Source organism: Colias croceus, chromosome 2 (assembly GCF_905220415.1).
Source record: "Colias croceus chromosome 2, ilColCroc2.1".
Taxonomy (NCBI): domain Eukaryota; kingdom Metazoa; phylum Arthropoda; class Insecta; order Lepidoptera; family Pieridae; genus Colias; species Colias croceus.
In genome coordinates this window covers 4,998,702-5,070,790 of record NC_059538.1, presented here as the reverse complement: position 1 = coordinate 5,070,790, position 72,089 = coordinate 4,998,702, and the positions used below count along the sequence as shown (strand labels likewise).

Sequence of the window (72,089 nt, the reverse complement as noted above, 5' to 3'; positions counted from 1 at the left end):
AAAGGATAACTTCGACTATTTAAGCTCTAGTAATACTCTCTCTCTTCGTTCTTCCAACTTGTTATTGCTTAGCACCCCTTTCCATCATTCTAAATTTTTTAACAATTCTTTCACAGTCCGGGCTATTCAACTATGGAATACTTTACCAGAAAGTATTAGACGTGCTCAAACGCTCAGCTCTTTTAAAGTGTTGCTAAAAGACCACTACTTTTCCTTGCTATAGATTTTATTATTATCATTCTTTTTTTTTTTCCTTACTTTTTGTTTTGCTTGCTGACGTCATCAAACATTGTTTTTTTTGTATAAATTTATTGTCTTTGTGCTATAATATATTTATGTTTATGTATTCTATTTATATAATAATATGTATGTATAGTTTATAACATTATCATATGTATGTATATATTATGTATTTTATTTATTTGTATTATAATTTATGCATTTATATAGTAGGTATCTTTGATACTTAAATAATTTTATTTATTTATTAGGTATAATTATTATCATTATTTTTTTTTCTCTTCTCTTTGCACTATCCCATTAACTTCATACATTTCCTTTCCCATCAGGTTGCCTGGTAGAGATTGCTGCTCAGCAATAAGGCCGCCTCTTGTACAAACTATGCCTTTTTTTTGTATTTTAATGTTATTTTGTCCTAATTTTTGTTTGTGCAATAAAGTGTTATAAATAAATAAATAAATAAATAATATTAACTATTATATTTTTTTGTACTATATAGGTTTTACCATCGTCACGTTAATAAATAAAATTAATTATGACAGAAAAATTCATTTTACTCCCCCAGGAAATAAAATGTTAGAAAAAGGTTCATGCTCAGAGCAATATAGGATTATTGCTCTGAGGGTTCATGAGCATTTTTTTCAATATTATCTATCAAAATATAGTAATTATTTTAAATACAGGTTTAATATTTGCAATTTGGTTCGTATAACTAGTACAATATTACTGTATATCACACTGTAGAACTTCAAGAAGGATTATTGATATTGCATGTGTACGTTGCTTAGTGCTCACAAAGCTTGCGACAGTTCTCCAATCCCATGCAGACTACAACCTTAAGACGTATTACGCCTTAGTTACACAAACCAGAACTAATGACCGACTGAATCTTCTACATATTGCATCGCTTATTAGATAACAGGAGATGGATATAAATGAACATGTATTGTACCTACAATCGTTAGCCATGCCACGCTATGCGGTTTTGTATACCTCTGGCAACTTTCCAAAATTCAAAAATTTATATTGAACGCAATATATTTTCTACATATTCTATGAACTTTTTATATAAGATTGTTAACCCTACAGTAGTCGCGTGGTCTACACGTGTAATCCAGTAATACAAAATTGCAAATTTCTAAAAATCTAATAGCTTCATATATGTATATGAAACGCAATGATCTCTACATTGCTATAAAAATCTATCAGTAAAAGAAACGCTATCTATAGCTTTCCGTTGTTGTTTAAATGAATGTCTAATTAATTAGCCTCGTGTTTCGGGGCTCGGCGCTAATCCCAAGTGTAATACCGGCAGAACCATTGTTAGCGCAGTTTTCCTTAGGATTATTTAAGTCCTTTGTTGTGACATTTTAATAAAGAACTACGGCTTTGTTTTGCTTGGGAAATAATTTTCATGTCGGCTAATGGGTTAAACACGCAGCTAATCTGATTCATTAGCTGTATTTTCAGGAGCCTTAAAATTATAACTAGGTTAGATACAAATGTTTCCACCAAATAAATAAACCTTGTCATTATGTTTTTCTTACGTTGGATGCTTCACCTTATAGTCGATAACGAAATATAGTGGTGAAATCAGAAATGGTTTCGAAGCATATTAATAAATAAAATTAGATTGTCTGTTTGTTATCAGTTTAGAGTTGCATGTGTGAATTAATAATGTAGCTCTATTGACGTGTAACGTATTTATTTCTAGTGAACAGATACACAGTTTAAACAGTTGAATATGCTTAACTTAGATGCTTAAAAAGATAATGCACATAATTGTTTAAATGACATATAAATTAAATAGAAGAATAGCAGAATATTGAAATAACACAAATAAAATAACAATGGAATAGTTGGCTGTCAACAACATTAAAAAGATTGCATAGAGATAAGTAAATACATTCTGTAGCAGTATTTGTCGTCTGCAGAACACAGATTTGCATGCGACGAAATTGGTAGCAGGGGATTGCCGGACGCTATTCCAGTAATTTATTTGTTGTCCTAACTTTACCTCGATATAACTTTTGCTAATAAATTGTTTGAAATATGGGTCAACTTAGTTTCTGCTTTTGCGTGAAACTTTTCATCGAAATTCATAATACTTCAGCGTAATCGCGGGACCGGGGTGGAGCCGCGCGGCAAACGGAGTTCGTATTATGTGCTTTTAATTAGATTTAAGCATAAGTAAATCTTATTAGGTTCTTTATAAGCTGAGTGAAAATGATGTAATTAAAATTTTGTACTTACATTTATTATTTACAAATTTTCATTTAAGTTAATTTTAAATAGGTCTTGTATTAAAATAAGCGTTCTTTCAACTTTTATTGTCGTTTTATATTTGATCGAATGACTTCTTTCAGATAAAACTTTTCTAATAATTTAGTACAAATTTCAACCTGTTAATTTAAAAAAGAAGGTATATAAATAATAGTGATTATTATATAGAATTATAGAATGTAGAGAGTACTTTATCTGAAATAGGAATTTTTTTCTCCATAAAGTTCGTAAGCACCAGAAACTACAGGGATTAAATGGCCGCAGTCTTTTAAATAGAGCATTTGGCAATTTATTACAGAATAAATCAATTTTATAACATAAAGTGAGGTTCAATTTATTCTACATTAGTGCACACTGTAAGTTGCAAGTTTTAATGACTCGCAAAGTTGCACCGTTACCTACTGTATGCATATTGCATATTACATAAGGATAGTGCCTGAATAATGAATATATTATTATTGTAGATAACAATCGCCAAACAATATACCTACTACACCCACATAATATAACTAGTTTGTCTTTATAATATTTCAATCCTATCTGAACTTTTTACACAATCCTGCAAATATACTCGAAATATTGAACATAGGAAAACAAAAGATCCCCAAAATAGGAAACGTCAAACAATAGAAACCAATAGTCACCGTCGTGTATCCAAAGCGAAGTAATCTTGGGGCGAATTCTCGTCCACATACGTAACACGAACTAAATTCTATTACGAGTGTAATATGTGGGGTGTTGGTGTAGCCCGACTAACTGGCAGTTTGCGCAATCCGACACACGGCGCGCAATAAAATAAACACTGCCGACTCTAATGCGGGAAGATCTGGCTGTTAAACTTACTACGCTTTCGACGTTTTCCTTTTAGTATTATGCCTTTGATCCCTTGAGGTTGATAGACGTATCTTTTATTGAACTTATTGTTACAATCCTACTTGTAAGAAAACAAGTATTTTTAAATTTAGACTCCAAACGAAAGCCTCTTGGCAAATGGCAACATTTGTCATTATCTAGGCCGATGCAAATGACATTGTGTTTGTAGTTTGTACTACGTAGAACTTAAATGCCAAAAAAAAATCCGCACTGCAACCGTGATGCTCATCACTCTTTGAGTTTCATTTTACACATTTCCGTACAATGAGTGAGTCGGGCGAGTGTATTTAAATGACGTCGCTGTTTAGGAATACAGTTGCATTTTTCTCCATGTTTCCTTTCACCAAAAATATTTTTTCATTTAAATTATCACATCTATAAGGGTGCTTAAATTTCTTTATTGAATTAGGAAATATAAAATATCATTCCAGATTTAAGACATAAATTTCCCCATTAAAGCAAGAAACTACGGACATAATATACACAAGTTATTCAGATATCATTAGCATAAAGATCCTCAATTATTACTATTGACTTATGATCAAAGAGCATTGCATACAGACTGATACTGAATTATGTAAATGGAGTACAGAGTTAGATGTGCCACTTAGTTCCTAACCTAATTGGACATGCAGCTTATAATAACTAATGAAGTACCTTCACGTAGCTGGGGAGTAGTGTAGGATGTTCAAGATTTCGTTAATTGAAACACAACCAGTAGCGAATACAAATTATCTCATTAATATGTAGTTACTAATTTAGTACCTCCTTTATTAATATGTTGAAGCAGTAATGTGGTAATTAAAAACAGAAACGAATAATTATTTATTGGTTCTATTTATTACTCATTAAGATTGCTTCTTATATTAATGTAGTATAATGTTTCATTAAAATTACATGTAATGAGAATTTCCAGTGTACTTACTGCGTGCTCGTACTTAGTGAAGTGTCGAAGGTTCAAATTACACAAACCTGCCTGTACTAAGTGTGAAATTCAGTCCTTTTCCTTAATTCCCTTGGTGGTTAGGGGTTCAATGGGGTGATAATAGATCCACCGTATTAAGATCGTGCACCCTTGAGGATATTATATGTTATCGGTTAGGTATGCCCCAACTTATCTACTACTCTCTCTACTATTTTCCGAATAAAGAAACTGTTTAAGTAGTAAGCTACGTACGTATAAAATTTAACTAGTTTTCGTCCGCTATGTCTAGCGTTTTAGTAATAAAAATTGCTGATAAAACTTTATTGGCGATGCGTAAAATGTGACAGTGGCTATAAAATGTATCGAGGAATCATCTCGTAAAATTTTTGATAAGTAATAGCTTCCTGCCTACAAAAAATCTAATATTTACAAATAAAAAAAAAAAGCCGTTTGATGTATATACCTTTAAATGTAGAGTTTCATATCTTATAATATAAAAATGAATCACAAAATGTGTTGGTAAGCGCATAACTCGAGAACGGCTGAACCGATTTCGATAATTCTTTTTTTATTGTATTCCTTGAAGAACGAGGATGGTTCTTATGTAGAGAAAACGTAAATATGTACCACGGGCGAAGCCGGGGTGGACCGCTAGCTTGTTAAATAATAGATATTTATATGAAAACATAAGTAAGTATATTTTTATATTCATATTTAATAGAAAACATTACACGCTAAAGCAGTTAATCATGTATGGGGTCAGGAATGCGTGAATTTAACAAAAGGATGTCATGATTGATATGATCCTGGCACCTAATGATATTTTAATGCTTCAGACGTTTCTTCATATATGTGACTTTTTAAGGTGACTAATATCTACATTATACATGATAAACATAATAACGTTATTTAATTTCCTACTTGTTCTTCTCGAAAGTTTTAGAATTTAATCTGAGTTACAGAAAATCTTTTGTTTGTCACGCTGGCAAAATAGATTCTATATAATATTCGTATATATTATATAAGATAGTTCTCTTACAGGTATATTTTAATTCGCAATATGGAACATGTTTACATAGTTATAAACTATGGCCAATTTATCTGTACAAACATGAAATGTCAACAGATTAGAGTATTATGTAGCGGTAGATTAGATTATTCTGTTAATTAATACTATTTTGTTTGTTTAACGAATATCAGTTTCCATTTTCTTCAATAAATATTTGATAAAGGCTCATTCCTCAAATAGAAGTTTTCAAATTTTGCACACGTTAAGAAAATAGAGCATAAAGTCTTTTTAAAAAAGCAGAATTATTTTAAATAATATTACATATATACAGGTTAATATGGCGCAGTATTTAACATGCCTGCATGCTGCAATGTAACTGCAGAATGCAGCGTGGCCACGTTGGATGTACTTTATGCATACGAAGCCCATAACAATAAACATTAGAGGAATAATGTATTACAAATAGCGTTAGATCCATTATAGAGCCTTATAATTATTATCCTGTCAGATACGTTGATTTACTCAGCATGATTTATAAGAAAAAATTGAAGACAATATCTTTCAGAGGTGTTTTGTTGTGAATTAATTATTATTAAAGGTGAAACTAACGTGGAACTATTGAGTAAAAATATTTGAAATTTGATCTTTTATTACAGATACGAAACAGAAAGCTCTACAATTTCAAAATCCGCTAGATATGTACAGACGTCCATCAAATCTTTTAAAAAAGATTTCCTATGTAGATTTCACTGTAACATTTTTCAAGAATCCATTTAAAAGTTCAACATTTCAGTTCAGTGTATCTAGCAAATTTAGAAACGAAACAACAAATATTTTGCGAATTGTTAAATGTAGATTAAAATGGTCGGCGTGTAAAATAAATATTAGCTTGTCCAATCGAGCTAGGTGTCTGCTTGCAGCATCCGTTCTGTTACCAATTTCAGTGCGCAGTCAATCGTTAACATCGTTCCTGCATGTGCCACAGGCCACACTGCATTTTGCGTCAAATCGTCACTTTATTATTTTTCTCTATATTCCCGTTGCTCGCAGTTGCGTCCCATGACGATTTCATGTATGGCACTCAATATAATTGGAACAGTTTCCGATAAAAAGCTTTCCATTGAAAATTTATGTTCTCGTCACATTTATTGCTATTGTAGTTTATTTTAAAATGGAAGGTATGGCGTTACGAAGGAAATAATTATTGCGTTTCTCAGTATTCATGACTTACACACGGTTATAACATGCTGGTACTTTTTATTATCTCTTGACTTTTTCATTAAACTTATAGGTACTTAAAGTTTCCGTAAGCCAGTATTTTAATACTTTATTTATACTTTGTATTTTAATACTTTGTTCTTTAGAACAGTTATTTAATATCACTTTAAAATGATATACCTACTATAAAAACTTTACAAATAATGGTAGAGCTTTGGTTTAGCAACCCATTATGAACTGTTTCCAGCGGCGTCATGTTGATATATTAAGTGATATCCCAAAGGATATTACCGTAAGGAGGTTACCTAGAGGACCTTTGTCGTAAAACAGCCGTCGGCTGTTGTTGTTTCATATACTCTAAAAACAAAGGGAAATAATTAATTTTTATAGAGGAAATATTTGTGATTCCGCATTTTTGAATGTTTACGTCGAATAATCTTAAAACTTACTAAACCGAAACTAAACCAAACTTATTTTTATCCGGGTTAACCCGGCCAAAAATAGTACGGACACTATCCTGCTTACAAAAAATTATAATTTTTGCGTTTGTTACCTCTCTCACTGACTTATAGGGATAATTAGACATACGAATTGTCGAATAGGTTGGTAATCATCTCTATCCATACTAATATTATAAATGCGAAAGTAACTCTGTCTGTCTGTCTGTTACTCAATCACGACTAAACTACTGAACCAATTTGCATGAAATTTGGTATGGAGATATTTTGATACCCGAGAAAAGACATAGGCTACCTTTTATTGCGAAATATGTACCACGGGCGAAGCCGGGGCGGACCTCTAGTTCTCTATATTTTCAAAATTATTATTTCGTTAAAGTTGCTGATTAAACATTCTGTTTAAGTTTTCGTTACGTCAGTGATTGAATTATAGATCTTAATTCAATTTGGCTGAGCATTCGGCTACAAGTCAATATTGGCTGAAAATTGTTTAGCGATCGCCAACGAACAATTTAATTATAACAAATTTCACAGTGCGATTTAACCGCACTCTTGTATTTAAAACTAGTATTTGAAGGGAATGTTACCTATATATTTTAACGTTACAATTTTGCATCTAAAGTAATAAGTTCCTACCAAATCGAATGCGTGTAAAACATTTGAATGTTTTAGAATTTGCGTCACTGAGTAACAAATACATTTGTTTTTATTATATCTGCAGAATGGCAAGTTGATGGAGGACGATTACTGTTAAAGCTTCCAATTAATGAAAGACGTAACATGTTTATTTCTAATTCTCCTCTTACTATTCGTACAATACGTATAAGATAAATCTATTGCTCTTAGGCACAACGGTCTAATGCGGAGACTTTAATATTTAATTACTCGAAAGAGATTATGTTTAACGTTTGATGAGCAATTTTGATATTTCATTTGGCTAAATGAAACAAAGTAACCTGAACTTAATTTGAACTTAGAAGTCGGTAAAGGATTTCAAAAAAGGCGTTTTTATTTTTATGTTTTAGAATAAAGTATAAGCATCTTCTAGAATTAAATAATATGTGAAATACATATATATGTACATATCTCAATTATTAATTGCCTCGTTACATTTTTAAATTCCACTCACTATAATAGAAGTCTACCCTAATTTATAAATTTGAAACTGTTCCTCATTGATAATGTAAATATTAACTTCAATCTTGGCATTTATAAAAGTGAACTCGGCGGAAATTCATAGAAATAGCTAAGAAATTTCCATTTCGTCTTAATTGTTTGCATTCATCCAAGTTCAAACGAGAGCGACGAGCGGCGAGGGCGGTAATTTTGTCAACAGTGGTCCATATTAATTCAACATAATATCGCTTTAACTTTGCGTGTTGAAATTTTTTGGCAAACTTCCACACTTTATTCTTCCTTTTCTAAATTTGACTACGTTACCGAAGTGTTCGTTTATAGTAAATCTGAAGGCCTATTATTAGGCAGGGAAATTCAGAAGGGTAGCGTTCTCTCATCCCCGTAGACTTGGCTTATCGATGGGATTATCGGTGGTGAACCCTTCAACTCCCCTACCGTCCAACGGAATGAAGAACTGTTAAGCGTTTCCAAAAGGGTAAGAGCTAGGGACCATCTTAAATAATTCTTCCACAGCCCATAACGGGATATTGTTTAACGGACGCTTCCTTGAATTTATCCGTGAATTATGAAAACGTAATATAAAGTAACAGAAACGACAACATCATAGTGATGAAATAAAGCGTATCCTTTGTGAATATTTAACCTAAATCCATAAAATACACTTCTGCTTCTCATATTATGTAATTGGTTTATTTCACATACATTTCGAGCATGTACAATTATCCACAAGGCCGTAGACGATTCGTGTAAGCATAGGTATTATATATTCTACTTGATTTGATTTGAATCTTAATCGAGCTTGACGTAAACTGTAGTTTACACAGTTAATTGGAAATCTTTGTGTTAGACTTAGCTATTGTCGAATAGGTTACATTGCCTTTGAAACATTGGCAAAGAGGCAAGAGCCATAATTCATTGTTTTATTGAAATTACTCATAATAAGAGATTTGTACAGGTTAATAATATATACAGTCAGTAATAGATAACCTTTTTAATTTTTATTAAAGAGAGCGAGTAATTATCTATTACTTAAATCGATATACGCTTGCAAATGACAGTCGTTTTGCGTTTAAAAAACTATGAATATGTGAAAATGCAAATGCATTGAATTGAATATTTCATTTCAATAGTTTTGAATGCATATTTAGTTTTCAATATCTGGTCTACTCTATAAGCATTTAAATGCTTTTTTAATCTAATATTCTAGTTTCTTATATCTGTATGTGTAAAGTCTATTGTATTGGTCCCGTATAATATATTTATAAAAGTTACTAGCTTTCCGCCCGCGGCTTCGCCCGCTTTGTGCTTTAAACTATCCTATCTCTCAAGTTGAATCGAACTGCACATGGTGTGCGAATTTTATTATAATCGGTTATGTGGTTTAGGAGTCCATTGAGGACAAATATTGTGACACGAGATTTATATATATATTATATATAAGATATAAGATGAATACATACATTACAATTTACAAAGTATACAAGTACACACAAAGAGCCAAAAAAGTGACATTTTTAGTGGCTGCAAAATAAATTAGGTCACATTATATTTTACTTTACGACAAGAAGTATTCTACGAACAGTAAATAACAATTTGATGTCGGATTTTATATTCCTTTACATATCTTGATGAATGAAACGTAATATTACAGTATATTCAGTTATATTAAGGTTCATCTGAGTATACGTCCAAGGAATAGCATCTTATATTGAATGGAATATAATTATAATATGGCCATAGGCGGTTTAAGCTTATTATGTTTCTGAGATAGATGTACGTTGGTCTTAACTTAAGTTATATTGTCCTTGTACATATAATAATATGTATAATGTTTGTGTATTTATTGTATAAATTAGATAATATAAGGATTCCTTTTCTGCTTCTTTGTAATTCGTAAAATGTTTAGAGGTTGAAGCTTGCAGGTGATTAATAAAATAGTATATAATAATGCATTATATAAGTTCACAAAGCTATAATTAGAAATTGGTTTGACTCTACTCAATGATCAATATGAAAAGTTATTATTAAAATTATATTACAGAAGATGTTCGGGAATTTCCTTCTAGTCTTGAGATGTTATGAGACTCGACACAATAATGCCTAGGGATTTCAGTTTACCGGGGATGCTTAGTTTGCTTCGAAATACGATATAGACATACTTAGCGAAAGGATACGTCTTACGTCGCTAATCCAAGTTATTCCATAAGAACAATGTGTTTAAGATTGTAGATCAGTTTACCTGGCGGACAGGAAGACAAATTTCAATATATACATAAATCAGTTATATTTTATTCTAAACAGTTCAGTTGCATCTTATATCTTCTATGCGTGAATTTGTCACTGAACTTCTACTAAACTGCTGGACCGATTTAGTAATTTTTTTGTGTTTACAAATGCATTCCAAAATGGTGATAATCGAGCAGAAGCGTAGCGTGCCTTGGCGGGGCCCCGTATAAAAATTTGTTTGGGGGCCCTTAGGAAGGATGTAGATTTCTCACAAAAGCGCACGTTGGGGGCCCCCTTGGCGCGGGGGCCCCGTATAATTGATACGGCAGATACGGCGGTAGCTACGCCCCTGTAATCGAGATTGAAGCCGCGGACAAAATGTAAAAATATACATTTATATAACTTTGCATAAACAACATTTCTATCACCTACACATAAGCTTTTAAGCTGAAATTACTAGTAATTCAGTCTTACTAGAATTCGCAGGGGTAAGCTTCGACTGTAAATTAGTGGATGCTGTATAATAAAGGATGAATGTGGAAAGTTTTTACTTTGGCCATGTTGCCTTTAGTCACATTGTCATTACCTACTCTATGTATATCTCCAACGTAATCCTGCTATAAAATGAAACAATTTTAAACTATACCAGTTAACTTCTGGATTTTATTACGCGGAAACGTACAGAGTAATAAATGTTGTGATTGTTCTATCTTTCGGAAGAAATGAATTTTTTCCTTAGAAAATTGTAAGTATAATTTAGAGAGGCTGGGAGTTGGCATGCTTTTATAAATAGCTGAGCAGCGTGATTATGCAGAAGTATAAGTTTTGTTGATTATGATTTGATAGAGCCTTGATCGATCAATGATGATAGATCGTCGTGTCTTAATATTTTATTATTATTGTAGTGTTATTTTAAAAATCCTGAAGTGAAAACAGATTCTGAAATAAACAGGAAAATATATGTAACGATACTGCGGTCTGCGCCACAAAAAAAAGTTCGGCAAAGTTGTGAAGTAAACTTCACGTCTTGCGTTACGCAAAGAGAAAAGCGTTGCAAAATAATAGGCTCAATATTACAGTGGAACGAGGGTTGATTTGTCGCTCCTTTCATGTCGCTGTCCGTTGCCTCAGTCCGGTTGGAAATATAAAATTTTCCGTTGCGTCCGCGTAGGACAATAAAATACATCTGTCGCCATCTGGAAACGGTGAATGGAAGTATTTGTCACGTCTGTTAATCGATTGACCTCGAGCCCTTTCTTTGCTTGGACAAATGGTATCAGATAGTATTCACTGATTTTATTATTACAGGGAAATAATGTTCCATTGTGTTGATATCTGAATACAATGACGTGCTTTTAATACATCGGTATAAGTCCAATTGTATCTTTCACTGAAAATGGTTGTTTATCTAAATTAAACATTGCCTTGGATATTTCCTTGATTCTATGTTACGTTATAACTCAAAAATTTACGTACCTACTGAGAAATTCCATCAAATATTTTTTTATCAATGCTAGGTATTTAATTATATTACTGTTAAATTTTTCCTTTAAGGAAAGTTTTTTTAAATTCTTATAGTGGAATATCCAATTTCTGAAAGCGCGAGGTGACTTCGAAACAAACTTTTGGCTCATTTTCCGCGTCATATATCTTAAGTTTCTTCACCTTCTAAAAAGTGAGGGGACCCTCGCTGACCCTTTCACGACACCCCAACCCTACTTCATTTACAGGCCATTAAAGTTCTGTGACTTGCGATACCATTACTCCTTCATAAACATTCGTTTTCGCATATAAATTCTCCGAATCTTTTATACCACAACGAAGAGGGTAAGATTTATCAAAGAAAATACAACATACAATTTTCCTGTCGACCTCTTACGCGGTGTCTGCTCCTATTATATAAGCACGTCTGATTTTATTAAAACTAAAAGCATAGAGGCAATATATTACAAAGCTCGCACCGCGCACGTGGCTGGTATTAAGATATGCAAATAGGACGATTACTTTGAACCACCTCATTGCCCCCTATCGGCTATATTGTACTATCAATAATTTTCTTTGATAACGTTGTTACAATTTTGAATATATTCTATCTACGTGTATTTTATACCTTATACCTACTTAATCAAGCAATTGAAATATATAGATATTTATTGATAGATATTTATTGATAAGAGATGATATTCAAAGCTTCTGTCATATTTTTTTAAGTTAGTAGCGTAAACTTTATCATTCACACAAAAAGTGGCTCTTGACATTCTGATACACTGAAAATAACACAACATGCTGAACAATATTCGTTTAATTACTTTAGATGATATAATACCTATCGACTACCCCGATATGGTAATATGTTGCATCAAATCCAAGATAATTATTTATTATTCCTGGGCTATATTGAGTAATAATGTAAACATATATGAATCTTATGCAGTATAAACATGGTTAAAATTATACATATTCAGTATTCATGTACAACAATTTAGACATTACCATAAGATAGAGTCTTGCGTCTCAGTAAATTGTTTATGGAAGAATCATCAAAACACTTTAATGATACTTACCTATTAAATGTAATTGAATTAGTGTTGCCCAAATTCAGTCTTGGTCTTGTTCTTGCGTTTTTGCAAGACCAAGACCAAGAACAAGACCGCGTATTTTTAGCAAGACTAAGACCAAGACTGACCGTGCAAGACTTGAGCAAGAACAAGACATAGCCTGCAAGACTCTTGCGTCTTGCAGCTAGGACTTAGCGGCTAGCGCTATTTCACTGAGTAGTTAGGTGTAACAGTTCGGTGTATAGGTAGGTACGCTTAGGAATTCTATGAGACGCAAAAAACTGTATCAAAGAATATGAAAAACTGGACCTATGCGCATTACGACTAATACCATAAATATAGCGATTAAAAAAATATCTATTAAAATCAAACTGAGTGCATGCAAAGTTATGTTTTAACCATCGGCACTTTGATAATGCGGCATCAAAGGTTTTGTACTTACTTCTCAAAGAAAAACAATCGTGGCCGCCAAGCCGAAATCATAACATTTGACACTATTTGATTGCCGCCATAGGGTGTACCTAGGTATACTCATGCAAAATAATTTCGAATTTTTTTAAGAGTACCTACAGGTGTTCCAAAGAATAAATAAGTTTCAGAGTGCTTAGAATGAAAATGAATACATTATACTGATCACGCAAGTATCTTTACTATGGCTATGTTAATTCAAGCTCACAATGTTCCAATTCTATTACGTTTTTCTAAGATTTAAAGTAAACTTTAATAAATAGTTAGAGACTAATAGGTAATTGCAAGACTTGCAAGACTCTTGCTGCAAGACCAAGACCAAGACCAAGACTGGGAGCGCAAGACCAAGACCAAGACCAAGACCAGGTGTATTGGCGCAAGACCAAGACCAAGACCAAGACCAGGTGTATTGGCGCAAGACCAAGACCAAGACCAGGTGTATTGGCGCAAGACCAAGACCAAGACTGGCTAAGTCTCGTCTTGTTCTTGCATTTGGGCAACACTAAATTGAATGCATAATTTTAATCCTAATTATTTCCTATCCTCCTCCAGAAAACCATCATCACCATAAAAATTAACATTATTTCAAGTCATGATTTATTATAACACGTAGTTGCCTCTGACGACGATAAGGCCAGACATCTCACTCATCTTTAGTAATAACTAAAAAAACGTTAAGTTGGTTTAGAGAATGATTTAAAAAATGTATAGCGTATATGAATTTCACACTCTGAAAGAAAAAACAATAAACAATCTAAAACAACGTGACACCTCACTGTTTCTTGGTTTCACTAAGAGTACTACAGTTCTAGTTTTTCAGTTTTGTTTTGTGAACAAAACGGGCACGTCGGAACTCAAGTTCCAATAAAAGGGGTTGAAATAGTTCCGCCAGTGTTCTCAGAGAATTCTTTTATACATAAACACGGTAAAAATTTTCATAGTTCTTGAAATCTATTTAAGATTTTCAAATATGTATAAAGTTGTGTCTAGTTTTAAATATTCTTACTATTTTTCCAGTTATTATTTTAGTTGAATAAATGGATTTGAAATGTGAACGCTCGTTAATTGTTGAATTGAATTGATAACATAAGATGCCAACGTATAAAGTTTATGTTTACAGTATACGGTTATAATTGAGTAATAACACATATCTATCAGTAAAATGCTCTCATGACTCAATTCGTAATCGTAATCTTTGAAGAAGATACCAGTTATATAGACTATAGCACTTGAAAAGCTTGGCGGTTAAAATTTTCAATAAAAATTTGTGTAAAATTTCAAATGTTGAAATGAAAAATTGAACAAACTGAATCACAAGACTGCTAACATGTGGCTCGTCTTGCAAAATAAATTGAATTGTAGTTTCGACAGCGGACTTTTCGGCTGAAACAAAGCATAAAACCTAACTTCGATCCAACGTAAACACAAAGGGATATAAAAAATGTAGGACTTGTTTCATTGTTCTTAGATTCTAATATCGTTGTGTAACTTTGAGTTCTCGATTTCTCTAAAAGCTTCTAGAACCATATTTGTCTTTTCCTTTCTTACCTAAGCCAAATATCCACAAATCACATTCAACTTCGAATAAGTTTCTGTTGATTGATTGCTTCAAATGCCTGTTTTAAATTCCTTCGCTAAGTAAAATTGACGAGTATAACAAAAACTTGAGAATTGAGACAAAAGTTTCCCCTTTATATCCCGCTTTCGCTCACGAAATCTATTTTTAAATAAATTTCCCTTAATCCTACTTTGCGGCACTCTTGCCAGACGTAAAGTATTTAGTAGAACATAATTTATTATTAATATATGACTAACTGTTGAATGTTGCCTGTATTCACATAAAACATAAAATTCCTGTTATAATAGTATCTATTAAGTTCTAAATGGGGAGGCTTCACACCACACAGAATTTTATGCATTTCACCTAGCTAATTTAACTGAATATTGGTAAGTATTTCATTCAGCTGATATTGTTTTTTTTACTAGAAGTGTTTTAATTTTCAATTATTAATGAAAACGATATTGTAAGTGATTCAGTGTTCGTGTAATCCGATTAATATAAGGTAATCATTAAGGGTTCTTATTAATTAATATAAAGCCATGTAACGTTGCGTGAATTTTCCGCCCGGTAAGCAAAATCGCTACGTAATAAACACAAACGCGTTGGCACTAAATTGAATTATATGTGGGTAATGAGAAATTAACAATATGTGAGGTTTGTGTGCGTTTATATCTGTATTATACCCTATTATACCTAATGCTGAGGATTTGTCTGTTAGGTTTAACGCGCTCAGAAACTACGAGGCCGTTTCGAAAAATTCTTTTATCAATATACGCCTTCGGTTTTTAAAAGACGAAGCGATCTTACAAGAGAATTATCTTTTAAGTTCAATAAAAGTGCACACAGATCACCAATTTTTATTAAAATTGGTTCAGTTGTTAGACAAACACGTGACACGTAAATCCTATCCTAATTAGGGTACGCGCAGACAGAGAGCGTTCTGCGTTCCGCATTCTGCGTTCTGCGTTTCGCGTTCTTTGTAATGTGAAGGATCTATAGCGCCGGCGCACACAGAACGCAGTTTGACCGCGGCGGTCATTCGGAACGCTTGCGTTCTCGCGTTCTCTGTACAGAATTACAAAGAACTCGCGTTCTCGCTATGGCTGGTCCGTCTTCTCCAATTGGTATCTTGTTTTTCTATTTCAGATTTTACATAGTCATGTAACTCATTGAAGCTATTTATTGACATTCGAAAATAAATATAAAATCTCTCTTTATCTTGAAGCAGCTCAGGGATAAGAATACTAAATTCTCCCATATCATCTCGTTTTGTGTTGATAGGGTGTACCCAACATTTTCTAATTTTTTTTACTCCTCTAGGCTCCACAAAAGCAAGGCTTCATCTTCGGAAGATGAACTTTCGAGAGACATGTTTCACGTGCGGAGAGTCACGAAATAGAACGCAAAATGTCTTGAACGGCTCCTGTGTGCGCTAGAACGCAGAACGCAGAACTGACGAACGCAGAACGCTCTCTGTCTGCGCGTAGCCTTAATATTATAAATGCGAAAGTTTGTGAGGATGTGTGTATGTTTGATACTCTTTCACACAAATACTACTGAACCGATTACAATGAAATTTAGCACACATATAGAGAGTAATTTGGATTAACACATAGGTTTTATCCCGGGAATCCCACGGCAACGGGAACTATGCGGATTTTCCTTTGAAAACGCGGGCGAAGCCGCGGGCGGATATCTAGTTATTCATATTATGATTTCGAAACACAGCACATAATATTTTTTCTTCCAAATTCACAGGTACTTTGAATGTGTCAATGCGGCACATAATCGCTATAGAAATTCGCTGCGTGTGTCAGACACTGTCAACTGACATGTCAGTTACTGTCACGTGTCAATTTCAGCACTATGTTTAATGCCTCCACGTTTATTCTGTGTATCATTTTAAAATAAAGTGTTCACATCAATCAGCAATTTACGTAGATATTTTCAAATCTTACAATATTTATTTCTATAGTTTTTTTTGAAATTATAAACTGCAACACGGTATGTGTTAACTGTTAATGCAATAATGCATGCATGTATGCAATAACGCCATTAAAAATAACTTAAAATCAAAAAGCCTTGCCGTTTTGCTCATGGGTAAAGGTTCGATAACTTTATCACTTCGCATTGTGATCAAGTTATTCCGTTTTAATTATTCCTCTAGAGAAACATGCTAACAATAGAAACACAGGGCATGAACTAAGTCTACGAGGCCCATAACTAAGATATTACCCATTTAGAGACGCAATAACGTAGCCCAATAACTGGCACTAAAACCATGTTTTGCAAAGTATAGGTACACGAATAAACATTCGGTATACTAAAGTCTAAATATCGATTTTAGGAATATCGAATGTATTTTTTTATATTTAAAAAAGCGGTAAGGACTTCCTTCAGTTACAATTACAGATGCTGCGTACCTACATCTGCAGTTTCACTGATCTATTTTCTTTAGGGACAAGTATGCAATTACTGATTAGCATTCATGTGTATTTATTCATTATAGGTACTATGTATATAATATGATTGAGAAAATTTTATTTAATAAAATATTTAGTCATGCCTGTAGTCTGTAGCCTGAATTACGCTGTTCTTTCAAACACCTTAAAGAATTTAATTGCACCTATTACGAAACTCTTTCTCGTTTCCATTATTTAAGAATTTTCGACACGACGATTTATACTGCCTTAAATAAAAGAACAGCCCATTTCATAATCAAATACAGTACTCATGATTATAATATGTAGGAACCTACCTATTATTTTGAGCTATCGAAAATTGTATTGTATGGATGGATTTGTTTAAAAAAAGAAACAATAACTAAGTAGGTTTTCTTTTGTCTACTTTAGAAATGACATTTCAAGAAGATTTTATTAAGGGCCGATTTTTCAATGCTTGGATAAAACTTATTCGTCGAATAATGTATAAAACTACTATTTTAAAAACGTATTCTAATTGCCCGTATTTTACAGTTTACGTGACATTTTAATATTATCGTGTAATACTTTATTGGACGGATAAGTTTTATCCAAGCATTGAAAAATCGGCCCTAAACTTAATTAAATGTAATAACAAATTACTTAAAAGTAATGACGTTAAAATTGAATATTGTTATAAATTCGCACTTTAACCGATATCCCATTTACGACGGTTATTTCCTAAATTGACCACTGCAAAGTTCAAGAATTAGGGTCATTGCGCCAGTTTGCGTCCACTTAGTGCAGTTGGAAAGTTTGAAGGAGAAAATAAAAATGTTCCAGAACAAATTTCAACGCAAAATTTATGTAACGTGTTCATTACATAGTCTATTATAAGAATTACTTTCAATTGTGTTGGAAATATCATGTGGTTTTTATTTATCTAGATAAATAGCAGAATTAGGCGTTTTACCCAGTTCGCGTCCAAAAATTCCAGTTTGCGTCCACCCGTGGACCAGTTCGCGTCCACCAGCTTAGAAAAAGAATTAAGAGTGTATTGGGTGATATTTTATCAGATTAATGCAAATAAAAATTAGATTTTAATAAATTATTTATTTACGTCTTTACGAATATAGTTATTTAATAAAAATCGGCCAAATTGGAGTGGAACTCGCACAACGAGGGACCCGTATTAACCTGTTTTTTTTTCATATGTTTTAACTGTAAATGATTATTTTTTTCAATATCTCCCTTATTCGTGCTATAAGACGTTGCTTCGTACCAAACTTCAAGTGTCTGTGTTCACGTAAAGTACCCTGTAGGTTTTGATTCCCTTGCGAATGTCGAAATTTGCGAAAATTTGCAGCATAAACGGCTGTATCTTTTGAATTCTTTGGCTTATAAGTTTGATTTTTTCACTGCTTCAAGGGACCGTAGATTTGAGTATTCAATATAAATTTCAGCTTTATACCTGAACGCGTTACTGAGAAAAAGCGTCTTGACAGAAAGACAGACCGGCCGACGGACATACAGACGGACGGATATCAAAGTGATCCTACAAGGATTCTGGTTTTTTCCTTTTGAGGTTCGGAACCCTAAAATCAACATTATTATTAATATAATTCACTGTAAGGAAACTGGAAAAACTTATTCATATTTATCTTCTCATCATTAATAGAACTAAAAATTAACAAAAAACAACGTTACGTTATGTAAATAAATAATAATCAGTTCTATTAAGATTACCTACCTACCCTATTTTTTAGTTTCTAATGAATTAAATTTCTTTTTTGTTTATAATATTATTTTCTTAACTTAAGAAAATAATATTATAAACAAAAAATAAATTTAATTCCCTATTTTTTAGTTTCTAATGAATTAAATTTCTTTTTTGTTTATAATATTATTTTCTTAAGTTAAGAATTAGAAACTAAAAAATAGGGAATTAAATTTATTTTTTGTTTATAATATTATTTTCTTAAGTTAAGAAAATAATATTATAAACAAAAAAGAAATTTAATTCATTAGAAACTAAAAAATAGGGTAGGTAGGTCTTAACCATTGAACAGACTTATTAATGACTCTCATTCTCAAAGATACTAGTCTCATTCTTAGAATACCCATTTTAAAAATAATGAAAAATAGCATAAAAATTAGCTAATTTGAATGAAAATTTAAATTATCAACTTGTGGTCTTAGTCAAAAATTTACAATTACATATTTTAACAAACAATTCATTGCTACGTAATGAAAAACAATGTGGACGCAATATGTTCTATTGTTATGCACTATAGGTATAGTTTGCGCCACGTTTGCGCCCACCGTGGACGCAAAATGGAAGTTGTACAAATTCGGTGTAGTAATTCGCGTCCACCTTATTTTAGCTATTAATTGTAAAAGAAATAAGCTGATTTATAATCCATACTATTCCATGTTTTGTTAGCAAAGTAAAGAAACAGTTACATATTCAAAAATTCACATTTAACAATAAGATACTTACCGTCAAACGCGACGCTGCGCACTATTTTTTTTTTTAAATCCCGCGCGTTTTAGCTCTCTCGTTTAATAGCCAAAATTAAATATTTTTTTTAAATAGGATAGGCGGTGCGCAGGCATATTTTGAATAATGTGCATGTCTCTTATACATTGAGGTATTATCGGAAATTTTTCTTATAACAATTTTACATAAAGTATACTTATTTTCGTGAATTTTCTAAAAGATATCCGCAAAATGGACGCGAATAGGCAGGTGGACGCGAACAGGCGCAATGACCCTAATTATGTCTCATTTAAATTATATCCCTTTGATATGTATGGTGAGATAGGTACTCTTTATTAGATGATATTATGTGTGAATTACCTTTGTCTTAATTATTTATCGTAGTTATGTCGACTCTGTTTCACAGAACAATTCCACAAAACTAATATTATTCCAGAAATTTCATAATTAAAATTTTCTCAGCATATTTTTCTTAATTTCTAAATATAATCACTGATTGCTGAAATATCAAGAGTTTTTCTTTCGTTTTTACATTAGAACACGAATAAACTTGATATAATTTTACTCTAAAAAAGCACAGATTAAATAGGTTAACAGAAACCGCTTATGTGGCAACATTTTTTTAAACGTAGGCACAGATAATATTATAATGCTTTATAGATTATACTATGAGTAGATGAGTGAACCACATTTTATTCAATATATTTAATATTGTCCATTTATTCATATTTCAAAAAATTCAATACAATATTTGCTTTTGTTAAATACCTAATAGACACATACCTACATGCCAAAAATATCTTAAAAACATTTTATTTTCACGCGTGCATTCTGGTCAAGCTGCAAGGTTATAAGTAAGTATTTTCTTTTAGAATTACAGGCATAATCTGATGTCACGATCATAAGCGAATATAAAACAAGGTACAATTATTTCTTCACTTCTTATTTAAAACGCATAAAGTCAGAATTACAATTATGATGTTCGTAATCCGGATAGAATATTGATTAGATCCTGAATCTTTGAAGAGCCATGACCCGGAAACAATAAAAAGTTTATAGGCTCTGGTTCCCTACTTCCCTGTTCACTGCAACATTATTTTCGGAGCGTTCATGGTTTTATGACAAAAACAGGCTGAAAAAATATCATTTTCCATTTTTGCGTGTTAATTTAATCGTTTGATGTTCACGTTTGCGTATGTACATTGTAATTTAGATATTATACCTATTATATTACAGTTTTTGATATTATGATACTTACCTAGTGTTATGAATGATATAAAACTAATTATTTTATTTAGACTTTATTGCATGAATAAATAATTTAATACATAAATACAAATCTCATTATCTATTATTATTTGTTTAAAGATTATCACAATACTCTAGATTATAGCGCCTAGTAAAATGTCGAGCAAATTATTTTTTCAAGATCCGTGCTAATAGCAAAATGCATAGTAAGCATTGTATTGAGTATATTTTACTGTACATGCACAAGAAGAAAAAATTATGCATGAATTATTAAAAAATATACTAATCGACAACAATACTAGTTAAACTACGAAATTTCAAGAGATAAAACGACTAATTTATATAATACATTCATGTTCAATTTGTAACTACGAATCGTGATATTATGGCCGAATAATGTATTCCCGCTATTAATTAATAACTAATGGTCGGGATGCATTCGAAGTTATGGTTAAACTAAGGAATTAATGATGTATTGACAATATGACCTATTTATTACCCATTTAAAGTATCCTCGCGATTATGTTGAATCAACCAAGTATATGAATAAATAAATATTTACATATTTAATGTGAAAACATTTACGAGGGAAAGAGCAAGCAGCTCACAACATTGGAAAACTCCAAGTAAAAGATGTAAATAACTTTATAATTATATATTGTTTTTACGCATTAACATCGTAGGTATATTTTTTAAGATTCCCGAATAATTATTATAATGTGGATAATATTTAAGTCGAGACTCGAGATTCACCAACGTAGGTATTACTCAATATTTTCTAATTACAAAAGTTAAGTTTTAGTACGTAGTTAAACTAGATAAAAATATGTACCTCAATTAACTTCTACCATGATCTTACTAATATTATAAATGCGAAAGTTTGTATGGATGTATGGATGTTTGTTACTCTTTCACGTAAAAACTACTGAACCGATTACAATGAAATTTAGCACACATATAGAGGGTAACTTGGATTAACACATAGGATAGTTTTTATCCCGGAAATCCCACGGGAACGGGAACTATGCGGGTTTTCCTTTGCAAACACGGGCGAAGCCGCGGGCGAAAATCTAGTACATCATATTTGAGATAGTTGAGATGCAAAAATCTAATAACTTGAAAATCTATTTATCTATAGCTACTGAGGAATTCAAAAAACAATATCGTTTGTTTTCTAATTAAAAGGGTACAATACGCAATGCAGCTTATAGGTGCTTAATTAAAGTATTCCGAGCGACTAGTCTGTCCCATTAATTGTGCTCGTTAGACCCGCGTGTAGGCGAAGAAAACTATGAGACTGTTCAATGTAAATAAACGTTTAATTAACGATTTTGGGAGCAAAATGGGAAATTGTTACTATAAAATTAAATCTGTCTCTTTTTCATTTGCCGATGTTATATAACTACACTTTGATATTATGTAATGAGTAGTATTTATATAAGCACCAGTATAATATTTATTATAGGTAAGGACTGTAGAGATTTTATACATAAAACAAAAACGATGGAAACGGGAGCAATAAGTAGGGTCTGGTAAGTACTTTTAATCCACATTTCTCATAAAATATAGTTAGTAGGTACTTACCGCAATAATTATTACAGAAATATACCAAAACAGTTTATAGTAAAAGAAATCATAGTTATAGGTAGACCTCGTAAAGTATTTTATAAAGCATGAAGTATTTTGTCAAGGCTGTCTTTCCTAATATTCTGTTAGAACTTGATTACATTCACTGACCATATTTAACGGACGACGTAATTGGTAAAGTAGGCATGTTTAATTAAAGGACCTAGTTATAACTAGGCATTAGCAGTTGCTCAAGATTTTTTGGTCTATTTATATCCCTCTAATTATAATATATATTGAATTTTCGCCGACTTTTTTTCTCTCGGCGTTTTGACTTCATTCATAAAGACTTCAATCGCTAACGATCAAATACTCATTCATGATTATTAAGAAATATCAAATAAGAAATAACATTTTATGATTCTTTGCAAAGAATAAATTCAAGCGTAAAAACGAATTTTGCCATCAAAGCAAGCTTGTATTTTGTAGCTTCAACGTTGTTCAGGAAAATGAAAGAGCGTGGTGTCGTTGTCTTGTCGTTTGTTTTTAATATACCTACGTTTAGAATTACCGTTAGCGAGTTCAAGAATTTTTAATTTTCCATAAACGTGGATATTGATGTCAAAAAATGTTACTAAAAATTTCGCCTCATAACTGACGCCGAGCAATCTAAAACATGGAGGTATTAAAAGTAGTTTTATTTTAACACTAAACGTTATTTGCAACGTTCGCGTTGGCGGCCGGCGTGGCTCGGATAAATGGGGAACATTTACTTTGTGTAATTTATACAGCAGTATTTAATGTAAAGCTTAATGTCATCATTTTGAACATTAAATCCAACTTACTGAGTAAAACTGATATGTAATAATACTGTTGAAATGAAGCATTATTGAACTCTCTATTCTAAAATACCATCATGGGCTCATTTTTTAAATCTTGGTATTAATACGGTACTTATATTTTTGTCACAAGTTCTTGAACATCGAATAAAAATTGATAGGTTAGTAAGAAAATAGGTTCACAGACCAGGTAGGGTAGACCATGTTGTGTAAAAAACAAAGAAAATCAGGGTAAACTATGTACATATGAAGTGATTCTTCACATGTCTCATTCATAAAAATGTCACTACAACCTATTAATAGCCTAGGTACTAGGTACTTAGCACACGCGATTTACAATCACGCAATCACGACTAGGGCGAGTTTTCAAACAAGCGTAGGGGGTGTGGGTGCTCTGGTGCGTTCTACGAGAGATCCCGGAGTCCCCGCTACCATGCTTTGGGTTTGGCCATCGAGGAGGTTTTAGTGGGTAAGAATCCCACATGCTCTCTTTTTCCCCAAAAGAGAGTATCTTTAGAAGATTTCCTCCCCGTTAACAAAAAAAAAAAAAAAAAAAAAAGGGGGTGTGGGTACGTTAAATAAAGAACGTAAGTAATTTAAAAAATTGTTTCTAAACCAATTTTTAGTGCATTTTTGTTCCATGCTGAGCTTTATTAATAACTAGATTTCCGCCCGCGGCTTCGCCCGCGTTTGCAAAAGAAAACCCGCATAGTTCCCGTTCCCGTGGGATTTCCGGGATAAAAACTATCCTATGTGTTAATCCAAGTTACCCTCTATATGTGTGCTAAATTTCATTGTAATCGGTTCAGTAGTTTTTACGTGAAAGAGTAACAAACATCCATACATCCATACAAACTTTCGCCTTTATAATATATATTAGAATATTAGATGTTTTTTTTGCTGTTAAGAACCACAGGCCAATTATAAATAAATTTTCAAAATATTTATTAAAATCTATTAATAAATTAAGGTACGGCATTTACAACAACGTTGTTGACTTCAAAATTTTTGATTTGTATCCCATTTATTATGGATACATTGGTATGCCCTTGTCTTTTACCGTGCCGAAAATAGACATACATTCAGGGCCGAGTTGTTTCCCAAAATGTAAGAAACCCTCCCGGTCGAAGAGAAATCTTTAGGGAAAATTTTCACCTTGTAGTATGCATATAATAATATGCATATAATAATATGTATAATTTTTACCAAATATTAACCCACAATTTCTGTATGTAACGTTGTTAATAAATTAACGTTTTCAATCGAATTTTCATCAATATTCCTACCGTCTTTGCCAATTACTCCTTATAGTCCAAGTTGAACTTTAGATGCAAAATAAATGTTGATAAAAGGGGGAAATTGACTTGGCCTTCTTTGATCTCCGCCGTTTATTGGAACTCGAACTGATTGATTCAATAACGGCGAAAAAACAAATTCGCTGTTTCTAACAATATGCCTTCATTATGAACGTACAATTTTGCTAATTTTGATATAATGTCGGGATGTGATAATATTTGCTTAGAATTAATTGTTTGATGTTGAACTGTAAGTCTAAATTTAGGAGGTAGAATATAGGAATAGAGTTTTCTTATAAACAGTAGCTTACCTACATAATACGAAAGTAGTTACTACGAAATTTTCATATGTGTTTTGATTATATTTTAACTGAGTTGAGTGAATAAGTGACGTGATTATCTACTTTAGGTAATGTATAAAGTTTCAGCTCTTGTGTTGTGATTCCCTTCGGTTCACTAAATACATCATTATTCTTACTTAAGTAATACTTCATTATATATATTTAGTAATCTATTCATAGTATCTAATTCATTAATTAGATTTGCGCTTAATTAATTAAAACTAGGTGTCATAATAATTAAGTCTTCTATTATACGTGTAATAAATTACCTACTATTTTAGTTAATATTGATCAAGTTGTAAGTTCTATATTATAATGGGTACTTGAGAGAAAATTTTGTAAAATACATTACATGTATGTAGATTGAAATAAGAATATTACATACATGCATAAAGAGCAAGCCCGACAGCACGGCTGAGTCTGACCCGATTGCCATGTAACTACTTAGTGTATGTTTTTTTTTAGTAATATAAGTAGTTGTTAAGTGTGTAAATGTGTCAATAAATATTTTTTTCTTTTCTTTTTTCTTTTTTCATTTAAACTACAAGATAAGAAAAGCTAATCACTATATAGTATAAAACAAGTCGCTTTCTCTGTCCTTATGTATGTCCCTATGTCCCTTTGTATGCTTAAATCTTTAAAACTACGCAACGGATTTCAATGCGTTTTTTTAATAGATAGAGTGATTCAAGTATATAATAAGTATATAATTTATTAGGTTTTACACAAAGCGGGTGAAGCCGCGGACGGTAAGCTAGTATAGGGTAAAAGTAAACTTGGCAGAACTCCTCTCCGACTTGTAAACTAAGTGTGAATTTTTTGATAAAAATGCCATTTAGCTTGAACTACAAATAAAACCTTAATTGAAAATTTATGAAGATTAGCTATAGATATTTCGCTGACATTATTAAATTTATTATTTCTGTTAAAATATAAATTTCGCAACTAAGAACGAAATAGCAATACATTATTATCATTAACAATTTAAGTAATTGATTTTGAAAAATGAAAAAAAATGAAATGATTTTGATAAATTCCTTAAATTCGCAGAGTCGTATAAGAAATTTATAAACAGGACGAACTCCGTTTCGCCACGAGAGACACCTTTTCTTTGCTATAAACATCACGGAGCCCGAGCGAGACCTTTCCAACGAATGCAAAACCGTGGAAATCGGTTCGTGCATTCTGGAGTTATAGCGTCAGGAAGGAAAACCCTACTTATTTTTATATAGTAGATTATTAACCTATTATAATAACATAATAAATGTGTAAATAAAGACAATTGATTATTATATAGAAAGTTCAAAGATTGGAAAACGTCAATAGCCTTCGAAAGTGAAAATGAAGAAAATAGATAGAAATCCCTAAAAATATTTGTTGGACAGACCGCCAATCTTCTTTGTATCGGAAACTTAGTGGTTTATTTCATCAAACAAAATAAAACGTTTAGGTGTTTCTTCGCTAACTTATCACAATTTTTTTATCAAGCATAGTATTATTATATTACATAGGTATATTATCTGTGATCATGCATTAGAAGAGCTGCAATCATAGGTGTTGAATCTTATAAATCGTAGGTATATGGCCGCGGCCGTTATTATAACTTAAAGGTACACACATATTTATTTCACTTGAATAAGGTATAAAAACATTTTAAAAATACAATTTAAGTATTTTTTATAAAAATTGGCATAAGTAGTTTTTGAGAAAAGATTTATGCGTACAAATAGGTAGAGCTTATTCTATAATCTAAATGTATCTATTGAACTGATTTTTCCTCAAAAACCGATAAAGAATAATTTTTATACCCAGTTATATTATTTAAAAAAACAAAAATATGAACAGTCCAATTACTATGTTTTTGTTTTTGCAAAAACATGCATTATTATAAAACTTGGATTCATCTCCACTTAAATATTATATCCATCAATAAATAGTTAGTCCCTACCAAAAACTAGTTAAGGGTTCATAAACATAACTTAAATAGTTCAATTTTGTTTTGAACACTCAGCTATCTGTCAGTTTTTAACTTAGCTCTATTGTAGAGCTTCCCACTCAATTATAAGTTTCCATTAGCCAATACTCAATTTAGTGAATGAGAAAAATTTAAGTAATTTCATTGTCGTGTTTGATTGTGCACAACAATTGCCAGTTTTACAACATATCCGTTTATTCACATATTTGTGCAACTACGAATATCTCGAATAATTCACAAAGGCAAAGCACGATTTAAGTTGAAACTATCAAGACTCGAATTCGGGTTTCCCTTGGAGGTTAGCGTGCGTCTCTTTCTGGCTCGCCCGTGTGCGGTCCGAATTGTGCGCCGTCCCTCTTTAACTCGAGAGGCTTGCGCGGAAAGAGAATGTTGGTAACGAACGACCTTTCGGTGTTACGGGCAGCAGTGCGGAGCGTACGTTCACCGGGAGTGGTACACTCGAATGAAGCGGTACTAGATCGCACGACCATCTGACAGCCTGAAAAAATTACGTAAATATTACAACACACTCGAATTGATTATGACCGCGTAACCGCACGTTGCGGCACTGCTTCTCATCGCGGCACCTCGCTGAAAGCACACGAATTTCTTGCATAGTGCCGTCCGCGAATTGTTTGTGCGACTCTTGTTTGGCTCTGGTGATTTTATTTTATACAATTTCGTAACCGTGGTGTTTGGACTGTGTTATTGTTGTGTTTTCTTTTATTTTTCTTTCAATTGGATTGTCACAGGCGTTTTTGGTAAGTTATATAAGTTACATGTATTTGTTTAATTAAGCTCTAACTTTAAGTTAAGATTTCAAATTTCAATTCTGTTCATTACTTTCAATTTTCATTAAAGCAAGCAATTTATGATTTTTTACTGTTCATAAAAATAAAAATCTCTGTAAATTTTATTTGTAAGTTTAAGAAACTAAAATTGGCATTTAGCAGTTTGTACTTATAGCATAAAGCACCGACCAAATTGGTGAGCGTGACAAAAAGTCTAAAAAACATTTATCGCCTTCACACGATTAATTAAGAATTTATCTATAAATAAATCAAGGATTTTTCGGGTACCAACAAAAAAGAGAGCAATTTAAGAGAGCTGACATTTGAACTCCCTAATGAACTTAATTACCAAGTAGGAAATAAGAAGCAAGGTGACCTCTATCTCAAAGGAAATTCTTAGCTGGGTTCAAAGCAAGGCCGCTATTAGTGAGAAAAGAAACATTTTTGCGAAGGATTAACAATTGCATCGACACGTAACTATAAGCATTTATCTATAATGCCGGCTCTACGGTAGAGCTTATTTGAAGGACATCGCTTTCTCAACGACTTTGAATTATTAATATTTACTATTCATAATTTTATGTAAAAATTTGCAATACTAATTGTCATTTTCTATGTTAAAAAAACATACTTTCAATATTGCTCTATTAATTAAAGAGTAAGGTCGCATTCATTCTTGGCTTGTAGAAAACAATACATTCGAATTAAAACATAGAAAGATAGATACACTTCAACTTCAGAATAATTTTGATAATACAATTTTAAGATGCTGAATACGCTTCTGTAACTCACATACCTATTATGAGATGCAAGTTAAGCACTGCATTTTTTGCAGTATCTGTATTCTTGTGACAGGTAGTTTATTATATTAAATTAAAGAAAAGACTGAAAGATCAACTACGATAAAATAATCCTGAAACGATTGTCTAATCTTTGGTAACAGAAGATTTTAAAAGTCAATTAATGAAAAAGGTTTAGGCGATAGGGCGTTAGCCAGTAAATCTATTTTCTCATGAATATTGTTACCGGTCAATTATTTACTAAGATTAGGTACATATACAGTGTCCAAAAGATGTAATTGCTATCTATATGAATTATCAAAACACAATTCATTAGAAATTATTCATCATTCATTGTTATTATAGTAACTTCACGCTAAATAACAAAGCCATAACTATTTCATATTAATTACGAAAATTATCGTAAACTATTGGTACACACAAGTCGGTATATAATGTTCAAAATGATGTGTATTTGACATTTAATTAATATCGGTAAACGTACGGAGCATTATTGACCACGAAAAGCAATCATTCACGTAATTAAACAGAGGATCCAATTTGTTAAAGTTAACGTCAATATTTTTGGGCACAATAGCGGGTAGTTTGTTTTGTTGACATAATTAATAATGAAATTTTAATTGTAATTGACGCAATATAAAAATGTATAAAACACGTGTTTTACTTATCAGTTATTATTACACTGTTAATTGTTAATAATACGAAAAAGTACAAGGAAACTACAAAGCTACGAAAATTCTCATAATATTTAAATTTAAAAGGTTTGACGTCAAAATTATTCGTCGGTAAGGTGGCATTTAAAATTTTTATTCGACTGTATGTAAACAAGTTGTTTTATATAACACATTGACCAGAGAGATCCGGCTTCGTCAAGTTAATTTGCATTGAGTAGTCGGTATGGAATGCTTTGGAACGAACTTCTTGTTGAGAAAATAACATTTAGCTCCTAGGTGACGTACCTACTTATTATGTAGTTAGTAGTTACCTGTAAAATTATTACTGACTAAATTAGAAATTTAATTTATTAACATTTTCTTAAAACATTGTTTTGGCTTAAAATTGTACTTAATAATAAAGATAAGACTATATAAATGCTTAAATCTAGTTAAATATAAAAATACTAATTAATATTTCACGGTCAATAAATACACACGTTCGTGAAAAAACTTTCGGAACGCAAATGTAATTTTGATATTGAAAAAATCCAATAACTTTGACTTTTTAAAAAACACAACCTGTTAATATTTACAGGTTAGCTTTACACGGTATATAATATATATATTAAAAATTTTCAAGGAAACAAAACAAAACGAGAGTCGTTTGTAATACATGGTAACACGAAAAAAACAACTACATAGCTATACAATATACACGAGTCTCAATAATAAAATGTTTTACGTTGGTAATAAGTTGGGGGTAGATTATTCATGTAAATAACAAACTGCTTAGCATAGTTTGTGGGCAGATGGTTCTGTTTGGATGACTCAGAAGGTCTTACCCGAGGTCGCTTGATTTCATCCGCCTTAGTAGACAAATCCACGCATTTAAAATCCTATTCTCTTAGTACCGATTTGCCAATTACCGTTTTTAGAGACAATTAATTGGAAATTAATGAATTATATTTCTTATCAAATTATAATACGTACCTATATTTTAAATCATTCCTGAAAAACTATTTGTATGCTAGAGAAGTCATGAAATCAACATCTTTGAAAAGCTATTTAATTTTCGGGCGTCTAGAGGGCTTTAGGGCATTTGCGGTCGGCCTCAAGCCAAAGCTTATTTGTATGCATTATTCAACAGAGTGTCTTTGTGTAGAATAGCGAACGCACAATAGCACAGACTAGTAATAATGCCATCGAATGGTGTATACACCCTCTTCGCTCGTATGAGGGAGCGGTGAAGGAAATGTAAAATGACAAAGAACTTTTGCGATCTTAAACTAGTTCAATCTATAAAGGACATGTAATGCAATAAAAGCGGAATGCTTCGAGTTTCCTGTGTAGGTGATCTCATGAGCTCACGTTTATAGCTTTTGTTACATTGTAATGCGCCTTGTTATCGTTGTTTATATACTTGACCTGACTTATATGCCGTTACCGATTCATTTCATAACGTTTCAGAAAGTTGCGTGATTATTTCATTGCTTGTGCGTTAGGGTATGATCGTGATGAATGGCTCGTATCGTAGCGCCTACTGGCTCACAAAGCAGATCCGCGATTTCACCCGCGACACGCCAGCGACGTCACGAATGACTGTGGATCCATCGGAACCAATTAAGTGGTAAATGGGTCTACCACAATAGAATATTATAAAGCATCCAATACTTCATATTTCTTGTCACGTATTGGGTTACCGTTCTTTGTTACGTGAGCCACTTTCTGTGAGTGAATAGGACCGAAGGACTCAGATGTGCGCGGAATATGATTAATTATTTCTTACTCATAAATATGGGCTGTATTGCTCGCATGAGCGTAGCCAGCTTGGGAACTTGTTTCTTAACAATAGCTTATAAGGGTTGCCGTGGAAACTTTCTAAGTATTCTATTACAATTTCTAACAAACTTTGTTATTTAATTCACAATATTATATATTGCCATATTAACATACTCATTCCGTTAGAATTCAATATTGCCGGCAAAATAATTTAAAAAATGTTGATTATAATGACGTCACTCGAAAAAAAAACGTTACTGGGTAATCGCCTTTTCTCATTTTATTTTCCCATTATGACTCATTCTGCCTTGGGCTTTTTGAATAGTAGTAAAGAACCTTGCCAAAATCGTTTAATAATCATGATCTCATCTCGACACATTTATTACAACTTAAATATTCCTATATTTTATCTAGAAATTAATAACTTATCGGGTTAGTCACAACTAACAGTTCGGTTTGAGGATTGGACGTCTGGCTTAGATTAGTTTAAATCGTTTTATCAAACTACCTTTAGTTTTAGTTCATTGTATAATTAAATTAAATATTCCATCAGGTCTCGCTGTTTAGTACTGTGTGTGTTTAATAATCTGCGCTATTTTAAAAGTAGAGCGACAAATATACCTACCGCAATTTGGTAAAATTCAGAACAAACTTTGGTCCAAGCGAAGTCTGAAGCAATGGTATTGGCGTACTTCCAAAATGTCTTGCTTAAGTTCAAAGACACGCTATACGGGTTTTGTCCGGGATATAATGCTATTATTCTCCTTGAGATAAGGCAATAAACGCCACTCGAAAGCAACGCTCATTTATTTACTAAAACTCTTTTAACGCGAGGTATTTCAACGCGAGGCAAGATTGGAGGTGAGGTGTGCGGGGCCGTTCGCGTGACACGCGCTCCTCGCGCTCCTCGCGTCGTTTGTTTTTCGTAACGTTAGCGCTATGCCACAGTGTAAAATACTTATATCAAAAGTAAATTGTGATCAATTTTTATTATGTAAGCAATGTAAAAGTGTTTGTGTCAGATTGTAAATATAAAAGTAAATAAAGAAATCATTTACAACTTTATAAACTGAGATAAGTAGGTACTAGGAATTTATTAATTAGCACAACATAATTATGGAAGTACTTGGTGTAACTAATAAATATTACTTGCTGCTACCAGTAGAAGCTTAGAGTATTATATTAGAATAGTATAGAGCGCGTGTATTACAATATAACTACAATACTACAACAATCTACAAAAATGGTCTGATATTATTTCTTCGTAAAATTATAAAAAAAAAAGTTTTATTGAAAAATATAAATATCGCTAATTTCTGAACATTTTCACTCATAACATTTTTATTTATAGTTCTATGACAAAAAGTTACTGGACCAAAATTGTAGAAAATTTAATTTGCAACAAATAATGTTGACAATTTTTTTTTATCAGATTAATAGTTTAAGAGATATATCATAAAAACCATATTAAGCGCTATTTTTAAGATGGCGGCCGTGGGACAAGGGTGGCGACCCCACAAACTTGGTGATAGCTTCACACTAACCCCCCCTACACATCAAAAAAATAAAATGCGTCCTCCTAAAAAACGCAACCCCAAATGTAACTTTTCAATGAACTATAATAACAATGATTATGAACTAACTATTATCATCTATTATACAGTAAAAGTTCCTTATTCGCGCTTCCTTTATTCGCGTTTTCACTATTCGGGAATTAAAAAAATGCGACCCAATTTCTATATTCGCGACTAAAAATTTTTTTATTCGCGGATTTAATAAGTACATACATAATAATAAAATTATTCCAATAGGTATCTAACACAATATCCTTGTCAAATGGACTAATAAGAAAGTAAAATAGATCTTATTACAAGTTAGCCTAAAGTACATAATATTATGTTGTTAATTAATGATATCGCCGAGGCCTTTGACCCAAGCCGCCTTTGTCGCAAGCCGCCTTTGCCGCGATTGATGTTTTTGAGAATGTAAATAAACAGAATGGAAGCAACCTTATAACTCAATAAATAAAGTATATTTTTAAATGTAGTTCCGTTTATAGTAAAAGCCGCTTTGCGTGTTTTATAGGTTTCGTCTTTCACATTCGTTACAAAAATAATTGTGATCGAGTAACGTCTACTGCACTCTTCCTAGTTTATAAATTTATAATGTCAACTAAAAAAAATGAGACACGAAAAAAATCTCAATCGTCACCTAGGAACGTATAACGTAGAACCTATAATCCCATATAATAATTACCATTCCGTATTCACGGTTTCTGTATTCGAGGCATATATTTTATGGAACATATACCCCGCCAATAAGGAACTTTTACTGTAGTGATTAATAATTATTATTAGTCAATAATCATTATTATTTGACTATTATCAATTATTTTTTAACAAATAATCATTATTGTTTTTTTCCTTAAAATAAACAACTGTAATTAATAATTATACCCCAAAATTATGCAAATAATACACCAATTACGTAATAATAATCCATACTAATATTATAAATGCGAACGTAACTCTGTCTGTCTGTCTGTTACTCAATCACGCCTAAACTACTGAACCAATTTGCATGAAATTTGGTATAGAGATATTTTGATACCCGAGAAAAGGCATAGGCTACCTTTTATTGCGAAATATGTACCACGGGCGAAGCCGGGGCGGACCACTAGTATTATATATATAAAACAAATTATTATAAACTAAACTCTTATTTCACAGTAACGCAGCTTTTATCGTTTTGAAATAAAAGCATACGAGGTGAAACTTTATGACCAACTGATATTTTTATTCTGTGGCATCAAGTAACTACGTTTTTATCATATTACTCAATTTACATACTAGTTCTCTTTTCCTGTCCTTTTTTGTGATACTGACACTGCTTTCTTCCGAATTTTGTTTGTTTTGTTACCCATTTTCAATAATTTATCTTTACTCAAAACTTAAAATCGAGCGGAGATAATTTGACACAGGTCCTACGTTAGCAAGCGCCTGATCAGGACTGGCGGGGTAGCGGGCAGCGCGGTTTGTAAAGAAAACGCTGGGCAACGTTAAGTTCTGAGATATAATATGTATTTAATAATTACAGGGCTTCAGTAGAAAACCAAAATTTAGCACGTTTTCTGCAGTACATCAAAATACATATCCTTATATAAAAATTATTTCCAAAATCAGAAATTTCATTAATAAATAATTCGTTTTCGATCTTTATTTTAGCCTATTTTTATGATTTTATATGATCGAACAAAATACACGTGGTTGTGTAACAAATTAGCACACTTTTTAGGAAATATCTTGAAGTGTATTGATTATTTTTTCTAGAAGCGTCATATAATTGCAAATACATGAAAAATTTGATCTTGCAAACCAATTTTACTCCGCTTCGCTGAAAGGACTCCCCTTAACATTGAGTTCTTTTTAATTCCCTGGCTGTAGATTTTCTCGCATTTCATTATGTGAAGTCGTATTGAATAGTCAGAGGTTCTTCGAATAGATCATGGCAATTAGAAGCGTTTATTTTTCCGTTCAGTTCAAAGCAATTTGTATAAGCTGCGCTGATAGCTGCGGCTTTATGCATTCGACGTTTTAAGTGTAGTATGTATTGCAAAAAGTGCTTTTAATTATATATTTTTTTCAAGAACTTTAACATGAAGTACTTACTCATAGAAATATTCCGTAATGTGGACAGATAAATTGTGAAATTATTAAGCTATTGCATAGCTTCTATCGCGGGCCTTGAGCCGGGGACCGAATCGAGAAATTCCGTAACGAAAAAACCTCACGCTCCCCACTCCGACGGGTGGAGGTGTGGCTTGAAGGCATAGGATGCAATAGCTTAACCGCGGCAGTCCCCGAGGGCCACACGTCTTTTTTTTAAGCTATTGCATAGCTTCTATCGCGGGCCTTGAGCGCGGGGACCGAATCCAGAAATTCCGTAACGAAAAACTTCACGCTGCCCACTCCGAAGGGCGCGGAGATGTGGCTTGAAGGCACGCTATGCAATAGCTTTACCGCGGCAGTCCCCGAGTGCCACACGTCTTTTTTTATATTATACACAACTTGAAAAATTGTGTTGCATCGGGCGTAAATATTTTTAAGCTATTGCATAGCTTCTATCGCGGGCCTTGAGCGCGGGGACCGAATCGAGAAATTCCGCAACGAAAAGACCTCACGCTCCCCACTCCGACGGGCTCGAAGGTGTGGCTTGAAGGCATGCTATGCAATAGCTTTACCGCGGCAGTCCCCGAGTGCCACACGTCTTTTTTTTCTGTATTTTGACCATTCGAAAGCGGAGCTTCTATACGGAGTCATGAAATAAATACCTAAATAATCGATTTTCATAATCGAACTTATTTAAGAACTTATTTTTCCAGGATCCTGCTTTTTAATATGTCTTGATACTTTGTAATTTATAATTGATTATTTTTCCGACCCAAATATCGACCAATAGAATTGCACCATTCGACGTCACGTGGTACAACCTACATGGTATTATACTGATAATTTTTTGAAAATTTTCTCTGGTCGTTGACGTCAAACTGACAGGTTGAATTCAATTGTGAAATTATATTGGCCGACATTTGGGACGGAAAAATAATCTCCCGAATACCACACGAGCTTCAAAATTATCTGGCATTTCCCTCAAGGTTCCCTGCAAACAAATAAAGTCGTCAAGTTTTTCAGGAAAAATCACTCGCGCTTCGCGCTCGTGATTTTTTAACCTTGACTAAAAACTTGACTCCTTCATTTGTTTGCAACGAACCTATCGGAAAATACCCGATAATTTTGAAGCTCTTGTGGTATTATAAGTGAAAATTTATAATGTAAGACTATACTTATTATATATACGTCATATTATATAATTCAGGCTCTTGGTATTTAGAATATTTTTCCTGATGTTAAATTAATCCCGGGCTCGAATCCTTTTTACTCATTGCGGAGCTCATTTCGTATAAAAAGCTTAAGGCTAGAACACGTTTTCAACATGAGCTATTTTTTAATTTTATACACATTTTTGTGTCTTGAACCATGATCACAGTTGGTGAATTTAACAAATCAGAACTCAAAAAGATAGATTGGATTGCATTTTCATGACATAATTTTGTATTGAGATTCTAAAGTTATAAAATCTAGGTAGGTTTATACCTAGTTGTGATAATTATTAATTATCTTTTCAAAATAATAGACGATAGATGCAAACAGTGGATTTCCAAATCGCGTTTTGTAGCAGTCAATCCCAAAGCCTTTTTGTTTTTAATCTTCCTTAAACTTAAGTACCTATAGTATTTTTATAATATCCATTGAATGAATTTCAATAACATTGTTAATTATCCAATAAAATATTTTGTCAAAAGCAGCGTGCAGGCTAGTTAACATAATATTAATGAGATCGATTAAACACCGGTACAATTAGACGCGCAGACATTATGTAATCGGAATTAAATTAAATGCGGTTCACTAATGAAGCAAATAGAAGTTGCACTTGACAAATTCTCTTAATGATCATTAAGATTTCGGATTCAGCAGGTGTAATAATGCCTATTGGATCCACTTTGAACTTGCGATTACAATTCACTTTATTTTATTAATGTCTACTGTTGAGAGAGATTCACTGGAAGAATCGCTCCAACAAGGTTAAATAAAAGTGTGGAAAACAAGGAGCTTTTGAGCGAAAACTTTTTTCATTTTAAAACTTTAACTACACAAGTGGCACGGACGACTTTTTTTACTTGACAAACAATGTTTAACAACTCTTGCAGTAATAGATAAAATAGTCTAAAAATAAATGAGTCTATTTCTATGATTATTTACTTGTGATATTCAATTATTTATCTGTATCAACAGATCAAAGTTGATTGAATGGCAGAATATATACTTATTTTTTAATGAAACCCGTGTATAAACAGTTAAAAGCCTATCACTCCCGCCGTTTCAGCATTTATCTATATAAGCAGGATAAAAGGTGAGCATCCATAATTTACGGTTTTGCGATAAAAAAGGCGTTTTTTATCACCAATATTTCTCATCCCTTTTTGGGCGATTGCAAAAGATCTCACCGAATGGTTTTGAATTGTTGGATGAAATTTATAAAATAATAAACAAAGCGGCCCAATTTCAGGATATATAATTAAAATAATATATTTGGTGAACATAAGCATAGCTTGCTCTAATTTTACGATAAACCTTAAAATATTTCGTTTTTCGTTTTCGTTTACTATTTATCTTCGCAAATAAATTGTTATCGTGGATTATTTAACAAAAGTATGGTGCATACCTATTATAAAATTAATTTCTCTTTCTCTCATCAGCATTAGAAAGATGAAAAAATGAATACAATCACACATTAAACATTTAAAAGGTATAAAATATTTACATTTAATTACCTATTATCATAGTTAATTAAGACTTTCTGCATCTCATTCAAAGTATATATTTTGTTTTAATGTATTAAATAAATTTAACTGTACTGCAGTACTTTCAGTTTGGAATCATTTTGTAATTACAAATGAGCCTCTATTACCACGTGAATATGCGAAATGAAATGAAAATTAAATTCTAATTTTGACCCGAATTATTTATTATTCCAACAATTTTACGAGGTAACAACCCTTTTCAGTGCGAATATTGTAGCAATGTCACCGTGGCCTTTAAAGAAATTGAGTAATAACAAGGTTATGTTCGTTCAGCTATTACAAGCACCAGCGCATATTACCACACAAACATTCCCAACTCAACACAGTCTGTGAGAAAGTAACACTTGTGTTTCACAGATTTCTAATGTAAACATCAATAGGTAGCGAATAAATACTTTCTAACCAGTTTTTTCACTTTCCCAGAACAATATTCGCATTTTTTCATTCATTGGGCTTATGAAATTTACATATTTTATATAATATCAATTTAGGGTATCTTTTATATCGCCCTAATATTGCGGTTCGGATACTTTTTTTAATGTTCTCACAGGAATATGATATAACGCACGCTGATGTAATTTGGTAGTAATACGAGTTTCATAAACTAGATTTTTAACGTTTTCGACGCATATAAATCGAATTGATTGTTTTTTTGCATAACATTAAAAGATAAACTTGTATTCGGCAATCATAATATCTATTTTTAAAATAAAGATCCATTAAAACTTAGTTATATTAATATAAAATTAGGACTAACTCAATTTTATTTTAGAACAATTTAATCTGCTAATGGATTTCTCCATAAACATGACAAAATTATTAATACAAGTAAGTAAAATTCAGAGCGATATTTCAAAAGTAATTTTCGTAAGGTTGGACGTTGCGCTGCGTGAGGTTTTTACGAAATGGCGGTCAACGGTCGCTGGCGACGGGGAGGCGGTATGCGACCGCTTGGCCGCGAGGAATGTGGCACCCTAAGACCCTTTTCACACGCACCGTTTGCTGGATACGCCATACAGTGTCTCAATGACCAGTACAGCCTAGCCAGTAGCCATTTTATAATTGATTTACCATGTCAAAGGCGCTGACGTCTATGAAATTTTGAGCACAAAGCTGCGCGTTGCGCCGCCATGCTATGTAGAGTCCACATCAGTAGAGTCGAATATTTGGCAACTGGATCGTGTGAACAGGGGCTTACATTATAGATGACCAATAAGATGAACATTTTTTCTTAGGAAAGATAATATACAATAAAATCTGCACAATAAGGATTCCATATTATTATCCGTTTGTCAAATTGAGATCTCATGCTTTGGACAATGGCTCTATTGCATTATTTACGATTTAAACATTTGTTTGTATTTTAATGTATAACTTATATGTTAAAAAAAAATTAATCAAGTATTATAAAACTTCCATAATTTGTATGTAAACGTGTTTAAGACATTCTGTAATTTTTTACATGTCGTTACCAAATCGATAAAATATAAAATATTGTAAAAACGAAACTGTGTCAGGGATATTATCATTATAATAATGTTTATATCTTGCTCTACGTTCTTTTAATAATATAATTTGCATTGAAATTTTATTGTCACTTTATTATCTAGCTTTTCTCGCCGTGGAACTGACTGCACAAGCTATCACGCAGTTAAAAGGGCATCGGTCGGACGGCATCACATGAATAGCCACATAGCGAAGCCTTTCAACTATGAACATTTTGAGATACAATTTACATTCCCAGACGAAGATTCATTTAGTTTACGAGCTTAGAAACAGTATGACATGTCACATAACTGTCCCTCCTGTGCTATGTAAATTCACCGTTTGACCACGAACATTTGTTTTACCCACACCGCCAGACCAACGTTAGATCATTATCATGCAGAACACAATGTACTCAAACATGTTAACAGTTGTGTTCTTAACAAACTGGTACATTAAAACAATAGTGGTTCAATGTTGAAACTTTAGGTCGTTACAAATTTCATAATTGCATCTTAAGGTGACGTAATGCTAGTTAAGATAATAGTTTATTGCGTTACATTAAAAGCACATTATTAAGGATTTGCTCATTCAGATGTGCTTTATGCTATTATAATAATGAAATTCAAACGTAATATATGACACGTATCGATATTTTGACAAATATAATTACTACATTAGCTAAAGAAGATGGTAAATCTGCAACAATTCAAAACATGTAGAGAGCAGAATATTATCTTTATAATATGCAAACTTTATACTTTGTTGTTTAAACTGGTTCTATTTATTTTATTCCTATTGAAAACGTGCATCTGCATGATATATATGTATGAGCTTATGATATCAAAGATAGAGAACCCAATGACAAAGGGTTTATCTCTTTTGTGTCGGTATACAAGATCGCCTGTCAGGGCGGTGCGCTCCGGTACGCACCGATGTTAAAAGGTTTCATTACATGCAGTAGTATAGTATTAACAAAGGAAATTCCGATCTAAACCATGCAATTTACGTCGTAACTATGAGCCTATATAATTTCTGCGTATAAATATTTGACTGTAGTATTAACTCTTTGGTTAAACATATCAATACGCTCACTTGTAAACGAACATTAATTTTGTCTTTTTATTAATATCGTGTGTAATATCAATTTATCGGCAGCGAAATTTCATAAGAGTACGTACTAAATGTTTGTTCCGGTATGTATTATCCATTCTCAAACCATCTCAATGTTCGTCTTGCAATACCTACTTGGTAACATGCGCGGATCTTTTACGAAACACACTTGAAGAAAGTTTTATAACATTTCCTGGTACGTGACGGAGGCTTCGCTCTTCACATGATATGAAATATCTTATTTTGTACTTTTTGTGTCAATCTCAGGCCAAGAGGGCCGACGATATTGAAATTCCGTCGCCATTATGTCGATATAGCAAAAGTGTTTAAAAAGCCAGTACTTTCCGATTTTATTATATCTACACTATAACCGTTTACCCATTTACGTATTCCTCCTTTCTGGTACCAAAGGTTGTCTGGAAGAAATCGCTCTAAGCGATAAGACCGCCAATTTTAGGTACTTAGTGTTAGTTATATTTAAGTGTTTATATATATTTTTTATCTTTAATTGCAATAAAGTATTTATAAATAAAATAAACCAACCAAGGTAATGGAACCGAAGACGGAAACTAGCTTTTCTCTACAATGCCAGCGAAAGAAACAAAAAATAATACACAACTGACAACTATAATTAAACCAGTTATAACGTTTTAATAATTTTCACCGATCACATTGCAGATTGAATCGTATTCCGATTGGTCACAAAAGCTCGTGTAAAATTGTAAACTGGATTTTTATCAGACAGATAAATATTTATTGTATTGAAATAATATGCAAATGCATCTGCGTATTGCACGCCTCATAAGCGAAGCGTTGAGGTGGGTACTACTGTCACTTCACGCAAAACATCTGATTTTTCAAACTTAAAATGTCTTTATGTATCATACATTGCACTTGTAAGATAATACATACACACACATATTAAGAAAAAACACTATTTTTAACATTCATGATATTTTTGATGTCATTTTTGTTATTTAAACTAGTTAAAAAACAGTTTAAAAAAGTTCTGTCTTGGACGTCCGTGTGTCTGCATGTGCGGAGGATTTTCTTGTTAACACGATAGCGACCGAAATACTTTACTAATCGAGTCTTTTTTTTTCTCTTACGCTTTAGTATGCTCAGGAATAGAACCCTTTCATTTTTCAGGGTCTGATTCGATGTGGTTTAATTGTTATTAAATAAACAAAAATAATAATTAATAAATAATTATTAAAAAAAAAATATTTTATAAAATTGAACATGTAGAAAATAAAAAAACTTTCATGTGCAATTTTTGGGAAAAAAATAAATTTTACAACCTCAAAATACCGTTCTGATTACGGTATAGAGACTCGAAGAGCTGGCGCACACGTGCTACGCACATGTGTTGAACGGTACTTGGCGCCAGGCTCTATTGAAAGATCTTGAGACAGTACAAGAGCATTGGCACATGAGAACAAGTGTATCTACATACTTATATTATATACACCTTTATAAATAATCAATTTTATTGTAAAGGATAAGATTATGAGGCGTGCACTTTTGGATTTTCCAAACTTATTTAAGTTTATCAAACAAAAAATAATAAAATGTAGGTAAAGGTTAAACTTACAGTACCTGTGGTAAATAAAATAACGAAACCTTAAAGGGTTCAGTATTCTTAAAAGGTTACTTTTATGTTGTATAACATAGGCAATTCTATGAGTCATAGTCCTGAAAATGTTGGCTATAAGCACCTATTCTTTTGGCAAATATTTTTTAAAGCAGAAACTTGGCACTTTTTATATCTAGTTTAATGTCTCTGACAAGCCGTTATGACAGATGATTATACGTTTTCTTGTGCTAAGAGATAAAAAGCTTAATTTAACTTTTAGGGATAAAGATTTGAAACTTTAAGCAACATTATTTAATAACTTTTGACTGAGCAGTACCGGGATAAAAAGTACAGTCTACACTGTATCGGGAAAAATTAATACATTTTCCCAAAATAATTGTTTTATGATCCATTTTCAGCGTATGTAAATACAGACTCTAACTGTCGCATTTATAATAAGAGCGCGATAATAACCGCACTAATTTAATAATGTTTTAAGTTACAATTCCTTAAGCGGCAATTTTCATTTTATTCTGTGCCTTAAAATACGGACGCTGTGCGAATTTTTAAATTCGTCATGGGACTGCCACCAAGTGTAATAAATTTATTTGACAGTGGCGGGAAAACCCGTCCATGGGAGCCATTCATCCTATCACATTTAGAAATTGCTTTACGCCATTAAAATCTCAACTTTTAAATTTTTAAGCAAGAGTACTGTGTATATATCTGTTGTATAACTTCAACGGAGATTATATTTCTATATGTACCTTTATATAAAGGTAGCATGTTTAAATCTTCAATTCTCATACTATGTATTTGATATTAATCAATCGTGATTTACGTTTACCTAAATAATACAAGTTATATGTAACAAATTAAAAGTTATTAATTTTCTTAGCTTTATGTTTCCTTAACATTTAAGGAAATTAATTATCTTTAAGAAAACATACTTATTATAACCTTCGTAAAATAATAATAATCCGAGAAAGTTTTTTAATTAAAAGCAAACAAAACATTCTTTTTCTCAAAGAGATGGAGAAAATATCATTTTATAAACGTTGAAGATTTCTTGTTTGATAAACATATTTTATCGGTATATTATTCGTCGCTATTACTACCAATTTTACATGTCTACTGTCTAGTTTGTGTAATAAACAAAGAAATGTTAGAGACATATTTTTGCAACGTAAACAAGTTTAGGATCACGACCAAGTATGGCATGTGATTGTGGGGAGCTGCCGACGTTAGGCGTGGTGCGTCGAGGTCGCCAACTATGAAATCGAAAGTATAGTGCAGACAGCGCTGACGCAAAGAGGTGAACTAGTAGATATTATTAGCACGTTTGCCTCCAGTACTTTGGAAAATATCTTTGATTCTTCATTCATAATAAATATAGCCTGTATTATGTTTGCACATAACAACCATTGCTATCACAGAATAAAGGTAGAGTGTATTTAAATAATATCAAAGCCTTGCAGTACCTAAGATAGCAATGACCTTTATGTTCTACCTCATATTTTAATAGAACAAATGCTGGTGTGACCTCTATTAAAATTTATCGTTCTTATAATCGAGCGTAGGAATCAGATTTAATTAAAACTACACATACATTTCGTATAATGGTTAAATTTCGATTAAGTTCTCGCGTAACTAAGGTTTCCGTATTAGATAGTTGGTCGGTAATCTAACCTCGTGTTCAATCTGAGACAGGGTAGACTAGAGATGTAGACAAAGGAAGCGTATTGTGAGTTGTGACATTTGAATAATGGTAGTGCCTATAAACTTGGCACCAGAATTTCATCATAAATGTATTTCGCGTTCAATCTAGGATAATTATTGTGCGTTTCAGAATATAGAGACTGTATATGGAAAAACTATTCAAGTTGACAAAAAGTTTATTTTTTCTAATTTTAGCATTTTTTATTTATTTATATTATCATATAAACAATATGATAAATTTTATGAAAATAAAGATAATTTCGCCTTTGTGTTGGTTTCTACATAACTCTAAATAACATTATTGCACTAAATTTTATTGATATACCTACAATGCATAATTTAGTTGCAATAATTTCAGCCTTCAAATTTCTCAATATTATACCTACTTTGTTAGATTATGTAAACCCAGAAATGAAAGTCTTTGCGATGTTTTGATTTAATTAGAACTTTATCCTTGAGAACAATTAATTTGGTAATTTTAGATTCATGTGATAGGTACTAAAACGAAGTATTGTGTTTCTTAAACGATTAACTCCAATTTTAAGTTGGTTGTTAAACATTTTGTTGTTACATAATTCATTAATAGAACCTGAGATATTTGTGAATAACAATAACATAAAAAGCAAATAAAAGCAAATACAATGCTAAAACGATAGCATCAAAGGAAGTAAGACGGTTTTACGTGCGATATCGAACATCGCTAGCCGGCGAGTTCACATCGGGAAGGTGATCAAGTGATATTTAAAGTGTAGTCTTCCGTAGAATTCCACGCACATTATTAGAGTAAAACCGGTCTCTTCAGCTTGTGTTTCGACCAGCCAGGTCAGGTGGCTTAACATCCGTCTGCAGACCATTTGCATCTTTATGAGTGATGAGCAAAAAACTTACTGCGATGTTTCATGTTAGCACTGAACGAGTTTAGCATAATAGACCACTCTGTGAAAACAGGTGAAGAATAATTTTTTTTTTATTATTTATTACTAGCTTCCGCCCGCGACTCCGTCCGCGCGGATGTCGGTCTTCGCGTGGATTTCTCCATTTTGAGTAGGTACCTCTGACAATAAAGTCTTATAAATATCTATTGGACCCAATTCCCAAATACGGCTAGGCCTATAATAATACGCAACGTGTGTTCGCGGTTCTACGGAACGTCTATGGATAAAACTGAAAAATTAAGATTAATTTTTTTCTACGTATTTTCCAGGATAAAAAGTATCCTATTTTACGCCCAGGATAATAAGGTATAATTATACCAAGTTTCATCGAAATCGAACCGCTAGTTTTCACGTGATGCCTTCACATACAGACAGACAGACAGACAGACAGACAGGCAGACAAAAAATTTTTTAATCACATATTTGGGTTTGGTATCGATCCAGTAACACCCCCTGCTATTTATTTTTTCAATATTTTCAATGTACAGAATTGACCCTTCTACAGATTTATTATATGTATAGAAGATTCTAATACTAGTTAGTTCAATTGTGCTTGATTGTGTAAAACATAATATACTTAAAATATAACCAGCTATTTTTACGTTTTCCCAAATAAGTTTCGCGGTTAATGTACCTACTCAAGGTAACATGTACATAATTATGTTATTTTTCATAATTACATCATAATTTGTATAGTTTGAAGCAATCATAAAGAAAATGATTTTATTAATAAGCATAAGATATATAGAACACTGAGTGGTCGACAGGAAAATATTATTATCATCATACCTACTCAATAATTTGAATAATATTATACAAACGCTATTTTCTGCCACAAGACAATTAATAATTTGAAACCAGGAAATCATTTGTTATACGGCTATGAAGACTACAGAGGTAATAATCAGGACTTGTAAAAAGCAACGTAAAAACACTAAGTTTCACATTATATACATTTTAATTGCCTTTGTGACCTTCAATTATTAAATTTTTTTATTCTTAGCGACAAACTTTTTCGGAAGCGGACGTTGTTAAAAAAACAACGGAAGTTTCAATAGACTTAAATAATGAAGGTAGGTAAATGTGGAATAAATTCTATATAGGTTGACCTCACACACTTACTTTTGAAGTGCCCAAGTTTTCTCGGAGTGCTTTGAAAAATAAAGGTTAAGTGTTGTTTTTATGTTTTTAGTTTTTACTTCTCACTTTATTTATTGCTTAAGTAAAAAATTACAAAAATATATGAGTAAGAGAAATAACTATAATCTGTATCTGGACAGTTTTACTTTTGCTTAAAATTATCAATAATTTTCCATCGACTACAACGTTTCATTAATGATTAAAGTTTTTATGTTTCAATGTATTTCGTTAGCTAATTCAGTGTTTTTGCAAAAAACTTATCCAACATTCAGGCTTAATTTAGGCTCAAAGCATTAAACGTCTTCTCAATAAGGTTTCTTTTTAATTCGTTTTTAAAATATAAAAGTAAAAGTTGCCCGCGTAATGCATATTAATAAATAAAAATACAACCGTAATATTCATATAATGCTTACAAACGTAAAATTTTATGCATACCATTTTTTGTATCTTATAGCAAGCAAAATGTTTTGCGGAAGAAAACTAGTATGTTTTTTTCTTGAAAATTGTTGCTTTGTGTGTAATATCCAATAGTATTATTGGATCGTGATTCATTGGAATGTTATATAAAGTAACCAGTGAGCCTTGCTCTACGGATAAACGTTTGTAAAAGTAACTACGAGGAATGCGGTATGCATACCGACAACTTGGTCATGTTACTTGTATGTAATGCGCTGCCTATCGATGATTCTGTTTAGAAAATCCCTGTTTCCACATTTATTAATATATCTAATAGTATGTTAACTTATAACCAATCCTTTGTTGAAATACAATCATAATGTTGAGTCATCTAATTGGAGATCCTTCTGCGCTGTCCGTCATCATTGTTATTATTATTGCGCCCTTGCTAGCTTTAGGGTAGTAAAAGAAAATTCTAAATGACTGCGGGATCGTAAAGAAATAGATACCTTCCAAATTAGACACCATATTTCTTTTCACTCACTATCAATCATAAATAGACCCTCTTTTTAATAACAGTTTTCAGTAAGCCTGACGACTTGACACAATTCGTAGTGAAATTATCCCTAAACGAAACAATAATACAAAAATTATTTCGCTTAAACGTCTTGTAAAAAAGTGTGTTGCTATCAAATTCACAATTGAATCAGAAATACATTTCAGGTTGGAATATAACGGTGGTGTCAGCTATTGTTAAGAAGGAAAAAATAAAAGTAGATTTTACGTACAAATTGAATTCCATATTTTATATCCCTGTACAGTTTTTGAACAAGAGCCTTCATATATCATTGACGTGCGATGTCACATCGAAAAATGGTTTTCACAAAATTCATCTCGCGCACCACGCTCGGAATGTTCGAGAAACTCTAAAATTAATTAACGAATACCTATTGTTGAGAGAAGACTGTTATAAAAAATATATTTTTTAAGTAAGAATTTGCCAGTTGCTTCGTGGCAATATTGTTATGTTTTTTAACGTTTTATGCCTATATTTACTTTTAAAAGCCTTGTTTGTGTGTGGTTAATTGAGATGGCGCGATAGCCTAATGGACTTTAAAATTCCATTTAAGTTCAGAAACAACAGCACACTAAAAGATATGTAGGAAAATTTCATCAAAATTTTCACAATACTATACCTTATTTTAATAATACTAATAATTTAAAAAGTGTCTTTGTTCGCATGGATAATGTTCTAACTTTAAGAGTAAATAATAATTTTTATTTACCTTGTGCGGTGTATTCATTCCTATTACGTACTACCATAAAATGAAAGGATCAAATCAAATCTTACAATTTTATCGTTTTACAATGTATTTATTGGTCGACGCTTTTCAGTCTAAGTGCCATGAAGAAGGGGAAAATATAAAATGTTTTATAACTCTCGAAAGACATTATTCCATAATGATGTAACTGCACTTGGTCTTGCGAAGTACTCTAGTTGGTTCAATGGATTATTCTATTAGGTGCTCACTTACCTGCCAAACGAGGTTATACTTCACTTTATAACAAAATGAACAATTTCAGTACTTTAATACTCCTTCGGTGTTGAATGTCTATCTCTCCAAATTTATTATGGATTGAAGTCGTTACATTCAAGTGGGAATTCTATAATTACTTTAATTTCTTGATTTAGTCGTGTAACCATACCTATTTACTATTTAGGTAAGAAATACAGTTTTTTGAGCATAATGTTATATTAAGAAACGTAGAACAATATAATTATGTTGTTGACAGAAAGTAAATAGAAATACATTTTATTTTATTCCTTATTCTAAGAAACTTATAAATCTCGAGAAAAGAGAGCAAAAGCTATACACGGTAACTAGTAAATGAATGTAGAAGTGGAAAAGCTCATTCAACCGATAAATAATAATTAATGTATTATTTCTTGTAATTTAAAACAATACATCGGTTCTGGGCTTTTTATTTCTTAATCTGTACAATGAATTCTTAATGACAGACAATCTTATGCGAATTGCATAATACGAATTGATGTTTTTTAAAAGTATGTTATTACAAAACTTAAAAAAAAAAACTTATAAACAAAGTTAAATCACCTATCTTTTCGTCCGACTGCACACGGTGTCGCGTAATTGGAGCGTAATAAATTTTATCGACTTAAGTAATTTCATTACATCGCCCACTGTTGGTACACAACATTATTGAAATAATTTAATGCTGTTATTATAAACAAAAATGTAATCCGTTTTACTATGATAAGCGCTTGCGAATTTAGTAAATTTTTGGACAAATATTTTGTCGTACAAATGACGCGGTATTCAAAGTGATTTTTCATGTTTAAATCACATCATGTAAGGTCAACGCATTTCCTTTTACAAATTTTATCCAGAAAATATTTAGAACACATAGTTCGTAGATATTTGTGTTTTTAAATGGAACGTTTGAACGTTTAAACTAGACGCTCTTTTAGAAAAAATATAGCAACATTCATAAAAATAGGTTCAACTATTGCCAATGTTTTTGAAGTCGCATATTTTATGTGCACGTAGGCAAGCTGAGTTTTATAGGTATGTAACTATCGTACAATTTATTTTATTACATTTTTTACACACGGTTAAATTGTTATACATTCTTGATTATAAAATATTATCACTGAACGAGAAGGAAGTCCAAATTAAGAAATCACCTTGTAATCAATAAAACACGTTTATTGAACTATAGCAACGATGTAAATGATCCTAGGTCCCGTCTAATGTTCATTTACCTAATTCTTAGATCACCTTTTGATTGGTTTTCCATTCATTACATAGATTTACAAACAGGCTCGATATAAACTTTAATTATTTTAAACAAGTAATATATATTCTTTTGAATTCTGTAGATGAGAAAGGTTCATTACATGCCATGAAAAAGTGGTTGATTTTCCATATAGGTATAAAAAAGTTATTTCCTTATTTATGCAGGTTCTATTACGGAAATTACCACAATATTCAATGCCAGCTCGTGGTGAAAATATATCATTAGGTAGGCTTAGTTACAGCACTGGTCAATGGTCATTGTAAGTAATAGGTACACCATTCAATTATTATTTTTATGGTGAGATAAATAATGTCACGTTATTTAAAATATGTATTGCATTAGCACATATATTATACAAATATATAAATATTATATCTACCTAGTGCCTGCCTTCTGCTGCTTGCTCCTTTCATAGGACAAAATAATTTCATGTACCTACTACCTAGCTACAAATATGTAATAATCGTGTATTGAATTTTCCAGATAACGTTTAAAAATTTAAATGTAAGTATACTGAAAACTGCGTATCACCTTTTAAAGGAAACTTTATAATGTTATTTACTAGATTCTACAGTATAAAGGTACAAGTCCGAGACGGGCCGCAGACCGCAAACTGCAACCGCAAACTGCAAGCGACACCACTTGTTTCTATGAACATCTATGAAATTGATTCCAAGCGCGGCAACACTGCTGCCTGCAGACGCGACGCGCAGCGTGCGGCCGCGGCGCGCAGCGACCGCAGACTGCAGTATGCAAATGCCACCTGCGCGGAAGTGACAAACTATCTTTGTCTTTTTTGTTTATATCATTTAGACACGGTTCTGTGCATTGTGCAGCCACGGCATGCAGCCGCAGTTGGAATAGCGACCGCAGGCAGCATTGCGGTAACCGCAGCCGGTAGCCACAGTGTCGCCTGCGGTTGCAGTCTGCGGCCCGTCTCGGACTTGTACCTTAATGTGCATACTGTTTCCATTTATATCTCTATATTACACTTTTATAATATTTCGGGTAATACTTAGGTACATGTTATAATAAATAACTATTATATAACCTACACATTTCTGTTGTAACACCCAAATACTTCCAAACAACTAACGAGCCCATTACGACGCTATTGTTATTAAATCAATTACTTCATAATAAATTCACCAAGAAAATATTTTTATACGTACGAAAACGTTTTTAGCCACTCTTCCTCCTCACTAGTACTTATTAAAAAAAAAACGGAATGTTAAATAATAAAGTGAAGGTGCTAATTGTAATCTTAAATTATAATTTCAAGTATAAATTACACATAAAAATGGCAACCATAATAACACGCATAAATAAGAAGCGAAATCCAATTGTAGGAAATCTATTGTAATTGAAGTTCATCGAAACTTGCGTTGTTAATGTTAATTTAAGAAATCGAGAAGTACTCATCGTTATGATAAAGGCCGATCGACTCTTAATATTTATGTCCTTTAGTCACGGCACGTTCAATCGAGAATCGTGTTAGATACAACTTTACAATGTGTCAAATAGACCTTCGATAAGTCATTAGTTAGATACCTTGGAAACGGTAATGACCTATATGAACACTGGATATTGCCTAATAAATGTTATTAGTGCAAATTGTTTTTATAGTTTACATTTTTGTTACGGCATCGAAGGTCTGTTCCGGTGCTAGTTACATCGTGAATTTTTTACAGATAATAAACGATAATCAGACATTTCGTTAATTCCATTACGTAAAACGTCTAGGAAATCGGAAATATTTTCTTTCAAATAGCATTTCCTATCAGGAAAAATATCAGAATATTTTTCCTATATTTTTAAACATAAAATAAAACATATTTTTTGTGTATAAAATACAGTGGTATTCATAAAACGACGCGTATGCTAGGATCGTAAGATTTCCTTAGACTCGGAATCGGAATGTGAAAAGCAGATATAGGACAAGGTATTTTTTGACATAGGTACTTACTTGAACATAAAAAGATTATGTATATGCATTTCTATCTACACGTCACATTTGATGAAATTAAGTTAAAGTATAAAATAAGAAAATCTAGATTCTTTTACTTTCTAGAACCTAATTGAAAAGAATACATATTATGCAGAATTCGTTTAATTTGTTTTAAAGGACCTTTACTGGTAACAAAATAATAACAATTCAGAAACTATGAGCATTTATAGAAATAAGTTACTGGATGTTTGGATATCCTGATTTTCAATAAGCGATGTAGAGTCGATTTATGTAGAGAAATTTGTACTTATAAATAAAAACTTATATTGTTTACATTATTTAAATATACATACATAAATATTTAAATATACATATAATATATATGTATACAATATATCCAACCTAAAATGTTCGCATACATTTATTGGCATAATATAGAAAGCTAACCGATATCACAATTATTCAATAATCCCGCTGATGGCGACGTTGTTTTAATCGCATTAGTTAGTATTAATTAATATATTCATGCGAAAATGTACATCTGACATTAATTAGGCATACATCGGTATTACACTAATCAATAACGTTGCGACCACTAAAACACAAACTATACGACAGGTTGAACTGGAAATACGCGTACAATCAGTGCAATTATTTTATAAATTACTTTGTTCATTTTTATAACCAGAAATACTGCTATAGATAATCAATACAAATTACGTTCAATTACTACTTTAGAATAGTTTCGTCATATTGAGCGAGGAAGGTAGGTATACGAAATTGGAACTAAATACTTATTGCTAAGGAACGTGATTCCGAATAGTACATGGACGAAATAAGGTAGTAAATTGATTTTATATTTCCTCCTTTAATCTCATATATTATTCGACATAAAACAATACCAACTCACAAAACTCATAAACTTTGTTATTCTTGCCAATCTCATTTTGTAAACAATATGATTGTGAGCGTATTTCTTTTAAATGTGAGTTAAGTTGGGTCTAATATGGTGATCTATATAGAAAAGTATACGTTTATTAAATTGAAAAAAATTGGAATGCAATGGAAAATAGAGATGTAGTAGATGTAGATACCTAATCTTTACTATACTTTTTATAACTTTCAGGGTTTAGCCGAAAAGATATATACCTCCATGTATAGATATTTATCTAAACATCAATAGGTGAAAAACTCCAGTAGAAAAAAATCAATATTAGAACGGAAACACATACTAACCAATATAGCATAACGCGATTAGTCACGCTACATTTACACCTCGTAATAGAAAATTCATTAAATATTAATTATTCCAAGATTTTCCTTCGCCTGTTGGCTAAATAGAAATTTAAGCATCCAGCCGCGAGTAAAATCGTTACAAATGACTTAGGTATTTCGAACCCAAAATATCTACTTCAATTGACAATTGCAAAATATCGGAAACAATGATAAATGTTCTTGTGTGTTTTACTGAGAAATACGTTGTAACAATCAATTACGAAATTCAACCATTATTTGTTTCATGCAGGCCGTGCTTTTCACGTTACAATCAACACAATACGCGATTATTTCGAGGTAGGTTTTAATGGACAAAAATTGAATATTAATAGGTATGACGAAAATGCATAGACGCAGGCAGTAGGCACACATGACAATACGCTGGCCGTGAGAATGTTTCATAACCCACACAATGGGGCCAATTTGAATCTGCTTGAGACACGCTCAGGTGGTATTTGCATGCAAATTAAGCCTCTCATTGAGTAATGGTCACTGTGAGCAATTAACAATTAAGCCTGTTTAATTACTTTTCTTACTAAATAACAAATTAAATGGTACGTGTAACGTGACTTACCGAAAGCTTTACGATAAGTTATGTAACTTTTATTAAACTGTTACTTTATTTTCCTGTGTAAATTATTGAGTCGTATTAAAATGTTCTTGGCACTATCTAGTCATCTACTTGGAAGTTTTCCGGGAGTTTTGACAAAGAGAGATTTTTATAGATTTTGAGGTGCTCTTTTTATCTCCTAACTTTGACGCTCGCGCTCGCTGTATAAATAATTATCTAGGTACCGTATGAACCATAAACCTTTATATTGTACTCAAATAAAAACAACATTGATTTACGAAAATTATAAAAATGTAAGCTATTTCTGCTATTTCATCATAGTCTTTAAAATCAGAAACACAGATTGATCAGAAACTATTTTAAATTTAAAAGTCAAAACAGTCTTTACATTAAACGTTACAACAATTATAGTCGATTTCAATTTCGACAGATTTCGACAGCTGACGTTCTCATAGTCTGAAACTGCCAAAAGTAGCTGAACAGTATTAAATTCGGAATCTAATACTATCAAATCGGTCCTAGTGCTGACTCTACATAGATAAAATCAGTTTGCTCATTTCTAGAATCAATTTAGATTAATTATCATCAAATACTTTGGTATTGATGCCTATGTTTTTAAGCCAAGGATTAAAAAGTTTCTTAACTATATTAAGTCGACATTTACAATAATTAAGAAGAACGATTTAATTTTTTATCGAGTTCACTGTTCACATGATATTTGCGTTTATTTACTTTGCCCAAATAACTTTTAGTTATTCTATTTATTTTAAATAATGAACCCTACGTTATACATATAGTAATGGTAAAACTGTTCTGTGCTTGGTAAGAATACCAACAACGTAAGTAGTATTCTTACAAAATTAATTTGATTAAAAACAAACAATAATTTTCTTTTGTCATCCAATATTTTAGATTATGATGTTTTAGTATAAACATGAATTGTATAAATTTTACGTAGTCACGTTGTATTTAATTAATAATACTTGTTCCCTTGTATTATGTGTATGCATTGTTATATAAACATGGAAGGGGCTCTATTGTAATGTTAGCTGGACATTTTCACATTAGTATATAATGAATTTAAATGAAAACGGCTTTGATAAAATACGTCAGTGTTTTGAAAGGTCTGAAACGCACCCATGTTAAAATAGCCTATGGATTTCCTGCGATTCTTTTGGTTTGTTTATAAGGCCTTAATAAGGCATTAGTATATTTATTTATGAAACACATCACTGTAGATAATTTTTATAAAATAAAACGTTTCAAAAAAACCATGTAAAGAATGAGATACGTTATACCTAACGATTTATTTCAACTGCGTTTATAAATACAGCCATATTAATATTTGTAAAACATAATACGTAAAAAGCGGATGCTCTACTAGGTCAATAATACACTAATATATGAAGATAATCATCATTAATTAATAAGATAATATTATTTTTTAATGTTATTACAGCTACGTAGCCAAACGTTTTTATTTAACATGCCCTTGGTTAATTTACAAATCGTAATAATTCGTTAAAATTATAAAAAGGTAAATAATTAAATACAATTATATAAAAACATAATACATGCAAAGGTTAACAATTGTATAATGATATGCAAACTGTTTATCACTTAACCGTGATGTGAGCAAACATAATAGAACAACAGCCGCATAGTAAAAAGTCTAAAAAACAAAATTCTTAAGCATCTGTGAAGATAAGCGCATTGTTAGAGATAATGGGCTTCACGCTTTTCTTCCCGACAGAGTAAAAAGCTTCACTTTTCCTCATTTCAAGGTTAATTGAAGTAAAAACGATCTCTAATGTACTGAAGCAAAAGGCAGGAAAAATAACAATTCATTAATGTTCAACGACACGGCAACGACCCTTTATAAAGTTTAATATATCATCTGCTATGAAACAGAGTTCTTTGTTTCCATAAATACTTGTAATTTTGGGTTAAAAACAATTTATTTATTTATTATGTTTACAAGTAAACCTAACAGCACAGCGTTCGTTAACAAAATAATGTTTAACATTGTGTTTTGTATTTCGTTGTAATAAACTAGTATTGTAATCATGTTATGTTAATTTTCCAATAAAATTATTATTATAAAATCAGCCACTCCTCGTTTGACATCAATATTAATGTGAGATACAATTTGATATTAAAAAAGTAAAATGTTCAAATTCAGATGATTTATGGTACAAAACCTGTTTGTGTTTATTATGTCATATAAGGCATTGAAGCAGAAGAAATAGGTAATATTATTATATAGATAATTAATAAATAATTATTAAACGTATTTATCCCACATTCTTATGGATTCCGCAATACGCCTTACTTTAAAGGATTTTAGCAAGCCAAGGATTTTAACTAATTTATCATTGAATATAATATTATCTTGATAAATAAACATTTATAATATAATTTTCCTACTATGAAAATGCTTAGTCATAAGCCTTTGTACAAATAACCTTAGATAAACCCATATGCCAGAAGTGCAAAAGTGCGTAGCATTACCTAATAGTGAAGTCAACCGTGGATTTGATACGGCGTAATCTTTAGCATATGGCTTGCATAGATACCTGTTTGGAAGCAATATCGTTTGTATTGGCGAGAAACTGTTCGACGAGCCGGAACGCACCGCTTTCTCAAACTGAATGCCGCCGGCTGTAGGTCCGATAGACACGGGCGACAATAGTCGTTCCGGTGACCTAGTGTGTAGCCGAAACTAAGATTAGGAATAAAGCCGAGTTATTATTATTAATTCAGTGTGTCAGTACATATAAAGTGGAGCTTAACGTTGGCTAACTTTTCTTTTGAAAGGTCATATTCAAAATATACTTTTTTTTATATTTTAAATTATTTTCTAAAGCTGACTACTGCTATTTATTCTGCTGCTATTGAATACTGACTCCGGTATACGAAAATAGGGTTTTTATTATAGTTATTGTACCTATTAAGAAATCAATGTTTATCAATGAAAATTGAAATGATCGACTGTTGGTTAAATCGGTCGTTTATGTATGGCCTATAGCTGATTCACGTCACGAATTCACGATACTACGTGCGCTATGCGTATGTAGGCCAAATTGTTAGTTTTTTTATGTTTCTATGCTTTATGTTTATTTAAAGATTACCATATTTAAAAAGAAGAGAAAAAAAAATATTTTTTTTATGAAATGTAAAAGAAAACTTTTTTTCCCGTAAATGTGATTAATCCATTTCTGTAAAAATCTTTTCTTATTATATTAGAAAATTATGTAATGGAATTCTATTATTAGATTATTCCAAAAATAAAGTGATCTAAGTATTTTAATAATATTTATCTTTTACTAAGCAAAGTATTTGTGATGAAAACAGATGGGTATTTTTTCCCTTGGACAAATTGTTGAGGCTGAAAATACAAATCAAACATAGATAGAGCGCCAAATGAACGCTCCAGTTATTTTCTTTCGTGATTGTTTTCTCTTTATTGAACAAATACGACAATTTTTGTATTTTATTTATTAGATACTATTTGGATGGGGATACAGAAGAGACTCTACGCACTCCTTAGTAGCTTACAATAAATTATTATTACCGTTTCGTCAATATTGAAGTCAACATTCAGTTATGTAACAAATAATACCTACATACAGTTGCAATGTCCACTTATTTGTTTTTATTAAATTCACGAGTATATAGATCACCAAGAGTTATGGAAAAAATAAAATGAATTCACGATAATTTATTGTACACTGGTTTCCCACTTCTATAACTCACAGTGAATAAATCTGCGAAAATGAAACAAGGCTATCATTAATATTAAACCGGGAATCAAGAACGTTTGTCTTTCTGTATAAATCGAATACTTTATTTTCTCTATCCACTCGAAACCTCAATATTCGGCTATTCACAAATTGCTATTTTTACATTTGCGAACAGTTTTTTCTCGTGCAATATCGAAAAATAAGATATCTTTCGCGACACGGATAAATTGCTCGATAAATCGAGGAAAAAGCTATATTTTCTCACACAGCGCGTAGTCTTTGCTTTTTTATGTATCGTGATTTATAAAGAAATATGACAGCAAATAATTCTTATCAGATACAAATGGGTTCACTATTTATATCCTGCAGATAATCCTGATGTTTTGAAAATAATAAAGTTGTCTTTTATATAATTTAGATATGAAAATTACAAAAACATATTGTAGTCAATACGTATAGTCAATGACATAAACATTTATTGGTACGAAAGAGCAATTGTTTCTATACAGTAAAGATTACAAGAGATTAGATTAAAAGTTCAAACTTTTTCAATTATATAAATTTATAAAGAATAGAAAAAAATTGATCACGAGGTGGGACTCGAACCCGCACCCTTTCGCGCCAAACCAATTATTCTAAATTTACTAGAGAAGAAAATTTGAGAAAATGTAGGTGAAAACGAGACCAGTGTTCATGAAGGTTCTCTATCACACCGCCAGCTGGCCTGAAGTTAACGTTATATAAATTGGGCCGAGACTTACAAGCTTTAAATATATTTTGAAACTTATATCTGATATCTATTTTAATTTTCAAAACTTTTTTAAGTGTTGACAAAATTGTACAATTTTCAATTTTAATAAAATACAGACTTTTGACCACAGATCAAATTGTTGTATAAAATCTGTACCAATAGGTATTCAGTTCTATTGTATTTTGTTGGTTTAACCTGTATTATGCAAGTACGTATTTGACAAACACGAAACAGCTATACAACCTCTCATTTAAGTTGTTCACCAATATCACGTGGCTCCCGAGTTAGGAAGTTCCTTAGAAGTTAAGAGCACCTGGCACCTTTACTGGAATGTGTTATGTGATACAAGTCGGCTGCACCTAATTTTGGATTAATACGAATTCGATATTTACGTGGGACAGGCAATTCTACTTATCTTAAATGAAATTTGTTCCAATAAAACCTTTTCGGAATAGGACGGGGAACAATCTTGTCGGAACAAGCTGTCGATTGATTTTATAGATTTTAATACTCTCGGATATTAATGTTCACTCCGAAATAAACCTTCAGACTCGTTAACATTCGTTAATTAAATCAGAACGTCTCGTAATTAAAAATTTAAATTTTCTCGAGAAAAACATTTTTCTGTACAAATTATTAATGCACCAGGTTGCCTCTGTAGCGCCCGTAAATAAATTACAATTGACACGTTTTCATTACAGCCAGCCCGCTAATTGGCCGACCGGGCAAAATTTGTTGCAGATTTCCATATTTAATAAAAGTTTTATGTTGTTTCAGATGTGACGTCATGTTGCCACCCTAACGAATGTGCCTAGTCCGTGCCAAAATGACTTCGACCGAAAATCGAAAGTGTCTATCGAATTTTTAATTAGATATTTTATTGACTTTGAGAACGTATCAATGTTACGGTGAAAATAAATCAAATACAATGGGGAGGCGACGCTGGAGACTAGCGACAATCGCTGCGTTCCTGATCTTCATTGTAAGAGACGCACAATGTCAAGGTAAGGATAAATTGTTTACTTTATAAACAAACTGTTTGCATTTATTAACATTTTAATTCTGTTGTTACTTGTTTGATTGATAAATTTTCCTCAAGAAAGTTACCAGTTTTTTCTGTATGTGTCAAAGATTCTACCGGATAAAAATGTTACCTCAGACCCTTAAATCTTACGCTCACACGTGCGACCCATTGAAAAAGAAGGCGGTGGGGTATATGTCATCTTGATATTATTATAACTTGATCACCTATTTACTGAAGAAAAATATAATACAAATGTCCCAGCAAACATAATGGGAAGCAAATTACTCAACTTTGATTTGCGAATAAATTTATAAAAGGAACTCTTATCCTACCTATATACGTTAAGAAATAAGTTATTAGCAAATTGAAAGAATTTGTTTCAATATCAGAAATATAAATACCTACAAAATTAATCGAGATAAAACTAGCAACTAAATAGTTTCTCAGATCAAAATGTTTCCTTTATAACAAATAGCAAATCGCTTTCAAGATTTGTGTTTATTCTTATGAGCCTATCTTAAAATAAATTTCAAAAAGGTAAAATTCCAGGATATTTTCTATAAAATAAAAAAGCTCAAGCGCCAAGTGTGGGTGGTGCCTATCGCCCACGTGTGCCGCCTAACTGGCTCCATTTATTATTCAAAAGCCAACTCACGAACAGCGACCGCCTGTGATCGCTTCGTAAAATTAAGCCCTATTCATACACGGCGTGCAAAGGCCTGTACTATTCAAAATAGATCTGTGATGTATGACGCAATTAGTGTAGTGTTGAGCCTTGTTATATTAAAGGGAAATTGGTATCGATTGTCGTGTTACAAATTCCTTCATCTTAAAGATGTATTGCTTGAGGGAATGATCACTAGTGATTGAATTGTTTCCTTAATGAAATTGAAGTGTTAATTAGGGTTTTAAAAAGACGAATCAAGCATAATATGATTTGGTTGACATACTTTTTGTACGTTTTAGAAGTAGAAATAAGAATTCAAAAATGAGTTGTGAACACGCCCTGTAAATCTAATTTATAATCCCAAAAAGTACTTGCTAATTACAAAACAAATGAACGTCCATGAATAATACCTAAGCATTTTTTTTTATTCATAGCAAGTTCGGCAGTAGGCTTAAATGGGCTGAACGTCAACTTTTAAAAAGCTATATACGAACAGAAAGATATTAAAAAAGTTTATGAGAACATTGTTATTTTATTTTATTCTATAAAACTAGGTATAGGTAGATACCGTAGATACTTAAATAATTGACTTTTGTTATTTTAGCTCACTTTTCCCATATTTTATAGTGTGTTTATAAAAGATAGAAAACATTACTTTGCATTTGCATACCACACGACGGGACAAAAGCATGCTTTTATTATAAAATATGTTCATCCATCCTATTGCAGCACTGTAAGCTACGCTATCAATGCTTTCAAATTGTTAATCAGACGTCACCAGTAACACTCATATATGAATACTCAGTTATTTTCGTAAAATAAATAGAATACATAATTTCCATTACTCCCAAATTCATTGACATATATACATAATTATGTAAAGAAAAATAAAATAAAAAACTACTTACTTATATAGAAATAAATGAAATATAAACTCAACGCAACTTTACAATAAAGTTCCCACGAACATAAATAGTAAATACCTACTCTCTATATACAAATCAATTGGAGTTGCTTTACGTTCGAGTCTATCAAACCAAATATTAAAATACCACGTTACATCATAGCATTTTTGTATGTGAAAGTTTATTAACATGTTCTGCGTCAATCACGGTAAATATTTGGCACACATTGACCAAAATTAAATAACTTATTCAAGTGTTACGCTATGTGTAAATAACACCGAAAGGAACAGCTAGTCTATAATAATTTTCTCACGCTTAATTCCTTAATACTTTTTCATAAGTAAATACATTTTAATAAATCCATAGTCAGCTTAGCTCGCAGTGCTACATTGCCTTATACAAGTTACAAGTTTATTCTAACCTGACTACATAGAAAGTGTCAGCATAAAGTACGAAATGGATAGTTTTCGACTTTATTTATGAATATTACATTCGAAGCAGGTTTTGTTTTATATTATTTGAAAAATCATTTCTCTTGAAGATACGATAATAATACAAGCAATTCCAAAAAAAAGTTTGGGTTTGGGATTCGGGGCATGGATTATGGTTTTGAGCACCTATCCCCTTTACTTATCGTATGAAGGACGATGTCGTATTTATCATGCTTTATGTAGAGGTATAATACTTAACGTCAGTTTAATATGGGTAATGTAAATTGGTTTTTCATGACAGCATTAATATTAATTACCTAACTTAAAAACGCAATTTTGTAGTATTTCTTCCAAAATAAGACCGACTAAATTTTATATGTCGTACTGGTACACATATTTATACTGATACATATAATTTTCTTTCACATTACGTAATAGGTACTTTCCTCTAAAGAGAGAGAGAATTGTGTCGATACTCGATACATGCTCAGAATTTTGTTTGCTGACTACTTATTGATCATTATAATTATCATACCAATGTTATTATCAAAATTCTTTTTTGCTATAATAGAACACAACATTAATTTATTACAGTTACACACAATAAGATAAATCTTTATTAAATTTCGTACAAAACGGAATAGACATTTAAATCACAGAAGCTTCAGATACCGTTCCATAAGTCCATGTGAACTATGAGTCGTAGTGTTCCCAAACATTTGCGGAGGTGTGTACGTGAGGCGCCTCCCTAATTGGGGATGAACGGGGATCATGTACCGACCTAGAAGCTGAACATTAAATAAAAACGTCCAAATATTATATAACTTCAACATCTCAGTGCTTACATAGTTAGTTTGAATTTTGCTTACCCGCATAGTGTATTGGTTACGCTTTCACAACGAATTTGTCAATCAATTATTTACATTGATTATTTCCCTTAACTATTAGAAAGATTCGGTCTATAATACAATTCTCATAAATATAATTTATAGTAATTGATTACTTTAGTTTTTACATGTTAAGATAACTTAAATGTCTCTTAGAATTTATAAAGCTATTTAATGAGACATTACAAACATAAAAACAAAATATGAAATTATAATCGTGATATATGCTAAAAGCTCATTAGGAAAAACTTCATTATAACGTTTGCCGTTACCACACCCTGCATAATATAAACCCCTTTTGGGTCCCAACAAACATCACGTGCAAGCTCGCCCCTCGTAACATCTGCTTAATTACCTCTGATTTACGATCTGCTACCAATTTATAATTCATTAAGATATTTTAACCAAAACTCAGCAAACAATTAACTACCAATTTTTTAATAGCTCGTAAATACGCTGCTCATAAAATTGTTATTAATTTTCCTTTTTTCTTGACTGTATACAATTTTTAATTTCATAGAAAAAGCTCTGAAAATTCCCGTATGAAAATGATAAACATATTGTCATATAGATTATAGATATAGGCCTTATAGATTATATTAGATGTATCTAATATTAAATGTAATATTTTAAATCTGATCATTTTTGAATGACATGCCTCTACAACTGAAGAAGAGCTGAGTTCCAAGTTCAAGTCAAAGTTGAAAGTATTTCATTTTCTATCAACTTCAATAAATAATCTATTAAAAGATAGATCAAACAATTATTCTATTCAATATTTCTTATTTACCTTACGAAAACAACTGTCGAACAAAACAAAAAAGATTAAATATAAACAAAGAAATTCTTAAGGCCCTGGACATCCACAACATCAAACAAGTCTATTATATTATGTGACAGTTTGACATCCAATGAGGATACTGAACTTTTCCCGGGGGAAATTTAACAGTGTTGAAGACTCAAAATATACTGCAATAGGTCAAATATATTGTGTATTTCTTCGTTTATATGTTTTTGTTATGGGACCTGTCAATTTAGGGTATTGGAATTTTCTGTGTGTATTTATTTTTGATTAAACAAAATGAAAATGTTGGTGTTGGTTATGGCTATGTCTCATCACTACATTGTTTAAGTAGGGACGAGATTTTTAATAAAATAAATATTTTAACAACAAACAATATTTTTATATAGATATAACACTAATTAATTCAAGTCATTGTTTACTTATCTATGCGGTCCATTTCCCACTGTCATATCGATGTTAAATCAAGTTCCTTGAGAAATTGACAAAATAAAACAGTTTCAGAAGATGCCCGCTTCGATTGTTGTAAATTGACCTATTTTTCTTCTTTATCGAAAAAGAATGTTTGTATTAAATGTAAATGTTTTCATATCACCAAAAATAGGTCAATAATAATTAGAAGTCGACTTCTTTGTCGCAGGAATGATTATATTTCCAATTACTACACATTTAGAAACTAATAAATAACTTATAATAATAAAACTAGTACAATAATGGTAACCGTACAGTTGAATTTATACGTTGTAGAAAATCCAAGCATTACAAAGTTTCAAAACCTAATTTTCTGTGAAATTGTATTTGTTAATCAGCAAACAAATATAGTAATCAAAGTGAAACCAAATTTGCGGAACAATTAGATATATCCCTTGAGATTTACTCGAGATAATCCTCCAGCGTTAAACTCAGGCTATCAATTAATTAGAACGAAATCCACAGAATAAACTAAACATAAACATATATATAATCATATTAATATTCATTGTATGTTAATTGCTTTATTTCAACATCTACGCAGAAATAATGTGTTATCTCTGTAAAAACAATCTGCTGGGGTAATATTGAGCGTTGTTTATTACGCCTCCTATGTTTACTCCCTTACAGGAAACATAATATTAACTCGTATAGCATTACCATTACTTCCTTATGGGGGATTATATCGAAATGGGGCTTTTAGTATAGGCTGTTAAAAGTTCGGTTATAAACTTGTCATAGTGTTCATATTTTATGGTACGACCGACAAAGTGTTATGATACTCGTACATGCAGATATTCTAGATGAACAATATTATTATAATTTATTGACTATGAAATATTAGGTTATTATTTGTGCTTTGCTTAAGCTGTGATGGCTCGTTTGAAGGTTTTTATGAATATAACTTAAATTTTCATGTATATTATGATCCAACCTAAAAGCCAACAGAATTAGTTTATAATAAGATTATTATTCTTTTCTCTGTTTATTTTTATACTTGTTTTAAATATCATAGTTAATTATATTATGTTTCTTTTACTCTAAGCAACGAATGTAGTACTTCATTAAGTAGCACAGTAATATTAAATCGATTTTCCATTACACTCAGCGTTGTCGAGCATCGACGTTCTTAATTAGGTATATGATCCACAAGAAAGTAATTTTCTCGAGATTATCTTGCCGAGCAATTTATCCCGACCGCGTCATAATACGAGATCACTCAGAAAAATAACATAAGGTTATGGAAGATTGCGTAGTCCAATATACCTTAACTCTGCTCGCATTTATCATAACGTTAGACAAAACATTCTTTTATATATTTGGCATAGCCAAAATTTGCGAAGTTATATTTTTATAAATTTTAATTTCTTTAATAGCAATGTGATTCACAGATTATCCATACTAATATTATAAATGCGAAAGTACTCTGTCTGTCTGTCTGTTACTCGATCACGCCTTAACTACTGAACCAATTTGCATGAAATTTGGTATAGAGATATTTTGATACCCGAGAAAGGACATAGGCTACTTTTTACCCCGGGACATAGGATAGGTTTTATCTCGGAAATCCCACGGGAACAGGAACTATGCGGGTTTTTTCTTTGACTGTGCGGGCGAAACCGTGGTTAGAAAGCTAGTTTTAAATAAATAAGTAATAAGAAAGCAAATAAGTGACAAATAAAATGAGTTTATTTTTCTTTTTTTCAGATGAAAATGACTTTTACTACACACCAGAAAGAAGCTTTGCTCAAGTTCAACCGCCTATATTTTCAAATAATCGACCTTCTACGTTTTATGAACATGACAGTTTTAGAATTACGCCCACGGCACAACAAAACAACTTTAATGATGGGCACGTTCGATTCCCAAGCCCAAATTATAATCAAAATCCTTCCCCTGTTCAACTACCAACGGGAAGAAGTCAGTCTGGTTCTCAATATTACCTCAATCAACCAGAATTTCCACCGAGTCAACGACAGAGATTTCGACCGGCTCTGCCCTATAATTTCCAATTAGTACATCCAGCTTCTACGAAAAAACCGGAAACTTCTCAGATACATTCTGTTGCATATCAGAATGATCCGTCAAAGCCAGAAACATTTCTAGGGCAAATCACAATAAATAACCCCGACATAGACTACCTACAAAATAATAGGTTCAAGAATATTCCTTTTGATGGAAACAGTTTAAAGAGTAATGGTCAAAGCGGCCACATATCGCATGGTGATGATATCGATAATGATGATCATGACATTTTCGATCACCACAAAGTAACTACATTTAATCCAACGAAGCTTGGTGGTAAGCAGAGAATTATAAAACCTAACACAGCCAGATTTTCACACTTTGATAGACCGGTGTCGACTGGAAAGCCTAATATCCTCAATGAACCTATTAGAAAGGATAATACAGCAGGCCCAAGTCTTTATCGTGGTCCTTCAACTGAATTTAAATCATTACTAGATATTGAGCCATTATTAGAAGATGATATTAGCGATATTAGTTCGTTTAGAGAACTAATGAAAAATTCACATGAATCTTTTGATGTAGAAGTGATAAAATCAAATAGTAGCACAGAAACAGATGATAGCAAACCAGATGCAACGTCAATGAATATCGATAACATTCCAAAAGTATCCTCTTTGATGACGGTAACAATTCCATCTAATAAATCAACAACAACGGAAAAACCACCAAACAGTAGCTACGAAAATAACAACGACGATCTTGAAGGAGGGGAAGAAGAAAATAGTGAAGAAGAGTACGAATATGAATATGTTGATGAAAACTTTGAAACCAACCACACAACACAAAAACCACCAGCATCGTCTACATCAGATGAACACATCACTGATATTTATGATGAATATGACTCAACAGAAGATGACACAGTAGAAAAATCTTCTGAGATAAAAGTAAATAATACAAAATCTTACGAAGTTTTAGAAATGAATTCAAACAGATCGTTGGTAAAGGATGATAATTTTAAACAATTTACTGACACTGCCAATATAGATCAAACGGATTTGGGATCAACAAATGAGACAACACCACCAAGACTGAAATATACTTCTTCAAATGAGGACTTTTCTTCAATTGAGCCTCCTTCTATTTTAGGACAAGAAGTAGTTTCGGTCGTTACTACTAAAAGTGTTGTTAATGGAACCATTTCAATACCAGATGTAACTTATCCACCCACGCCAAAGACTAAGTTGGTTTCGACACCAATGATAATTGATGACAATAATAACGACACAGTTGTTACGACAGAGAGTTGGATTGTTGTAGCATCTGTTCAAACAAGCCGCAGTGTTTCAGGGGCCAGATTTTTACCGTTCCCTACAGTAGAACAAGAAGAAAAGAAACAAGTTATTGCAGATGATGAAGAAAGTGAAGATGACGATGATACAGTAACAGAAAATCCTAAACAAGATATATCACATTCATCGTCATCAACGGAGAATATAAATGACAAATTAGATAGCATACAGTCTGAACTATCTAGCGCTGTACTTTCAGGTAACCTTGACAATGAAAACAAGAACATAGAACTAATACAAGAGACAACATCTGAACAATCAACACCCACATCTACAACTACTACAACATCTCCATCACCCGTAAATGTATTTACATTGAAAAGTACACAGTTCACTACTGTCACAGAAAAATCTGCTCCAGAACCATTACCAGTTTTGATTAAAAAATTTACGCCGCGTGTAAGTACATCAACAACGCCCAAACCAAAAAAGAAACCATCATTTGTTACTGTCATGGACGACTTATCTGGTTTATTACCTCCTGGTTTCAAATCTAGGCAATCATATAAAGATAAGCGAATAACTACGACATCAACTACTACTACATCAACTACAACTACAACAACCAGTGCACCCTTAATTGAAGGTATTATCATAAACAGTACCCAGGGACGTTCTTCTGGAATTAGTTCCAAAAACAAAGTTATCATTTTAGATGATAAATCTTTATTACCTAAAGAATACAAACCAAAAGAAAAGACACAAGATGATTCATCGAAAAAAATTATTAAAGATGACCTTAGTAAATTGTTACCCCCTGGTTATAAACCAACGGCATCTGAAGAAACATCTAAAAGTAAAGATGACATAATTGGCAATATTGAAAAAGTAGACATTTCTGCCTTTTTACCAAAAGGTTTCAAATTAAATACATCAGCAACTACGACCACAGTAAAACCTAAAGCAAATATTAATATTCCCATTAAAGCGGTTCCCGTAGACATAACAGCTCTTTTACCACCAGGATTTAAACTAAATAGTAGTGAATCAGAAGAAAAAGTTCCCTTAGAAAAGTTTATTGTTGCTGATATTTCAAATTTACTCCCTCCTGGATTTAACCCAAATTCATCAGAAGAACCCTCTACTCCATCACCGACGACTAAAGCACCCGGAAGTTTCAAAGTAGTTTTCCCTTCGAGACCTGGAGGTAAAAATACAAGAAAAACTACAACTCAAAAATCGAGTTTGGGCCCAGAACCATTTACTCCTAAAATCCAGAAAGGCTGGCCGACAAGGTAATTAATTATAGACATATACAATTTATATTCTTTGTACTGATATAAATTAAATGAATTGATTATTAATTTAACTTCAATTTTCAGGGCTTCAACAGAATTCACTGGATGGCCTTCTCCGTCTACAACACCATTTTCAATTGAACGATTGCTGGAATTACAAAGAAACGCCACCTCTACTACACCAATGGTAGAAATAAGCACAGCTTCAACAACACGACGCATTATATCGACAACAACGACTACATCCGCGCCTCCAACACCAACGACTCCTGGTGTATGTCGTCAGGAATGTGATATTGCGGCGACAATTAAAATTGTTTCAGGTATGGTTAATAAGACATTGGCTCATAACTTAGTTTACTAGAAACTAATTAAATCAATAAATAAATAAATAATAATGATTTAATGAAGACATTTTTTTTAATATACTTTTTTTATTCCAGGAGTGAAATGGGTTCCAGAATTACTAGACCAACATACCAAAGAGTGGCAAAAATTGGCTAAAGATGTTAAAGATGAGGTAAGCATTAAATGCATTAATCACAACTTAGTACATAAGTGATTTTATTAAATTATACAATTTAATTGTACTTTTATTTTCACAGCTTAACTCTGTCTACTCAAAGTCCGATTTGCTTAGCAAATGGTATAAGGGAATACGAATAGATGGATTCAGTGAGGGGTCCGTGCTTGTCGACTATTTTATCGAGTTGAATACTATTGGAGAGAAAGTTGACACGGTGCAACTGAAAACACTCTTCCATAAATCCCTTCATGAAGCAAAATCAGGATCTGTAATGGAATCTGAAGAACCCGAGCCTAGTTTCGACCCAGACGAAATGCAAGGGGACCAACCTGACGAAGAAAGATTGGGGAAGAGTAATAAACAAATGACTAAAAATATTGATAAATCCGCTGGAAAATTAGAAATTGGCAAATTTGTGATGGATCCAGCATATACAGAATTTATTGGTAAGTAGGAAATGTATTTATTACTAGTTATAGTTAATAATTATTAAAACCAATTAATTATATTTCATGACGTATATTATTTTAGTGTTGCCTAAGCGAGGAGAACCAACGGTAGCAGTACCTGAAGAGGAATCCTTGCTTCCACAGTGGGGTATAGCTGTTATAGTAATAGCCTTGGCATCACTACTTTTCGTGGTAATCTTTGGCGTCACAGTGGTACGTATTTTATAAAATAATATTTTCAATCAGAGTCCGTTAAAGCTTCTTTTACAATAATTCTTATTCAACTTTTTGTTTAGCTTGTAAATCGTCAGAAGAGCACGAAGACAAAACAACCAATACCTTTGAGCGAAGATATGTTACGGGAGTTGGATAAAAGCCACATGGGTGGCTACGATGATATGCACCAAATGAAGGAAAGGGAACTACCTTACTTACCATCTGGAAAGGTAAGCTTCGATTTTCTTAAAAACTTATGCTTACATACAAAAAGTTGAGATCTAGCTATAAGTTGAATAATATTAATTTTGTCCTTGTTTATTTCAGCGCATGTCAACTGCCTTCATAGAACAATTAGCGTATCCCAACCCAGGTGACTCCTGGCGGTCGGAGTGGACACCGCAACTCCAGAAGTACATGCAGCATTATACAGCAGATTCTGGGCGGGGCTCGCAAATATATGGAGCTACGGGAAACGGCTACGGGTAAATAGAATTCATTAATCCCGCTCAAGCAGATAAATTATTTTACAAACAAATTAACTAATATCATTACGAGGGACAATAACATCAACTATAATAAAATCAAACCGAACTTACTGCATTTCTAATTATTACCTATTACATACAAAAAAAAACTTAATAAATAGAATTGATGTAATGTGTGTGCCGACTTTGTTGTGTGAATTATTATGAAGCGTTAATATTTTTTCCAGATATAGCGGGTCTCAAATTTACGGGCAGACCGGCGGCGCGGGATCCCAGGTGTACGGTTACACGGGAGAGTATCCCACTCCTAGGTCGCACTATTCGAGACGTCGCTCCGAATACGATAGCAACTTCTAGAATTTTGACAAGTTCAATTAACCCAAATTAAACTCTTTTGACAATATCATCTAAAACCTCAAATATATAATAGCATAGATTTCATTCATATTATGTAGAAATCATCTCGTATCTAAGCTTGGTACGCTCATACAGCGAATGGTTTAGTGAACCAGTGTACCAAGCTTAGCATCAGTAACTGGTTGTGAAGTAGATATGCTATTTATTTTATTGCTGCAGAATCTAATTTTTATGTACATCGCTTGTTTTTGATAGAATTTAAAGTTTTGATTAGATTTTACTGCGAAATATATACGACTAGTGCCACATCAATCAGTGTTTCTATAAGATTATTATTAATGTAACTATCATAGTCATGCAGTGCTTGTTTGAATGGCCAAAGGTATACCCTATACTAATTATTAACGAGACGGATATAGTATTGCATGTATTTTATTGAATCTATGAAGGGATTTTGATCTGCCAAATTGTAAACATTTGCGACTGATTGTGAGATGTAAATAACTAAAATAAGAACTCACCAATATTTTAAGTCAATCTTATTAGGAGAAACTATAGAGAATTTATGTAGATAACTCTGCATACCTATATTTGCTCAGAACCCGTAGTAGTGACTGTGGACAGTGTGAGAGCGTGAAACGCATTTTTGTGCCAAATGTTCGATAGCGTGTGTAAATATAGTGTTGATATTGGAACCTCATGATTACATCGTTTGTGGGTGGCTTACTGCCAATTACGCGCCACCACAACCGTATTCATTAATGTTTTAAAATAATAATTATCATTTCCAATGCACTGGGTATTTGAGCAAACATTTCTGTTGATTTAATTAAATATTCATCAACTCTTTTCCTTTCGCCGATGTCTGTATAGTAGGTATCGTTAAATTATAAACATTTCGAATACAACCTATGTAAGGTATACTTTTTTATTTTAATATTTAATGACATAAAATGTTTTGGAATTTACGCAATGATTGTCTAGTATTATAGATATTATATGAAAACATTATTAGAATACGATTAGACTATCGAATGTGTAACTGCATGAAAGTTCTTGTATATAAAAAATTTTGTACATGTAGTCTTTTAATTTAATTATTATTAAATAGTAAGTGACAAATTATATATTAAGATAATCAATATAGATATATGTAATGAAAATGATTTGTTTCTTTTAACCCTAAAATCCTCTTCCTGAAACATCACTTCGTATTTATATGAAAAATGTTTTTCAATAATTAAAATAAAGTTAATTATTTTAATCGTTAAGATACTATAATATTTTATGTTAAGATACTCTAATATAAAACGTTATAGTATCTAAAGGTATCCGGTATCAGCGTTCTGACCATCATTTTTCTTTTTGTCATTGCGTACCTAAGACCCCTGTAGAACCGCCATCCTGTTACAAATGACCCACATAATTTCGGGTCATTTAAATAACATAAAATATTATAGTATCTTCACCGTGTGTGACCATCGTGTGTGACGCGCTTTACTCTTGTAAATATGAAAAGAAAGGCAATTAAATTCCAAATTTAAATTTGCTTTGGGATGGGATAGAGTAAAAAAATGTGATAGGATTAAATGGGATGGAATTCTTGAGATTTCAAATAAAATCTGCCGAGACCGGGATCCCTCGCCCTTTTTCGTAAGTGATTACTAACAAGCTAAATTTTCGTCAGTAGCTTCATTTTGACGAGACGCCCAACATTAGCTAGTACAAAAATTTCGTAAGTGGTAGCTAACAGGGGTAATGAGAACATAATTTGTTGATTTAGTGGTTATCAAAAATTCATTACTAACTGGTTTTTTTATTTATAATTCTTATAATAATAATCTAAATTAGCCGAAAAAATATTTGTCCTACAAAATGCTAGGTTTGATCAACGAGGTCCCATTTTTGCAACATGTACTATTTACGAGGTCATGAAAAATTATTACTAACCAGCTGATTTTTTTTTTGTTGGTTAGTTAATAATTATATAATTTAACGCCCACATTGTCCTACACATTACGTGGAACGTTTTTTTAGTCCGACACTCTTAGGTTGTAGTACAAATACTAGATGTAAAAATAATTAGTATCAAGTTGAAACTTCGTGAGTAGCTTCGTTTCAATGAGACGCCCAAGAATTTCCTTTACGAAAATGCTCGATTGTGGTAGCTAACAGGGGTAATGAGGACATAATTTGTTGATTTAGTGGTTATCAAAAATTTATTACTAACTGGTTTTTTAATTTATAATTCTTATAATAATAATCTAAAGTAGCCGAAAAAATATTTGTCCTACAAAATGCTAGGTTTGATCAACGAGGTCCCATTTTTGCAACATGTACTATTTACGAGGTCATGAAAAATTATTACTAACCAGCTGATTTTTTTTTTGTTGGTTAGTTAATAATTATATAATTTAACGCCCACATTGTCCTACAAATTGCATGGTATATTTTGCTGATCCTCCAATGGAATTTGAAATTCATAACAATAAAAATCTATTCATTCTGTACATTTTTCTATTGGAGTTTAGTTATATTAGTACGCATGCGCGCGATGCTGCGTACTAGTCCAGGAGGAATCGGCGCATGAGTACCGAAAACTATTCCACCTCAATTTTTTTACGTGATCCTCTTCAAATTGCCCTACTGATGATATAAATGCATGTTGCCATGGGGCAACCCGGTGCCATATTGTTTAAACCGAAATTGTTTAAACAATTGCAAGGAATTGTTATTTTTCAACCGGACAATTTTTTTTTATATTTTTTATCGAAATACCAATAAAAAAGGTCCAATTACTTTTCACGATAAAGTTAATATTTTCAAAGATATGAATTTTTTAAGGTTTGAAAAATCTCAAATTTGGGTACTTTCGACCCATGAAAAATATATTTAAAAAAAAAAAATATATAAGTAATATTTTTTTTTCAATTCTCTATACAATAGTTAATAATATTGTTAATAGAGATTTAAGAAAATTTCATTGTTTATATCTGTTTTTTAATTGTTAACTTCGCGCGCTCACAAGTACGCGCCGCTTACCTTTAAGTATCGCCGTCTCTCTCTTACTCATGCGCTGCATCGGCCTCTCTGTGTCTTGAATCATTATTTATCATTTATCTTAAAAACTATCAACTTTATCAAGATTTTTAAAGAGAGCAATCTTATTAATAATTAAATTGTCTACAATTTGTTTCTTATATATTTTTTTCTGAAATCAATTTTTTTAAAGTTATTTAAGCATAAATT

The 72,089-nt window shown here is 32.1% G+C and overlaps 2 protein-coding genes across 2 annotated transcripts in view; one reads left to right on the top strand and one right to left on the bottom strand.

The window, feature by feature from the left end:
- LOC123699577 (pancreatic triacylglycerol lipase-like) overlaps window positions 1-3,258 on the bottom strand; it is a 10,895-nt gene extending 7,637 nt beyond the window's left edge. Inside the window, exon 1 of the mRNA XM_045646566.1 lies at window positions 3,168-3,258. Within this exon, the coding sequence (XP_045502522.1) occupies window positions 3,168-3,216 (49 nt within the window). The 5' untranslated portion in view covers window positions 3,217-3,258. The remainder of the gene's footprint in view (window positions 1-3,167) is intronic.
- Window positions 3,259-27,544: 24,286 nt separating this feature from the next.
- LOC123699160 (mucin-5AC) lies at window positions 27,545-70,003 on the top strand. The gene is made up of 10 exons (XM_045646055.1): window positions 27,545-27,901; window positions 57,837-58,063; window positions 63,954-66,801; window positions 66,889-67,127; window positions 67,248-67,324; window positions 67,410-67,776; window positions 67,862-67,992; window positions 68,076-68,225; window positions 68,323-68,480; window positions 68,711-70,003. The coding sequence occupies exons 2-10, from the start codon at window positions 57,988-57,990 to the stop codon at window positions 68,838-68,840; spliced, it is 4,176 nt and encodes a 1,391-aa protein (XP_045502011.1). The 5' UTR covers window positions 27,545-27,901; window positions 57,837-57,987; the 3' UTR covers window positions 68,841-70,003.
- Window positions 70,004-72,089: the final 2,086 nt, after the last annotated feature.

Coding starts and splice junctions, on each gene's coding strand:
- LOC123699160 (XM_045646055.1), top strand. CDS start 57,988: ATGGGGAGGCGACGCTGGAGACTAGCGACAATCGCTGCGTTCCTGATC. Junction 66,802..66,888: donor CAGAAAGGCTGGCCGACAAG/GTAATTAATTAT, acceptor TTCAATTTTCAG/GGCTTCAACAGAATTCACTG. Junction 67,993..68,075: donor TAATCTTTGGCGTCACAGTG/GTACGTATTTTA, acceptor CTTTTTGTTTAG/CTTGTAAATCGTCAGAAGAG.